This window comes from Mchenga conophoros, linkage group LG7 (assembly GCF_057382185.1).
Source record: "Mchenga conophoros isolate Kocher_MC1m ecotype Shallow Benthic linkage group LG7, M_conophoros_male_GT1.1, whole genome shotgun sequence".
NCBI lineage: Eukaryota > Metazoa > Chordata > Actinopteri > Cichliformes > Cichlidae > Mchenga > Mchenga conophoros.
In genome coordinates, this window is record NC_140532.1 from 52,347,838 (window position 1) to 52,419,926 (window position 72,089).

Sequence of the window (72,089 nt, forward strand, 5' to 3'; positions counted from 1 at the left end):
TGAGATCTTTTGTTATGTGTAGGCCCAGGAATTTAATGTCATTCACCCTCTCAACTTCCTCACCATTTATGTGGAGGGGTGGTAGTGTTGTTTTCTTGGCTCTTCTGTAGTCTACAATGACCTCCTTTGTTTTGACAGTGTTCAGAATCAGGTTGTTGTTTCTGCACCATTTGATTAGATGTTGGACATCCTCTCTGATTGAGACTTGTTGTTGTCTGATATCCTTCCACTATTGTGGGAATAACTCTCTTAAAAAATGGTTTGGGAGTTTTAAATTGAAATGTAGCATCTGTCTCGTTTGATCACTGAACCTCCTTAACCAGTGCAGTAACTGTGCAAAATAATCTGTGACACTTTGATCTTCTAGAAAGCTGCAGATCATTTGGTGTGTAACGCATCATCAAAAATATTCAGTAGCTTCGCTCATCTGTCTGTGATGTTGAAGCGGTCACACCTCACTTTCATCTTTGCTGTGAATACCATTAACATTTCACATGCAGGGAAAGCCACAGCACTGAGCCAGGGGCAAGTGCTACTCTTTATCATACACTGCTAAAAAAAAAAATAAATCAAAGGAACATTTTTTAAATCAGCTTGTAGCATCAAGTCAATTAAACTTGTGCTAGTACCTTTGCTTTGTGTCCCAGCACAGTCCCAAAAACATAGAGGAGACTCCAGGTGACAGGCAGTTACTCTAGGAGAGCTGGTTGCTGATTGGCATTTGCCATAGAATACCAGAATTATCATGTCCACCACTAGTGTCCTGTGTTTTTTACAGATGATTCCAGGTTTACCCTGAGCACATGTGAAAGGGTCTGGAGAAGCCATGGAGGGCGTTACACTACCTGTAACAACAGCAACACCAGTTTGGTGGTCGTTCAGTGATGGTTCAGGAAGGCATATCCAAGGAGGGATGCCCAGACAAAGGCAGCCTTACAATAGAATAGAATAGAATACTTTTTATTTGTCAATTTCTTCAAATGTACTTGCCATACAAAGGAATTGAAATTACGTTTCACACTGTCCCATGCGTAGACATTGACAACAATAAGGTGCAGATGCAGAGTCCAATCTGTCTTCCTATACTTCTGCCAATCTGGTGATTCTGCTGGCTGGGAGCCGGGAGGGAAGAGAGTTCAGCAGTCTCACAGCCTGGTGGATGAAGCTGTTGGTGAGCCTGGTAGTGCGGGAGCGGAGACTTCTGTATCTCTTTCCAGAGGGCAGGAGGCTGAACAGACAGTGCGCGGGGTGGGTTGCATCGTTGACAATTGTGATGGCTTTGCGGGTGAGGCGAGTGGTGTAAATGTCTTGCAGGGAGGGGAGTGGTGCACCAACTATCCTCTCAGCTGTTCTCACAATGCGTTGTAGAGCTTTTCTGTTATAGTCAGTGCAGCTACCGTCCCACACAGTGATGCAGCTGGAGAGGATACTTTCAATAGTGCCTCTGTAGAATGTAGTCAGGATGGGTGGTGGAGCACTTGCCCGCTTGAGTTTGCGCAGGAAGTAGAGGCGCTGTTGTGCTTTCTTGGCCAGTGATGCTGTGTTGGTGGTCCAAGAGAGGTCCTCACTGATGTGCACCCCCAGGAACTTGGTGCTGCTCACCCTCTCCACCGCAGCGCCGTCGATGGTCAATGGGGGGTGACAGGTGTGGCCTCTCTGGAAGTTGACAATAATCTCCTTGGTCTTACTGACATTTAGCAGGAGGTTGTTGTCTCTGCACCACGTGGTCAGGAGCTCAACCTCTTTCCTGTAGTGGGTCTCATCGCCCTTGGTGATGAGCCCCACCAGCGTTGTGTCGTCCGCAAACTTCACAAGGTGGTTGGAGCTGTAGGTTGGTGTGCAGTCATGTGTCAACAGGGTGAAGAGCAGAGGACTGAGCACACAGCCTTGTGGAGCCCCCGTACTCAGGGTGATGCTGTTTGAGACCTTGTTGCCCACACGCACCGCTTGAGGCCTCTGGCTGAGGAAATCCAGCAGCCAGTTGCAGAGGGAGGTGCTGAGGCCCAGTCTGTCCAGTTTACAGATGAGTTGTTGTGGTATTATGGTGTTGAATGCTGAGCTAAAGTCTATGAACAGCATTCTCACATATGAGTCTTTCTTGTCCAGATGAGTTAGGGCTGGGTGGAGGGCAGAGCAGATTGCATCTGGGACCAAAATGAACATTTTGAACCCATTATCAGACTCTATGCTTGTGCCATGGGTTCTGGGTGTCATGGGTCCCATTCACTGGCTCCCACACCCACCTAACCTAAATCCAATAGAACATCTCTAGGGCGTTATGTAGTGGTCCATCCCATGCTGCCAGGATGCACTCAGGCTGTTCAGAGGCTCAGTGATGTCCTGGTGTAAACCCTCAGGACACTATCTACCATCTTATTAGGAGCATGCTCTGATGTTGTCAGACATTCACACATGCACGTGCGGGTCATACAAACTACCGAACATTTAGAGCTGCTGCAATTACATTTTTGTCAAATGCACTAGCCTGCCACATATTTTTTTCACTTTTACTTTGAATTCAGCCCTCAGTGGGTTAATCATTTTCATTTCCATAAAATGATCCAGCATCCTTTCATTCCTAACATGTTACCCTGTCCATATCAGTATAGATATCCAACATAATTGTTTTTCCCATTGAGATCTGATGTGTTTTCAAAGCGTTCCTTTCATTTTTTGAGCAGTATATATATATATATTCTGCAACCTTTTAAGAAACCAAGTCTAGGCACAAGTCCTGAGATCATAGACTTGGTACTCAGAAGACCAATGAACAAGTCACTTGAAATTGATGTTATTACATCTGCAAACATTTATGTGAACAACAATTTTGTGGCATGATCAGGGACACCTAATGTCAACGATGTCTGCAGTTCAAGTGTCATCCTTTCAGAAAGATTCTACACGTGGTAACTCTCTGATTGAGATGCAAACTGATTTATACAAAAGAAGCTGCGATATTCTTCTGATATTTCTAGCTGTACCACTCCCAATTGCACGTTACCAAGGACAGAAAAAAGCAATTCTATGAAACCACAAATAATCCAACATGTTGCTTCATTTATTTTAAAAATGGATTATTTACATCCAGAATCTTAGAAACAACGTTACAGGCAGTGTCCTGAGAATATTATGTGCAAACAGACCCATTGGAACACAAAAGCATGATAGGGATTATAGTGGGAATAAAGCCTGCTTCACATTGTATATTCAGTAGTTCACAGTTTCCTGTTATTCACAGTCAGTGTAGAGTGAAAATACATGATTAAACACGACCCTCTAAAACATTTACTGCAAGCGTCATAACCAAAAACCACCTGTCTTCATGTAACAATTCATTTATAGTAGAGCATCCGTTTTTCAGGAGTACTGAGTGTTTGAAATCTTCTTCCACAGTAACGTCTTCAGGTTGTTGAGCACTAGTGAGTGGTGAACCTCCATTTGGCTTGCCAACCCGCTGAGTGTCACACAGGTGCGCAGCTGTTTTTCCAGATCCCCACGAAGGTCTGAAGGCGCTCCGAAAAGCAGATAGTCCTGCAGCAGCACGCACACTTTAGCGAGATTAGGCTGCACAACCTCTGTGTTACACTGCTTCACCAGCCGATCGCAGGTGGCCGTGCAGTCCCGCCCATACGTGCAGTCTGCATTCGTCTCACATCGCCGTCCCTTCAAAAATCCCCGCACAACAGCTTCTGATGCCACGCTGCGAAGGTTGGCCATCTTGCAGTCGTACTTTGAATTGTAGCCAACGTGGTAAGGATTGGCGTCACATATTAGGAAGCTCCCGTAGGAGCCGTGGAAGACCTCTTCCACAAATTCCAGCAGGCCAATGGTGATGCGAGCTCGGCGGGGCCAAGCTGGCGCGAGCCAGTGGTTCAGGCTGGAGCTCAAGGCCTCTGGGACGATAGACTGCAGGGAATTTGGCACCTCGAGCCTGTAGAGTGAGTTGTGGCTTACACGCTCCGTCACATACAAATCTCCACAGAAGCCCAACAGTTTCGGGGTGTGCTCCTTCTCCTGCAGCGCCACCATCAGGAGGAACTCGTTGATCTGGAGGAGAGCCCAGATAGACTTGGCCTCTGCTAGTGACACTTTGCCATCTTGGTTGACATCAGCAAGCGTGATGACTCTGTCCACCAAGGTGCTCAAAGATGACTGTTCACCGAGGTTAACCTGCAGGAAGGAGGTGAATGCATGTTATAAATGTGTTGTAGATACAAATATAAAAAAAACCTTGACAATAAGATCTTGGCCTGTATAAACACGTAACATAAAAAAGATCTCTAGATCTGAGCTCATTTGGATGCACTAATGCATAACCAATGTTTCCTAATAGGCATGTGTAGTTTTCTATTAGCATGTGACTTCTGTGGTGACAGTTGTTCACTGTTATTATAAAATAGTCTATCGGCCTGGAAACCTTAAGGAAACTGTGCAGCATCTCTTTAAATTCATCCATCGAGGTTCCACGTGTGGGTTTGTCAAACAGGCTCATCTCCTGTCGCAGCATGGCGTCGGGCGCTCCGTCAGTTTTCACCGGATCTTCAACGCCACATTTAATTACCACAGGCTTCTCCTTCCACAGTCCATTGTATACCTGCAAATATGAAAATATGACTTTAGTTAGATGAGGAAGAATATGTCCAAAATAGGTCCAGAAGGAATTTTTAAATTTTGTTATGTTTTTTGTTTGAGTGTGTGCCATTCTGTCTGTGAACACAATAGCTGGGAGGGTTATTGGTATTATACAGTTCATGTACTGCTAATACTACAATTCCCAGAATGCTCTGTTGGTGTTTTGGCACGTCAGTCACGACAGGACCCATTAGCACCCTCTCCTCTGTTGACCATAGTCATAGCAACCATGCAAATACTGCCATGCTAACTATCCCAAAATGGCAAAAAGAAAGGCAGAAAACAGGAGCTTTCTGGACAGGTGGGAGAATATGATGAAAATCTGATAAATGATAAAATGATCAAATTTAATTCAGAAGGTTGCAAATACAATTTTTATTTAAGAAATGAATTCCACTGATGTGTTATCTAATTGGAATTTCGATTTTGCATGTGTGCAATATTAAGTTATATATACATTTATATAAGTTATATATATTGTTTAGTATTAAGCTTTGCTTGTTCCAGACTCAGTTTTTCAGCAAAACTTGTTTGAGTCCATAAGAAAAGATTCCTTGTTATATTTGGATTATATATTATATTTATCCTGGACCAACACTATTATGATGACACAGGAACAACACCAATATGGTATATCAGATACACCCACTACCCATACAGTCACTGGATGTACCTTGCTAACCAAGATTGCCACTGTTAGCTGGTGACTCAGCTTTAGAGCCAAATATGGAATGGCCCTGAAAAAACCCCAACTGTGTGTGACAATCTAGTGGCTGCAGTATGTTTTTTTTATAGACATCCTTTAACACTGACAGTCATATCGATACTATAATTAGTATCAAATATGTCAAATCATTTACTTTTTATTTGTTACTACAATTGCTGTTATGTTTTTTTCATGTTCCAGTAAAAATTATGAGGCAATCTATAATAAAATTATTGATTAAATTAAAAAAAACAGATGTGCACTAACATGAATTTGGAAATGTATTGTTCTCTCAAAGGCTATTCTTCACGCATGTGTAAGTTGTGAGTGTTTGTTTTACCTGATGTGTGGAGGAGGTGGACATGCAGCGCTGCAGAGTTAGCGTTCTCTGGTCACATAGTGCCTTGCAGGATGAACCTGATATTATGCCTCTTCTATAATGATCACACTGCAGAAACCAAAACAGAAATTGCAGGAAACAGAAATAAGCCTCTATTTATGCATCCAGTACTTGAGCTCTCTATATTTAGCCCTCCAATGTCTGTTTACTTAAAGGGAAAATATCTTTGCTAGAGGTCAGGTGAATCTAACCAGATTTGCCTAACCTGACACACTGTTCTCCATGCTCCTTCTTGCCTTTACGTACCCTTTTGACTTTGAGAGACGTGCATTTCTAACACGTCATTGCAGAGCTTCTACTTTGTGCGTGTCCAGTAGCATTTTAGTGTGGTTGTACTGCTCAGACTGACATAGATCAGGGGCTTCAAACTCACTTTACATTGTGGGCCAGATGCATCCCACTTTGATCTTAAGTGGTCTGGACCAGTGAAATGCTTGAAGTCTGTGTGACTGTGTCTTAAACGTTAAAGTTCAATGTTTCTGTTATGGATTAATGAATCAGAGAGAATGCACGATTTCAACAGGTATGTTTACAGAAAAAAAAAGAAAGGCTCATCGAGAAATATGAAGCTTCTTTCAGTTACACTGGATGGTTTCGCTTACCCTTCCTGATGCAAACCGCCCATTTATCCAAGCTTGGGACCGACGCTGGGAATACAATAACTTGTGACCTCCTGAGGCTGGGTCTGTGTCTCTAAATATGGACCTGACACCAGGAAAAACACTAGGACATGTGACTTGGGTTCAGGTGGTTAGTTAGCAATCTCAGTGGAATTCCTGGCTTTTCCCATCCACATACCAGAGGTGTATTGGACTAAAGAAACATTGATCTTGACGACCAGTAAATGAGTCTTAAGTTTATCTTAAACTGCTACATTAGTTTAAAAATTGCATGCTGACTATGAAGTTTTGTACCTTTTATAATTAGCAGACAAGAAAGAAAAAAATCCCATTTCCAGCTATGTCCTTTGAGATTTTTCATGGATATGGAATCAGAGAGTGCCAGTTTTACTTCTTTCCTAGAAGGATGCTATACTTACTCATGTAAAGTGGTGTGCATGAAATTCATCAGAATGGAGTAACCCACTGAGTTATATTCAGTATGTTGTCACAAAGCAGCAAAGAGCCCAGCACCATGTGCAGTTTACCTGACATCACCTGACCAAGGAGACACATTTCTCCCAAGTCCCCAACACAGAACGCAACAGAGGGGAACTAGACATCTGTGGGTCTCACCTCAGCAGCACAAAACTAGTATGGTATGAAATCATTTTCTTCATTTATGTAAATACAAACAGTCACATGTTGTCTGTTATGTGGTTAGTGAAACTGTAGTCAAATGAGCTAAGACCAAACAGCTAAACTGATGTTACAATCCTACAGGTGGGTAGTGGGGTTGTGTCCTATAAGAGCACCCTGGTACCACAAGTTTAAGACACTGGCCATGCACTCTTCCTCAAAACACAGACCTCGTGTCCCTCTGTTCCACTGTCTTGCCATGTACTTTTTAAAACCTATGAAATTATTATTTATACTGTTGTTTTTATTCTGAATTCTTTAGTTTTTGTCTTGGGAAAAGCAAAAGATCTGCTCTTTCCAGTGATTGTGTTATGATTTGAATTAATGTGATTGTAGTTTTTGTCTTGGTTACCCTGAAAGCTACCTTTATTGTCGTGCAGTAGTTTGGAAAGCCTGTAATCTGTGGTTAGGACTTTACTCACTGCCACAGTCAGTATTTTTATGCCACATTCACAGATATCCCACACTATCAAATTTATCTTGATTTATAGGCTTGAATTCGATTAAACCATGTAACTGAGTTTTATTTAACTCAAAGATAATACTTACGATGACCATGTGGCAAACATGCCCACGGCACAGCTCAGAGTAGGAGGCATACTGCATGTAGACGATCCAGCTGATGACGAGGATGCCCAGCCATGCCAGCAGAAGGTACTTCACTTTAATAGCTGGAAGGCGACTCTGTGGAGGTTGGTAGAAAATGGGCGCATGGCAGGAAGAAAAGAAGTCTAATTAAACCCAGGCTGTGAATGAATGAATGAACAGCTGGTCACCCAACCTTAAGGTGGAATTGAGACACTCAACTACATGAAACTAAGGACTTCCTGATTTTTTGTATTTTGCACATTTATATTTGCAGATTTGTCACACTTGCATGTTTCAGATCATTAAACAATTTCTAATATTAGACAAAGACAAACCGAGGAAATACAAAATGCAGTTTTTAAATGTGGATTTCAATTGTTAAGAGAAAAATACTGTCCAAGCCTCCCTGGATCTGTGCGAGAAAGCAATTACCCCTTAAAACTAATAACTGGCTGTTTCACCCTTGGCAGAAAGAACTGCAATCAGGCGTTTGCCATAACTGGCAATGATTATTTCACAGCACGTCACTGTGGAGAAAACTGAAGAATTGTTTTAATTCAGCCACATTTGAGAGTCTTTGAACATGAATAGCTTGTTGAAGGTCAAAGTTTCTCAATTTTGACTTTAACAAGGCAACTCCAAAGCTACATTTTTTTCTTTTTTCTTTTTGAGCCTTTCACAGGTGCTCTTAAGCTTCAAGGCACGAACCAATGGCTGGAAATTCTCCTTCAGGATTTTCTGGCCGAGAGTAGAATTTATGGTTCCATCACTTATAGAAAGTCGTCCAAGTCCTGGAGCAGCCCCAGACCATCACACTACCACCACCATGTTTGAATATTTATCTCCTTGGAACTCACCAACGGACGCCATTTTTCCTCAATCTCTGATTGTCGAATCAAGAACTTTGACCTTAACTGAGTTAAGTGAGGCCTGCAGTTCTGTTTTTGCTGGTCTGTATTCTTTTGTGACCTCCTGGATGAGTCGCTGATGTGTTCTTGGAGTAATTTTGGTAGGCTGGACACAAGTCCCAAAGCCTTAGAAATAGCTTTACAATGCTTTCCTCAAAGCTTTGACTTTGTTCCTCACCTGTTGTTGTTTCTTTAGATTGTAGCATCTAAATATAGTCGTTTTTTACCTTAATGAATAAAATCATCATTTAAAAAACTGCATTTTGTATTTACTTGGGTTATCTTTGCCTAAAATTAAAAACTGTTGATGGATCTAAAACACTTAAGTCTGAGAAATATGCAAAAAACAAAACAAAAAAAAAAACAAGAACCAAGGGCAAATACTTCTTCATAGCACCGGCATAGGAAATAGTTTAGTAATTGATACTTCTCTCTTTGATTTTCTGTAAATACTGAATAGTTTCCACTCCTAAAAGAAACAAGTAAATTAGAATAGAAGAGACTTCCTATTGTAGATCTAGAGATGTACCAGTATACAGCCAATCACTGGTATTTTTTAGATTGATAAATAAGATGACATTTAGACTGATGTTTGTGTGTTTGTTGTCACATCTCTGTCTAATGTCCAAAATAGAAGATGGAAATGTCTGGGAGAAAAGGGAGGATAAATAAGAAAATAAACAGCAATAAACTGTATCAGAACAATGAGTTAAATTCTTCTTTTAAATATCAACATCAGCCTAGACTTATCACTATTTGTGCATCTCTATTTACTGATTTTTGTATAATGGGCTACAAACAGCAGCTGGGAACCACTGATTTGAATGCTCTGCAATAGGATAGCTGCGGGAAGAGCGGGCATCACATGCATTAACACAAAATGTAATGCTACACAAAAGTGTAGTACTAAGCAGAATTAGCATAAGCAGAATGTTTATGATCCAACTTGTACTGTTATTAAATCATGCTTTTACAGTCGTGTATGCACTGCAAACCTGTGAACCCGTGGCTGCAAAATTCTGGGGTATCTAGGTAAACAATGAATGAACCAGCAGCCTGTCACCTGACTATAGGATAACGCAGAGATAACTACCATACATTGCGCTGCACTTGTATTCGTTACGGGGGGTTTCATGCATGCATGTGAAGTGAACTGACGGTTTGGTCAGTGGTCGTGCATGCTGCTGGTGGATAGTTAGTGACAAAAAGACTGACATTGTGCAGTCCCATAGCCTACCTGCAGGCCTTTGGATAAAGGGCAGAACAGCATCAAATGGACCAGTCTCCGCAAAGCCCTGGGCATCATGAGCGACTCTTTTTCGGAGGCAGCAGAGCGAGAAACCAGAGTCCCGTCTGATCACATTCTCGCAGCAAACCACGACACGCGTCGCATATTTACTGGTTATTACAACGAGCTGCTTTTCGAGCTGTTTTCTTCTCTTTGCTTGCCTTGATCACAGCGTGTGTTTTCAATAGAAATCATTCAGCCGCTCAAAAAATATGATGAAGAGTGTGTCCTTGAAGCTGAGCGATATTTCAGCTCCATCGGGGCCACAGAACGACCGACGCGGCCCAGAATCAGAGAGATCCTCAGCTATGATCCCCGATATTTTCCGAATATTAGACCAGCAGCACCTTCACCGTCCAATCAGATCAAAGAAGGCATCAGTGTGACAAAGAAATAAGCGCTGCTTGGACCCGACGAGCGCACAGCCTCAGTTTCCCAGAGACTCGCTGCTGCGCATCTTAAAGGGAGAGGCGTCAGAGCTGACGGGATTTTATCTGCCGACGGGAAATCTTACCGCGCCTCCTTCCTTGCAACCTGCGGCTGACAAATTGAAGGAAAGCCCCGAGAAGGGATAGTGCTGTCCATACTGCATTTTGCATTTTTGGAGGTGCGTGTCAGGTTACCTCGTAGGGTTAAAATGAGTTTATGCGTACATCACAAGTCATGGCATAGATTTCCTGCCGAAGGGATAAGAGGATAGAAACAAAGATTCGATCCATTCATGCTAGGCTTGATCCAAAACCAATAACGGTGTTGGTATCGGCACTATCGTTATTTGGATTGCTTGGCTCACCTCTACTGAGGGGATTCAATGACTCTTTCATATTGTGGAGGGCATGGCATGGATCCACTTGTCGCTTTTTGTGCTGCATGAGTCCAGAACTTGTAGTGAAACCTCCTCAAAGAAAACCAAAGTCAAAAGAATTGATTTCTTTGCAGTGGGTAGAGCTAAAGTGCTAAAACCACTACCTGCCGGAAGAACAGGTGGATCATCTAAGTGTGGTCTGGGTGAAAAAACAGTGGAAGCAACTCTCAGAGGTGGGGAAATGACATTTGCTGCCGAACCATAACATAACTGAACAAAGAGTGACGCAGGCAATCTTTCCTACATAACGCAAAACCTTTCTGATCTTTCCTCAAGTTCAGCACTGATCCCACATTAGTCTGTGTGCAGTCATTTTTGCCCCGTGTGCTACACTTCACACTGAGCCACTTCAATGCATGATGACATTTGCTTTCCTTGTTTTTTACTACAATGAATTCTATTTAATTTTGCAGTCTTTTGCTAGTGCTCCTAATTTTTACATACCTCTGTAATTAAGTCTTTTCATCAGTAATTCTTTGAACTTTGTTTGTTTTGCTCTTCCCTATTAAGCTATATTGTTTTTAAAACAGACATTTTACAACTTTCAGGAAAATAATTTTATTTCATGTCAATTTATTTTATTACATTTTCTGTTTCATGCATGTCAAATTCTACACCAGCTAAGTAGTCAAGTAAAAGCTCCCATTACATATTTTCCGTTTGTAAATGTGAGCAAACAGGAAAGGAAATCATCATTTCCTAGGGAATGGATCGACACACACAAACACTTGCCTTTATCATATGATCATCAGAGTGATTTGATTGTGGGAAAAGCTGATATAGCACTCACCACAAATGCAATTGCCAAAGTAATCTTTCATATGTGATTACGCGCAACGAGGACATTACGCTTCATATGCACGTAATCAAAATGAAAAATACAACTGAAAAAACAATGTCTTCAACAGTTAAGCAAAAGAAAAACAAACTAATGGAAGTAAGGCGGATGAAATGCTCGAACAGGAAATCAAGAAATGAAGAGAGAGCAAGCCGAATGGAGGAGTCAGGTGGTGAGGAATCGTTAGAGCTCCTGGAAATAACATAGTCTCCAACCCTGAGGCACACTGGGTAGTCACCTGCGAAGACAAATCATGTAGGAGTTTGTTTATGTCCATTTCAAGTTTCAACAAGCATTTCATCACTTCTCAGGTTGCAAAAAACCTGTATGTTGTACTTCACAAAGGGAAAATGTTTGTCTCTTTGGTGGTTGGTGGCTGGAGGTTATTGGTTGCTGTTAAGTGAAATTGGCTGCAAAGAGGGTTGTGCAAAAAACCCCTCCTTGCGACTGTTTTGGCTAATTACCAAAGCAATAGGCTACCCGTAGTTTTTGTGAAAGACACAAAGAGCAGTAAGGAAACTGTGACAAGTGAAACACAAACTAGAAACAGAAAGTATTCCCCTTCAAAGTAAAAGCTGTGCCTTACTGCAGCAACTGACACATTTCACTAACACACTTTTACTTTGAAGGTGAGTGTTTTCTGTTTCTAGTTTGTTTCACTTTTCACAGTTCACTGCTGCTTAGTGAGTACTAGGTGTTTGCAAACAAGTTGGCATCTTGCACGCAAACAAACTACTGGCAACCGACATAACCTGCTAGCAACTGAAGCAAATTTCACCCAGCAACTATTCACAGAATAGAGACATTTCCCTCACTAGCGCTGGTTGGATGATCTGATATCCTCGTGTTGGTGTTGTTCCCACATCATCATAATAAATGTTGTTCCAGGTTCAACATTGCAAGTGACCAATCACATTGTTGTGACATCATACTTTTGCAAGCCAAGCGATTCATTCATTTATGAAATTCCAGTGTTGCAAGCACAATATCTATAATTCTTATCGTTTATTAACCCTCTGGGGTCGCCAGCGCATCCGGCGACCCCAGAGGGTTAAAGAACAGTATCCTGAAATGTAAAGAATTCAAATTGCTGGATCGGCTTCGTGTTGGTTACCCAGGGGGTTTATCAGTGTGACTGAAGCCTAAGATGATGCAGACATTTGGACTCCTAGTCCCACTATGTCACAGGGTCAAGAAATGTTGGACAGCAATGCCTCAATGGGCAGACTGAATGAGAGCAAAAGTATTAATTCGTACCTTCCTGAAGCCAAGCCGCTGCTGCTCCACAAGCGTGTCTGAACCATTAAAGTGCAAACCTTGACATCTATATAATGGAAACATTCACATTGACATTTGAATCCAATTAACTGTAAAGGCAATTCAAAATTGTATGCCAAAAACTGTCATGTAGTCCTCTTTGTCATTTATGGACAATGAGGACTACATACATACATTTGTTACATTCAAAATATATTCATTATATACTAAGTAGCCACTTTGTTAGATACACAGCTATAAATCTGACTGAATGTATCCATAATGAGACCATGTATACAAAAAATAAGCTTTAGAAAGGTAGAGTTGTTAAATTGATTTAAATAGCACACAACTACTGACTGGCAGGAACACAACACCTTCATGGTAGATTGAGAGTAAGTATCTGGCCCGGTTCCATACCCAAAGCCCACGAAAGAGTGGATTTGAGCTATCGAGAGCCCGTTACTTTCTGCCGACTTACTGCGCAACAGAGGCACTGGAGCCAGGGTTGCGTCTCAAGGGGCAATAAAGAGTCAAAAGCTTTTTAACAAAACCTGTTACCATCCTGTGAACGGCCTTCACTTCAGCTCAACCGCCTTCATCTGCATGAAGGTAAAGCAATGGCACCTCTTCTCTCCTCATATTTATCTATATAAACAAAAAAAAATAAAAAATAAAATAAGATATGCTTCATTTATCCCAGATCTGCAAAATTCTTGTATCACAGCAGTTAAAAAATTAAGTTGGACACAACATACATAAAACAAATATGAAACAACACACGAAACTATTCCATTTAAAATCACAGCGATGCAAATATTTTTACATACCAATGGAAGTTTTTCGTTGGTTCATTAAAATCTGTTTTCCAAGAGCTGGACGGTACATCTGCAAATAAGAAATAAGTCATTCGTTCAAATGACAATTAGCTGAAACATTTTTGGTGAGTATTTATTTATTAATTTTTTAGTTCATTTCATAACTTCCTTGACTAACAAATGTTAGTCACTTACCGTTAATGTACAGGAAGATTACAAGCCTGGGCTAGTGTTAAAATCCCTATCTCCATCATACTAACCTGATAAAAAAAAAAAAACACTTACCCTGACCAGCCCCCTCTGTCTGTGGCCTTAACGTTTTCGTTCCTCTTAGTAAGACTCATGTGAACATTTGCCTCGCCTTCAAAAAGTTGACTGGAAGAACTTACACACAAAAAAGCGGAACTTATTTAAATTATTTATTTAAACAGTAACTTATTTAATATGTTACTGTTACCCATACATCTAGTTACAGTTTCACAAGAATTGTGAGACCGACAAGCCCGCCATCAGCTGCAAAAGGACGAGCCCTACATATCGTATGAGTTCGAATCTCAGACACTCATTTTATTTTACCCCGATTAGCTTAAAAATCTTACTTCAGCAAACAAAATAATGCTTACTTAGCAGAATCAAACGATGGCAATTAAGCTTTAAAGTAATAATGTGGAATGCATTTGGGATAAAGGCTGCAAGTTGTATTAGAGTGTAGGATTTGTGTTTCACAGCGTGCGAGAAAAATAACCGACTTTAAACAGCAGTAATGATATAAGTAATAAGGCTTTGAAAGGAAATAAGCTTTGCTATTGTGATTGCTCTTGACGTCTCCAACAGTCAGTCTGCAGGTTTGTTAAACATGTCGGCGCTCGCGAGCAAAAAGCAGTTTCAAGGTTTCAGGCTGACGCCTGAAACCTTGAAACTGCTTTTTGCGGACCGCGGTTACAAACAACCGAACAACTGAAATATGACTGTATATGCAGGAACACGTCGACCGTTGTGGTAGTACATCATAAAATGCAAGCTAATAAACTTCTTCCCACTCACATACACCCACTCACCGTTTTGACGTGACAGCTACTTATCCACCTCGTGGCCATAGAAGGTCGCTACAGGATACAACTACGGAAGCTGGGAGAAACTAAACTTAACCAACTGCCGCAAACGTCACATGAAATAGGATACACTATACAGCTGATGAGCTACACATTAAAGACTCAAGGCTTCAGATTAGTTCATTCAATATCCATGTATACTCTTCTTTAAATGATGCTGCATCCCTCCAGTGTATGTATATATGTATTAATCCTGCTTGTTTCATTCCTAACTAGATGAACAGGCATTACTTCAGTGTACACTTTCAGAAACTGCTTTTAATTAATGTTCATGTGTAGTTCATAGGTTGCTTATGTTCTGCATCACTTGGCTGACTTTCTGCAGAGGTATTTTTGTTTACAGAAACACATTTCATGGCCTAAACACTTACATAGACCGCAAGAGAGCAAATACAGTTGTGAAAATGACTCAGATACTTTTCTTTCAGTCTGCAACTGCAAATGATCATCACTCTCCCACGCCAGGATTTCAACAATGGATCACCACTTTGTTATTTCAGCGATTTACAGCTGTGATATTCACATAAATTTGCACCAATGTTAACTTTGAGCCATATTTTACTGACTGTTAAACCAGATGTTTTCCAAGTGCAGATGTGTAATGGAAGGAGGAAGCCAAAATTTATTTCAAATTTGTAGTGTATCAACATAAAACAGGATACACTACACAGTTGATGAGCTTCAGATTAAAGAATGTAGGCTTTTCAACGTCTCTTGTTTTTTTGTTTAAATTTAAGTATTAATATCATGAGATCTGCGAGGTGGGCGCTGACAGACCATGAATGAGCTCCATCTGTTTCCTTCTGTCTTTGGCACGGTTGATGGTCATCTTAAACAAACGACAATAGAGCTCGACGGCAGCTGGAGTGTCGTCGTTCCCGGGCACGGGGTACGTCACCAGGCTGGGGTTGCAGTTTGAGTCCACCACACCCACTGTGGGAATGTTCATCTTGGCTGCGTCTCTGATGCCCACGTGCTGCTGAAAGACGTTGTTGAGAGTTGAAAGGAATATGATGAGATCCGGTAGGCGGACTCCTGGGCCGTACTGGATGTTGGCGTTGGTGAGGAGGCCGCCCTGCCAGTACCGCGTGTGCGCATACTCTCCACAATCTTTGGCCGTGGTCTCTACCAGATGGCCAAACTGACGCCGCCTGCTGACAAACAGGATGATGCCACCGCGATACGCTATGTGGGCGGTGAAGTTGAGGGCTAGCTGAAGGTGCTCCATAGTCTGGTCCAGATTGATAATGTCATGATCCAAACGACAGCCGTAGAGATACGGCTCCATGAGCCTAGAAACACGGAATTATAATTCAGAAAAATGTCACTTGAATCACTACTGCTGAATAAAATAACATAGCTCTAATAGCTACATTCCTGATGAAATGATCGACCAAGTAACCAAAACATTTCCTGCTGCTGGAGCTTTCTGTTAGAAGCATTTAATGACAATAGGTTAGTTATGGAATAGTTAAAAGAAATGCCATCTGTATTAAAACAACAAGTTTGTATCTCTTCCTTCAAGGTTCTAGGACCTGTGGTATTTATGCTTGCTGTTACCATTAATAACCAGAAGTGTTACCAAACAGAAACTTCCAATTTAATAAAGAGGGGTTTAAAGCATGAAGATTTATGGCATTTTTTATTATTATTAATAACTCCCCACTTTTTATCCACAGGAGACTACCACTAGGAGTTCTGGGCAAATGACACTGTTCAAGATAAAAAAGTTATACTTTATTCAGCCATTGCATAATATGCAGACAGACTAAGCAATAGACAGAAGGTCTAAAATCTAACATGTGCCAAGTAGTGACTGAACACGCCTCTATCATGTGAGATTAGTTTCACATGTTGGGAATACCTAAACCCCACAGGACCCCGACCCCCCCCCCCAAACACTAAGGTAGAAGTTATAAAGCCTTGACCCACAAAGAAAGACAAGTGTCTCCAGCTTATTTAATTACAGACTACAAACAATTTGTAAATATACGGGGGTGCAGCGCACTAAAACGCTGAGATAAATATCACACCAACCTGTGCCTGCAACCTTTTTTGTGACCAAGATGCACTCTGGCGTCGAATAAGTCTTTCAAGGAGAAAAGCTCAGCCACACGAAAAAAGTCTGCTTTCTCGAGGGGCTGGTTTAATATTTTTTCTGTTAATAAGGAAAAACAACAACAACAACAAATGACAAGTAGTAACATAAATAAAATTCTTGAAAAAAACAAAAACCAAGTGTTGACGCCCTTGCGTTATTTAGCTCACCTGTAACATCGCCAGCCTGGGGTTGAGGTGGCTTCGCAGACGGTGCTGTCACATAGTGATGTCCACCACAGGGGGATGCTACGGTGGCAGCCCGTGAGTATCGGAACCCTAAAAGGCCTAAATATGGAAAAAAAAAAAAGTTAAAACATCGGTAGTTAACTATCATGAAGCGAATAATGCTTGCCAATAACCTAGCGCAGGCGTTCAATTATTGCCATTAATTGTAATACAGCATTTAGCTGTGGGCTAACATGCTAAACTGTAGCGTAGCGTACACGAAACTCAAAACTAAACGCAGAAATAAACACAAGGTAAAATGTTGGATTGGCTCTAAATCTTCTGAATATCTTCCTTGAACTATTTTCTAAATAAAAAACTGTAAACGGTTTTCAGTTACCTCTCGTAAGTGCCCGGACAGCCATGCTTGCAGAACCATGGAAGGTCAGCAAACTGCGACTGCGCAACTGTAGTTCACAGAATGCCGCAAAGTAGAAGCTTGTCGTGATGTGCTTGTGTAAAAACTACAATACCCATTAACCCACCTTTTCTCGGCTCAACTTTATTGAAAGAGTTGGAGCGTCACAGGCAGTACCGTTCTTGTGTCATTTAGCTATGAAACGTATTCAAGAACATAAGCCAATGCTTGTTGTAAGAAGAAAAACTGTTAATATAAAACAAATGTTTGTAAATATAGACGCCACTTCTAACAAAAAACAACAGTGGCATCATGAGGATAAGAACAAATATATGGTACCTCAAACAATATAACCCCAAATCAAATTTACTGTGCATTCGAGAAAAAATAGAAGAATTCAGCTAAGATAAATGCTGAAATACTCAAGGTATCCCTGAGTTCAGGATCCATATTTAATCCAAAATTAAAATTTAATGCCCTTAGTACTGTTATAGAACTTACCAAAACTTTACATACTTACTAAATACTTTAAAAAACAACAACAACTGTAATACATAAACACTTGGGTCCATAATAGTTTTTCAACAATCCATACACGCGCTAACAGCAGGCAGCATCTTCCAGGTGCATCTTTAAAAGCCAGCTTTTATCTCACTGTGTATGCTGAGCTTGCTGAGCGCGTCCAGTTTCCTGCAAAAAACCAAACAAACAAGGAAACTCAAGTTGCAGATGAGTTTTCTTTGCGTTTGATCGTTCACTGTTGAGACAAAACCATTTGGGTGCGATCACATACCCGCTTACTGGAACAAACTGAAGTTTCCTTTTGACGTGCTGCACAGCCTTGCCGTGCACAGAAGAGTTAATGAGGGAAGTTTTCTCCTGCAAGCATTGCATAACACACACTTCACACTGTGGATTTGAACTGTTTTTTATAAAGAACTGAAATCATGATGTTTGTAACTGACAAACAAACGCTGTCGTGTTTCCACATAATTGTACCTTCTTGCACTTTTCAGCCAAGTATCTCCTGTTGAACATGCTGCCTCTCTCCTCTGAGGTAAGAGCTATGCAAGGCCTGAAGGTAATGCCGGGATCAATGGCACTGGATAAAGACCTGGTAAAGGCAGAGTAGGATATGCATCAGACTACTCCTGCAGTAATCTTTAATAATTCTGTAAATTATAAAATTTAAGTCAAGAGGCCCACTGTTGCTCAGATTCCAATCTTTATTACACAGATGCACTTAAAAGACACGGCAAACATTTCTGTCATCAGAAAGAGTAAAAGAAAGAAGAAGAAGAAAAAAAACACTTCTTACAAAATATTTACAGAAAAACTGGATATGCACAGCATGTTCAGTAATGCCTTTTTTATTTCATAAAGAAAAATAAATAGCCTTTTTCAAACAGGAAATCCAGGAAAACTTTAACATGACAAAAAAAAAACCAAAAACAAGCCACACAAAATATCAACTTTAGCAAGACAGCGAGGGGGAAATGTGGTACTTATGGAATCTGGAGCAAGACTTTATCCGAGACTACTAGAAGATCTATCACCAGCAACTCGGCTTTAAATTTTCTTTCATGAAAATCAATTATAGAACAGACAAAGACAAGAAGAGCGCTGTGTGTGAAAAGCAAAAGGTTGGTGGTAACTTGGTTCCTGTACCCATGATATTTATCTTAAAAATAAAACAACCCCCTACCCAAAAAAAGTGGCTCACAAGAGTCAAAGTAATAATTGAAACATAGTGGCTGTTTCTGCTTTATACTTAAAAAGTAGAAACTGACTGAAATGATCATCATTCAGAGTGCACAGAATTAGTCTGAGGTAAGGGATTAAAAGAATAAGACAAATGTGAGAAGGAAAAAAGAAAGGAAGGAGACTTTTCAAGATGGTGCTGACAGTATAAAAACACTTGCTGCACTTGAGTGAAAAGGTTGTGAAAGTGTCAAAAGATCTAATGATATACACTGTGCAGAGTGCAGCACATGCTGGACAAAGTAAATTGTGTCATTGCAGACACAGATGAGAAAATTCAGAGGAATAATAAACCAATAAACCAAAAAGTTCACTTACTTTGTATTTTAGTCTAAATATATTTTAAGGTTTGTTTAAACAGTATTGAAATCTGATTGGTCTTTTTTTTTTTTTTTTTTTTTTACATTAGATACACAATGCCCTTAATTTCATGTTAAAAATATTGTTTGGGGCTACAACTAAAACTTATTTTCAGTACAATCAGCTCAGGTAAAGTGATTCTATTTGACATTGAAGAGGAAAAAACCCCACTTACCTAACACACAAAGAAATGAAATGCAGCAAATAACCCTATTTTAGGAAGTTTTGGCATTTTTGCTCGAAAAAATGATTGTTTTGGGGTTTTCTCTCACTTATGTTTTCACCCTAACCACTGCAGCTTTAGCACCCAGACGTTTAACTTTGTGCCATTTTGATTTCCTGCACATGTAAAATAAATGAAAACCATAATCTAGGCAGTGATGGAAACCTACTACAATAAATAAGAATGCACAGTGAGATTTCAAACCAATACCAGGACCACTGTTTAAAAAAAATCTAGCCAATGTCCAGGATATATATATTTTTTTTAAACAGTTTATACAAACCTGATGAGACACAAACAATAACCACTGACCAATGCCATCTGTGTCATTTGATTTGTACTGGCTTATTCAATGGTCCATCCCTAAATTTGATGTTGGAAATTACTTTTAAAGTCTTAATAAGGTAACTAATGTAACTATTCAGGGCTCTGGGTTTCCTACTGGAAGATGGGAAAAGATGCAACCTAAATTTAAACATTTTGGACTCAAACCTAAATCGTTATTCTGCCAAACTGAGACTTCTTTTCCTTGTCACGTCTTCTTTTTTGTTTTTTAGCAAAAATATTTAGGAACATGTAATTTTCTACCGCTCATTCGTTTCTGCACGAAAGTGTCACTGTATTGCTTTTCAAACGATCAACAACAGATAACTTATGAGCACATATAAAGTTTTCATTGTGGTTCCACAACTGTGAAATTGTAAAAATACATAAAAAAAAAAGTCAGTTTTATGATAAAAAAAAAAAAAATCAATAAACATTCCCTTATAAATCAATGAGCTCGATCAGAATCTATAATATTTGACAGGACACCATTAGAGAAATCAGAAAATGATGACACTATGGTTTATAGTGGTCAAAGAAAAATACTTACAATGTGGAAAAGCCCTGCTTCTTTTCTGGATTTCTCTTCTGGCCTGATTCACAATCTGTCTCATCTATAAACTCTTCCTCTTTTCTTCCTAGATGCACTTCTTTATTATCTATCTTCATACCCTCGCCTTCGCTCTTCTTCTCCCTTAGTAAGTTTGCTCTCTCCTTAACCTCGCTTCTTTCCCTGCATTGAACCTGGACGTGATTTGTCCTATTAGCTTCCAGTTCCACAAACACACTCTTGTCCTTGGGCATATGCACCGTACTCTCCTTCTCCCCTTCGATGGAGCACTGGGACCTCTGGCCGGCAGGTAGATCCCGTGTAAAGGACATCCTCGGATGCTGTCTGGCAGCAGAAAAAAAATTCAAAACAGGAGATGTGAATGTAGTATTTCCAGCAGTGTCTTTAGAACAGGGGAATGGTGATTTACTGGTCCTTGCAGAGGACCAAACAGTAACAGGGGTCTGTAATTTGTGGGCCATTCCTCCACTCTGATGTGTTACCGAGCCACCCTCGCTGATTTCAGATGAGGTGATGTGGAACGGAGTCCGACTGAGAGTCCTCGCGTCGTGAGTAGGTAGTCCGAGGCTCTGGCGCCATTTGATTGCCTCTGAGCGAGAATGAGCGACGCTAGGACTCAAAATTGGTCGAGCCCTCTTCGTCTGTGAGGTGGCGTTGTGGACATCACCTTTATCAATATACGGTCTCCTTTCCTCAGTTCTAGCTGCCCCTGCCCCATCTGCTGGTTCCAAAAGACTGGGACTGCAGGATCCGGCTGAGGGATGTGATTGTGCACCGACCGCAGAGATGTCTGGAAAAACAGTCTGTGGTGTCTGAAGTCTATTATGAGCTGGACTACTAATATGAGACTTTTCAGAGAGAGGACTGATACTTTTCGTTGGAATCTCAGCCAGCTGATTTTCCTGTTTAATGTCTTTATCTTGAAATGAGCTACAAATAGTGACAGTACCATTCCTGGCTATATTTCCATCTTTAATTTTGTCTGCGGTAGAAACCTTGGCCTTTTCAGCCAGAAATCTTCGGATCTCTTGCTCAATACTGTCATCGCTGTCTACTGAGCTGCTGTCTTCCTTAATCTGAGGTGCGGCTTCCGCAGTGTGCACAAACTGGATGCCTGGACGCTCAGCTCCCTTCAGGATCTCCGTTTCACCTTCATGCAGCTCGTGATTCTTACCTTTATAAACTTGCTTATGTTGTGAAATGCTCTTTTTCCCCAGCCCAGGCTTGTCTTTCTTGTCATTCTTACTTTTCTGCACCTTTTTCAAATCACTACACTTGGAAAGAAAGTCAATGTGTAACTTTTTGGTCTGAAATGCATTTCCTAACAGCGGGTCTTCGTCTTTGAGGCACTTCCTTGATTTCCGCTTTAAGTCTCTCATCTTTTTCTTTGATTTCTTTTTCGTTTTCAGAAGGTCTTTTATCGCCGTGTCTAGGTCCTCATCGCTGTCAAGAGAGCTGCTTTTGTCTCCACTTTGGTCTGACTTGTGTAATCCAGTGGCAGGGTGTGTTTGACTTCTCTGGGGCAATGCCAAGAGCTTTGATTCTTTTGTATGGTCAGGTAAAGGCTTAGAGGCGGTTTCTTTAACGCTGTCCTCTGCCCCTGCCATGGTGGAAACACAAATGTTTTTCTCTTTGTGTTTTCTTCGTTGCTTTAAAGACAGTTTCGATGGTTTCTTTTCGATCTGTGGTTCATTTGCTTTTACCTTCTCCATTTCATTTGTACCCTGAGCGTCTTGAGTCACAGCAGAGCTGGGTGCCTGTTTGTGCACTTGGGCCTTCTGCTCGAGAAATTTCCTGATTTCTTGCTCAATCCCATCTTCACTATCAATGGAGCTGTCATTGCTTTCTTCACAGGGGCAGTTTTCAGGAAGAGAAGACTGGAAGGAAGATTCAGTGGTGACACAACCACTAAGGCCAACGCTATGATGGAAGGGCCCAGGCATGACAGTCTTTGAAATGTCCAGTATTGCCTCAGCACACATGAGCTCTGCAGTTGTATTGGCCTTTGGAGGGGCAGGGGTTGCCTGCTCCTTCAAACTCTCTACTTTATATGACAAAAATACATTTTCTTTACATTTCAAGCTGTCTGAAAGTGTAGGTTTGGGTATAGAAACAGATGGAGTAGGCTGGAAAGATTTCACTTCTTTTTCTGTCGTGCTCATCTTTTTCCTCAGCTTCTGTCTTTTGATATTCTCTGCGCTTGTACTTGCAACATTGTGTATTATCGACTTACTGAAAGGTTTCTGCTTGTGCAGCGATGGCGTCAGGACGCTCTTCTCCTTGAGTTGTTCAAGCTGGTAGCAGCGAATCGCTTCTTCAATCCCGTCATCGCTACTCGAGTCAGACTCCTCTTTGAATGCACGTGGATCGAAAGCTTCTGCTGTGTTCTGCTGCTCCTTTTTCTCCAGCTGATATCTCTGAATGGCCTCCTCGATGCCGTCGTCGCTACTGGAATCATTCGAGTCTTCCACCTTAGCCGTGACGGGGTAACTGACAGTTTTGTTGATGAGACTCACTGGTTTAGAGGGATTTCTTGCTTGCTCTTTTGAACACTCCAAACTTTTGTTTGTGCTTTTATTCAAATCGAAGTTCTTAACTATATTTTCATTTAGAGATGCCTTGTTTTTAATACACTTTTTTATAGGTATGACAGTGGGTACTGCTGGGGTCTCGACTTTGAGGCTTTTTGAAAAATTGCTACCCGCAATCAAGAATGCATCGCTGTTGCTGTGCTGTTTGGACACCTCGGGAATGGATGGGTTTCTTCTCTGAATTTTAGATGATGGGAGAAAAGTCGAGCACGGTTCTGCTTTGCGTTTGTGATCATCCTTTTCTTTCAGGTATTCCAGTATTGCCTCCTCGATTCCTCTGTCCACAGAATCGTCGCTATCCGAGTCACTGCTTTCACGGATGTTTGGCGAGGAAATGTCAACATGTGGGTTTTCACTGGGGCTTTTAGTTTTGGACTTGACTCCCACATAAGAACCTGCTGCAACCTTGCAGACTTGGGGATGACCCTCCTGTCCTGATAGCACATTACCCTCGATCTCGTCGCCCATCTCGAGTGAGGACTGGGTGCTTCTAAGACTCTCTATGATCATCTGGACCTTGTCTGAGATAGGTGTGCCTCTTGTGGACAACTCTGTGTCAGAGTCATTGAAGCAAACTGGAGGGCTATAGCCTCCAGGCGGGCCACATGTTCTCCATTCTGTTTGCGTCACTGCGACAGGAGGTACATTCATCAAGTACATTCTAGTGAAGTAGGGTGAGGTCCTCGACCACTGGAGCGGAGCGGACTCCGTTCAGTTACATTTTTCACTCTGTAATGAAGAAAAGAAAAAAAAAAAAACACAGAAAGAAAAAATGTCACTAAAGTGATGATTATTAAAACTACAATTAGACTTCATCCAACCAAACTGCTGTTACTCAAATTTTACAGTCTGTAAGAGCTGAAAATCAGGTCCTTCATGCCCAATATTGCTGTCATGATTTATTGTAGCTTTAATACATACACACAGATAGCCTCAGATTACTTAAGCGTGGCTGAACCATGAGAGCATGCCAAGAAAAATGCCAAACTGCTCATGATGGGATTAATCCGATAGTAGGCCAGATCATCTGAAGGGTCTTCTGTGATTGGTTGTTGTTTTATGGCCCACTCTGCTGTTGGTATTACACTTTAACTGGGTCCAAATGAACACTTAGAACAACCAGTGGCCAGTTGAGTCAAGTCCACTCGAATTGTTATCATTTAAGACTCATGTAGGCTGATGGCAACATGATGACAATCTGCCTGCATTCATTATTTGGAAAGCAATTATTTGCAACAATTTTGACAATTTATCTGAGAGTGATTAGACTGGAACTTTTTGTAGAACGGTTGCCTACTATCAGGCAATCTGTGCAATGGTCTTGCAATCAAAAGTGGTCATGAGTGTGCAACACCCTCAATCTCTGGCAAACCATTTAGAAACCCCATGTTGAAATCGGTTGCACTATATGAAAAATTCATTTAAAATTTATTTTCTTTTTTTGTTTATGGAAGGAGGTTGCTGTCCTGTTTTCACTGTGTCACTGAGCTATCAGCCTGCTCTGAATAGGAGGCAACTTTGTCAAATAAGTGTGTTGGAAGGTTTTTCAGGTGAGCCTGTAAAAATACATCACAGCCACACGAAACAAGCAATATCATGCCATACTGATTTCTTTCCCCTTACCCCGAGTAGTAGTAATCAGCTAATAGACATTCAGCTGAAAAACCATTTGATCTATTTTAAATGTGCATTTTTTCTGCTTTTTGTTATTTTTTTGATAATTCAGGCATTAAAGCTGTTTGGTGGACAAAGCAAAAATTACTATTCCGTCACTTTAAGCACAGAGATTTTACAGACCACTTTTTCTCCTTCAAGTCTGGTACCACACATCATAGCTCGAAGGTTTCTGAAAATAATTAAGTCTACCCATCAACGGCAAAGCACTTTAAAAGCAAACAAAAAGACCCCAACAAAACTGAGTCTACAGCTGACACATTAAGCCACTGCGCAGCCTTCTAAAATGCCTAGAGCATCATCAGTTGCCGGACAGAAAAACAACCAATTGTAATCGATCCAATCTTACACCAACCCGAGTGGCATGCTCATCTATTTTAACAATTAACACCCCCGCCGCCCCCCCACAAACCAGAATATTAAAAAAAAAAAGTTCAATATAAAACAGGCTGCAAAGATTTGATAACAATCCAGAGGCCACCATTTAATCAAGGCACATCCAGAGTGTAAGTGAAATGTTGGCAGCTGTGTTTTAATACTTCTGTGGCTCCCAATTACTGAATTCATTTCCTCAAATTAACAGCATGAAAAATACTTTCTAATTTATTTTCCATTCAATAATGGACGCAGTATATTTTTTTCCCTACTTGTGTCATTTTTTGTACATTTGCAATGTAAAGAATACTTGTCAAGACCAGTGTGTTGGATGGTTGTTTGGTTGATCCAATTTAATACAAGTTTGCTAGGCTAACGTTGTCTCAGGATGGTGGTGCATGAGACGAGTCATCTTGTCATCATTGTATTTTAATTTATTTAATAAACCCCCCAACTAGAGCTGGGCGATATGAGATTTTTTCATATCACGATTAGAGCTGGGCGATAGAACGATAACGATATGTATCGCGATATAACTTTTACTCGATAGAGAAATTAAGCTATCGCGATAGACCTCGCCGCTCTTGTCCTCTTAAAAAAAAAGAGGTCAGCCAATCCAAATTAAGTAGCGCAGAGCTGAACCAATCACAGCCGCAGCGTCACGTCGCGTGACTTGCTACGTACAGCACAAGTGCCAAGCCGCACGTGTGTTTGTTTGGGAAGCAGCCAGCGCGTAATGGAGGAAATGAGTGTGCCGACTAGAAAAATCAACCGAGCGTGACCGAAGAGAAAACCGATGATGGTTCCAATGCCGGAGAGATTGTCGAACGGAAGAGCCATAGAAGTTCCGTAGTGTGAAGGTATTTCGGCTATTTCAAGACTGACAAAAAACAGAGTAGCGTGCACTGTAAATTGTGCCGAAAGCAAGTCTGGAAATACAATAAACTGGTGCATGCATCACACTGTGCGCCACGTTATTGTTTCGGTGAAATGAATTTCTACAATACTGTTACTGTTAATTCTACTCTCTGCAGTGTTTAAATGCTTACATATACACACAGTTACTGTCCGTCCACACATACGACTCGGTTCTGCTTCTATGCCCCAGCTTTGTTTACTTTTTCCCACCGAGGCTTCTAGACTTCTGATTGGCCAACATTTCTGCACGGTTAGGAATCTAGCGCCACCTGCTGCTTTGGCATGTTCACAGCAGCGTTTTCCTTCATTTCTGCCTTTATGTGTGGACGGGATTATTTTTTAAAACGAAAACGGAAAATCTCCGTTTTCAAAAATACCCGTGTACGTGTGGACGTAGCCTCAGTCTCTGACTGGAAGCGCTAATTCGTCATTCGGCTTTGTCAGACTAAAGTAACTGTTAAAACTGTTTGAAAAGCTCAGCTATACAACAAGGAGAGATTGAGAATTTCCTTTTAGTTCTCAGTTTATTTGATATTGACAAAAGTTAGTCAGTTTTGTCTGTTCTTCTGTAAAACAAACTAAGATTTATTTTTAGAATTAATATTTTGTTTCTAAGTGGAATTGACAATTTAGTCTGTTTCGTTTGTTCTATTTTGAAACTTAAACGCTTTAGTGGCTGCCTTTTGTGTAGTTTGCAATATTTGCCTTTATTTATCTGAAAAAGTCTCATGTTCCTTAAGTACATCTACCCTGTTGAACTTAGGACGCCACACACACCGAGCCGACAGGCTAGCAGATGACTCCGGCAAGACCAGAGGTGGAGGTTTGTGCATTTATATTAACAATGCTTGGTGCATGAACTCCACTACTACTGAGAGTCACTGCTCACCTAATGCGGAGTTTTTAATGGTCAAATGCAGACCTTATTATCTCCCCAGAGAATTCACTTCGATCATACTCACTGCCGTGTATATACCCCCCGACGCTAATGCTAGGTTGGCCATGAAAGAACTTTCTGCAGCCATTAACAAACACCAGAATAAACACCCCGAGGCTGCTTTTATTGTTGCTGGCGACTTCAACCACACCAACTTAAAGACAGTCCTCCCCAGATTCCACCAACATGTCTCCTGCCACACCAGAGGAGACAAGACTTTAGACCATGTGTATTCCAACCTGGCTGGAGCCTACAAAGCCACACCCCTCCCCCACATTGGACAATCGGACCATCTCTCCCTGTTCCTCACACCTCGGTATTCACCACTCATCCAACGTGTGAAACCTGCTGTGAGGACAATTAAAGTGTGGCCAGAGGGGACAGACGCAGTGCTCCAGGACAGATTTAAAAACACAGACTGGAATATGTTCACCCACACAGACCTGGACCAGTACGCCTCATCTGTACTGGATTACATCTCCAAAACCACAGACAGTGTCACCACCCAGAAACGGATCACCATGTACCCCAACCAGAAGCCTTGGATGAACCGGGATGTTCGTCTCCTCCTGAAGGCCCGCAACACTGCCTTTAGGTCAGGAGATGCACACGCCTACAGTACAGCCAGGGCTAATCTAAAGAAGGGCATCAAAAAAGCCAAACACCATTACAAAAAGAAGGTAGAAGAACACTTCTCCAACTCCAACCCCCGACGCATGTGGCAAGGACTCCAGACCATCACAGACTACAGGACCACCAAACCCTCCCCCGCATCCTCTGATGTCTCCTTCCTCAACGAGCTCAACAACTTTTATGCTCGTTTTGAGCGAGGGAACCCCACAACCACAACCAAAGCAGACATGACGCCAGACCACCAACCTATGACTCTCCCCCCCACCGATGTAGGAGCGGTGCTGAGCAGGATCAATGTCCACAAGGCTGCAGGCCCTGATGGCATCCCCGGGCGTGTTCTCAGAGCGTGTTCTGGGGAGCTTGCAGGAGTGCTCACAGACATATTCAATCTGTCCTTGGCCCACGCTGTGGTACCGGCCTGCTTCAAATCCACCTCCATCGTCCCGATACCCAAAAACTCCAACCCATCTTGCCTCAATGATTACCGCCCAGTAGCACTCACCCCCATCATCACTAAGTGCTTAGAGCGACTGGTCCTAGCACACTTCAAATCCTGTCTCCCCCCCACCCTGGACCCCCACCAATTCGCATACCGCCGGAACAGGAGCACAGAGGATGCAGTCTCCATCGCAATGCACTCTGTCCTCTCACACCTGGACAACAACAACACCTACGCCAGAATGCTGTTTATAGACTTCAGTTCAGCGTTCAATACAATCCACCCCTCACAACTCATCAGGAAACTGACAGACCTGGGTATCAGTTCCCTCATCTGCAAATGGTTACTGGACTTCCTGACCAACCGCCCCCAACATGTCCGGCTGGATAACCGCTGCTCATCTACCATCACAATGAACACCGGTGTACCACAAGGCTGTGTGATGAGCCCTTTCCTCTACTCCCTCTTCACCCACGACTGCAGACCTGCTGATGGTTCCAACACCATCATTAAGTTTGCAGATGACACCACGGTGATTGGCCTCATCAGTGACAACGATGAGGCCGCCTACAGGGAGGAGGTGGATCGTCTGGCTGAGTGGTGCGACAGAAACAACCTGCTGCTTAACACCGAGAAGACCAAGGAGCTCATCGTGGACTACAGGAGGAATGCTGACCCACATCCACCCATCCACATTAAGGGGACGGCTGTGGAGCGTGTGAGCAGCTTCAAGTTCCTGGGAGTCCACATCTCCGAGGATCTCACCTGGACGACAAACTGCTCCAAGCTGGTCAAGAAGGCTCACCAGCGCCTCTTCTTCTTGAGGACCCTGAGGAAGAACCACCTGTCCTCAGACATCCTGGTGAACTTCTATCGCTGCACCATCGAGAGCATCCTGACCAACTGTATAACAGTCTGGTACGGGAACTGCTCTGCCTCGGACCGGAAGGCGTTGCAGAGGGTCGTGAAAACTGCCCAGCGCATCGCCGGAGCACCACTTCCTGCCATAAAAGACATCTACAGGAAGCGGTGTCTGAAAAGGGCTGGGAAAATCATCAAAGACCCCAGTCACCCATCACATGGACTCTTCACCCTCCTGCCCTCTGGGAGGCGCCACAGGAGCCTCCGGACTAAGACCACCAGGTACCGGAACAGCTTCTTCCCCACAGCTGTCAGACTCCTGAACTCTGCCTCCTGACATCTGACCCACGTTAAACTCATGGACTGAACATACACACACCCACAATGGACAACTGTACCCTCAAACACAATAATAACATGGACTGAACCACCACTCACAACCACTAGCACTTTATATAGCCTCTGTAGAAACTATCTACACCCTCACTTATCTTAACTGCACTACTGTATAGCTCTGTGTAAATAATCATTCTGTACATTCGATAATTTTTAATCCTACAACTGTTTACAACTTGCATAGTTCCCATTTCTGTATAGCTGTATATCCCAGATTCTGTAAAGTTATTTATTTCATATCCTGTACATAGCTTGTACTCACTACAGCCTGTACATACTTATAGTTATAGAATATTCACAACATACTTCATACCGTGTACATTATAACATACCATAATAGACCCATTTCTGTAATATACTCACATATCTATATTATTGCTAATATATATTGTAATATATCTATATCACTAAAGCACTTCTGGATGGATGCAAACTGCATTTCGTTGCCCTGTACCTGTGCATGTGCAATGACAATAAAGTTGAATTCTATTCTATTCTATTCTATTATTATGGGAAATAAATATTTAAAAACAAGCTGCTGATTATTTCACATTTTACTTGTGAGCAACGGCACATTTAAATCTTACAAATATAGTTATTTGGCTTATATCGTGATAGATATCGTTATCGCCTGAAATGAAAAAAACATATCGTGATTAGAGCTGGGCGATATGAGATTTTTTCATATCACGATATGTTTTTTTCATTTCAGGCGATAACGATATCTATCACGATATAAGCCAAATAACTATATTTGTAAGATTTAAATGTGCCGTTGCTCACAAGTAAAATGTGAAATAATCAGCAGCTTGTTTTTAAATATTTATTTCCCATAATAAGTTCAACAGGGTAGATGTACTTAAGGAACATGAGACTTTTTCAGATAAATAAAGGCAAATATTGCAAACTACACAAAAGGCAGCCACTAAAGCGTTTAAGTTTCAAAATAGAACAAACGAAACAGACTAATTTGTCAATTCCACTTAGAAACAAAATATTAATTCTAAAAATAAATCTTAGTTTGTTTTACAGAAGAACAGACAAAACTGACTAACTTTTGTCAATATCAAATAAACTGAGAACTAAAAGGAAATTCTCAATCTCTCCTTGTTGTATAGCTGAGCTTTTCAAACAGTTTTAACAGTTACTTTAGTCTGACAAAAGCCGAATGACGAATTAGCGCTTCCAGTCAGAGACTGAGGCTACGTCCACACGTACACGGGTATTTTTGAAAACGGAGATTTTCCGTTTTCGTTTTAAAAAATAATCCCGTCCACACGTAAAGGCAGAAATGAAGGAAAACGCTGCTATGAACATGCCAAAGCAGCAGGTGGCGCTAGATTCCTAACCGTGCAGAAATGTTGGCCAATCAGAAGTCTAGAAGCCTCGGTGGGAAAAAGTAAACAAAGCTGGGGCATAGAAGCAGAACCGAGTCGTACGTGTGGAGGGACAGTAACTGTGTGTATATGTAAGCATTTAAACACTGCAGAGAGTAGAATTAACAGTAACAGTATTGTAGAAATTCATTTCACCGAAACAATAACGTGGCGCACAGTGTAATGCATGCACCAGTTTATTGTATTTCCAGACTTGCTTTCGGCACAATTTACAGTGCACGCTACTCTGTTTTTTGTCAGACTTGAAATAGCCGAAATACCTTCACACTACGGAACTTCTATGGCTCTTCCGTTCGACAATCTCTCCGGCATTGGAACCATCATCGGTTTTCTCTTCGGTCACGCTCGGTTGATTTTTCTAGTCGGCACACTCATTTCCTCCATTACGCGCTGGCTCCATTACCCGCTGGCTGCTTCCCAAACAAACACACGTGCGGCTTGGCACTTGTGCTGTACGTAACAAGTCACGCGACGTGACGCTGCGGCTGTGATTGGTTCGGCTCTGCGCTACTTAATTTGGATTGGCTGACCTTTTTTTTTTTTTTCTTTGAGGACAAGAGCGGCGAGGTCTATCGCGATAGCTTAATTTCTCTATCGAGTAAAAGTTATATCGCAATACATATCGTTATCGTTCTATCGCCCAGCTCTACCCCCAACACCCAGGATAAGCTGAAGAGAATGCATGGATGGATATTTGGTGTCCCTGTATCAATACATTGCAAAAATACTGCAACACTATGCTACTAGTTACTTTACAGAAATATTTCCATTAGATCAAAGACCCTATGTGCTTATTAAAGTAGGAGTTCTCACCACTTTTGATGTGGGATCCTTTTTCCATTTTCTTGTTTTACCAGGAATTACCTAGATGCTGGTTCTTGTCACATCAAAGATATCTCAGTTGTTAGCGATAAATTTGCCTTTCTAAAATTTTTCCATTTTAGAAAAAATGTGTCCTAAAAACAGGAAACAGGCCGGTGTAGCTGACTTTTGTTCTCAAATGGCTATGGAAGTGCACTAAACTGCAGTTTCTGGAATGGCCACTTGAGGCTCGCTCCAAAAGGGAGTCAATTTTTGTAGAATGCACAGCTTTACAGCAGAAATAAACATCTTTATGACTTTGATCAGTACAGCAGTCTTTCACCACTCTTCATGCCGCATCTCTGGCATGCACATTTTTAGAAACACTCATTGATATTAAGGCTTAAAGTTAGGGTTGTGCCTGTTTCGAGTGACAGGTGAGTGTTATTTTATCTGGTTTAGGCTGGAGTGCACTAAAGGTCACTCCAAGAAGTCAGCTGTTGAGTTTTTCTGGTGTGTACTTAGTGCATTAGAAATGCACCTTTCTAATTAAACAAGGTATCTTAGGAAACTCCTTTGCTCTGATAGGGCGGTATCTGATCTGGACCTATCATAAGTGTAGTACAGGTGTAGTTACAATAAAGTTATGACGTTTTTGATATGTTACTTAAAGACATTACAGGTTGTTTGCATTCTGTTAAAAATGCAAACACATTTGAGAGGACAGAATATTAAAACTGACACACTAATAAACAGTGGCTGTCCGGACAAGTGTCAGGTTCCACAGTTATAGGATGGGACCTTGGCCCTTCTATATATGGAGGGATAAACTAGGCTAAAACTAGAGATAAACGTTGCAGGGTCCCGTCACCATCAAGTAGCCTTCGGGCATCAACCTGCTGGATGAGTCGCGGAGCCCGAGCCTAGCCTGCTTGCACAAATTGGAAATCCGCCCTTCCAGCTCAGTCTGCAGCCTACAGGGGTGCACAGCCAGCCCCCCTATAGCCCAGCTACGAGGCTAAACTCTTAACCATCCCGATTACTGCGTTTAACTCGCTGAACCCGGTAGAAAGTACAAGTAACACTACGTAACCAGAATGGGTCAATAAAGACGCGGCACTGAAAAAAAAGCCTATAAACCGAGCCAAATACGCCTCATACCGGAGTCTTACGCCAACTTTGTTTCATGTATTATGTATACAAAGAAACTTTCGCCAGACATACCAACAATTCACGAACAACATTTTCCGTGTTTCATAAGTAAACGTGCCGTTGTCAGTATTTTCGCTACGGGACGGTTTCCTGGTTTCAGCAGACCAACCCCGGCTGTCCCCGTAACCCTATAGCGGCGCGGAGTGCACAGCTGCCCGGCTTGCATCGTTAGGAGACTCCGCAGAGCAACCATGTTTCTTCGCACCGGCCACGGTTGTCAAAACCCACAGCACTCGGTCCACAACCCGCTAGAACGTAAGTAATGCCACTAAGTGCGTTTAGACTGAGCAGAAACGCGACGTTTGGCCGAGAAATGGAGGAAGCGATGTGAAACATTGGGAGAGTTAAGCAGGGCTAGTCGGTGACTTGAAAGACACAAGCGGGCCTCCCGGCTGCTGCAGCCCCGGCATTTTCTCCGGCAAAGAAAGCCTTTGTACTGAGCCACAGCGTACACTCCTAGCCTGGGCTATCTTCACACAAATTGAGCCACAAAGAAGGCAATTTTCAAGTTTTACTCACCTGAATATGACACAGAACGAGAGTTACGGCGACAATATGCACATTGCTGCGCTGGTTTAAGATGCTCGGAAAGCCGTCGCGAAGCTATTTCGGTGTCCGTCAGCAGCTAACACCGCGCCTGAAGCTTCTCGCCGTCGAGTGCCCCTCCGCTCCGACTGCCGGGCGGACAAGCTTCCTTAAACCGGAGTCCAACCAAGCATGGATCCATTCAAATAGGGTATCGGCTTTTCTCCCGGAAAATGTTTGCGCTTACATTTTATGTATATTACACTGCAAAAACAATCGGTACGTCTAATATAACGATGGCGCATTTATTAAGTTAAACACTTTGCCGCCAGGAACCCTAAAGAAAATCTAGAGCATGACAGAGGATTAATACGCCTCCAAAGTTTTATCTCCTCAAACAACTCCCAGTCTATGCTCCACACTGATATCGACTCTAGTTCTCAGGGTGGTATAATGCAGTTTTTAGTGGCATGTGTTTGTTTTACTTGACACGTAATTCATATTTTACACTTAAAAAAAACTGTAATATTTGTATTACACTATATTTACTTTTTACATGAAAATTACATATAATGGTGGAAATGCATACGTCTTTTATTAGTATTATTATTATTTCTTGATCTTTTGAAGAGTCAAGTGAACATAAACTAGCATGCATAGCTGTGGGACTAACTCAGTGGAGCTCTGATCTTGAATTTACCAGGGGAGATTTAAAATTACTTTAAAAGGCACGTTTATACAGGGATCCCTATACAAACAAGCAAAATAGGAATGGATACCTCTCTAAACACCGATCAAAAGGTTTTCTGTCAAAAAGTCACGTTGTGATTTAGACTTTTTTTTTTTTTTACAGCTCACAAAGCCCCCTTTCCTCTTTCAGAAGGAACACCGAAGGAAGAATGGGAGGAAAGCACAGCTACTGGTGCTCAGCTTCTGCCAAGCTGACTCTACAACACTTAAACCTCCTTTAGAGTGCTTAGATTTCCAGAAAGGTTGCACAATTACAAAATCCTAATCATCACTTCCTTAGGGGCCCACATAGTAGAAAGTTTACACCATGTCATTACAGGCGTGCTAATGTTCTTTAATTTTAGATTGTTATAGCTTAGATTTAATTCCAGTTCTCATTCAAGGGTGGAAAAAAACAAACAAACAAACAAAAACCCTTCGCTTTTAAAGTTAATCAATCAATCACAGCTTCTGGGCATTTGCCCTCTGCAAGTAAGCGCAATGTATTTTGTTTGCCACAACCATTTCAAGCCCAAAACCTAAAGATAATAAGACTACAATAAATGTTAACAATAGTGCTATAACTCTTCTCACTTTAGATGCAGATGCCTTTACAGTTTTTACATTGTATTTACTAATGTTTTCTCCAAGCTGTTGGTTACGTCATGCCTTTCATTCATATTATTAATGATCCTGTAATTCTATACCACTTTTTAGGTATACACACTGGTGAAAATTTCCAGGTATCTGTCTTTTAGGAGTTCATTTGGTTAGCATTCTTCAGGTTTGCTTGCCATGACACTGTAATATATATATATATATATATATATATATATATATATATATATAAACAGTGTAATGTAATGCATATCCCTTCCTGCAACACGTAATGTTGAAAATACACTTTCCTATGTATTAATATTCCACAGAGTAAGAAATTATTTCAAAATATTTCCCCTTTGGCATTTTACTAGACTCCTCCAAGAAAGAATTGAGCTTTTTACCATCTATCATTGTTTGCTTTCTCTGAACTTTCCACCCGATCCTCATCTTGTGTCTTGGCTTTTGGCTGGGACCAAGTTTTTATTACTCTCTGCCACTCACTTTTTAAAACTTTAAAATCAGTTTTCCTGAAGATATGGAAAAATATGTCTAAATAGGTCAAAATGACAGAGGTGCTGTTACACCAAAAGTCTTAAAAGTGGATGTTTTAATTAACATAAACACTGGTAGTTGAGTTTTATGATGAATACAGAATTCATTCTGTTTTGCACTGAAAGCTACACACAAAACATAGTGTATTTAATGTGTTTTACATTTTAAATGTATCTGTATTCAATTTATTTTAATAATAGATCGCAAACCCAACTAAAATACCAAATAAAAGAGGGTGGTACAGTGGTGGTACAAGAAATAAAAGCAGTGGGATAAAATCAGTAGGGGTTCTCAAAAAAAAAAAAATCTTAAAAAGAGATGTAAAAGATGTCACTGGCCCCATTTCCTGAGGCAGTTTATTCCATAGCTCCAGGGCTCTGGCAGGAAATTCTCTGTTACTTTTAGGTTTTAGGCTCTAGCCTCAGGACTCAGCCTTTGTATAGGCTCAGGTACTGTATATAGCAGAAGAGAGGCCATGAAAAGCCTTTAAGGTCAACTCTAATCTGTGGTCACTTAATGGATTTTTCATCAAGGCAGGTGAAGCTGGATGTATCAACAATCTAACCTCAGGTAGAGGGAGACATGGAAAATGCTGCCACCATCTTTTAGAGATCTTATTAGGTGATCAGAACAAACTGAGGCTACAACTGAGTGAGTACAGATAGTCAGGATAAGCTTTACTATTGTTCCCATAATACTAATGGAAAATTGGTTGAGTTCTTTTCTTACTCTTCTTCTCTCCCCATTCAGCTAAACTCCTCAATATAAATGAGCACTGATGAAAAAAAGGCCTTTGAAAGGTGCAGGTACTGCACTTGAACATTTGCTGCCATTAGATATGAGTCAGTACATCTCACCGGAAGACGCATTTTCATGTTAATTCAGTCAGGTTTGAAAATGTAAAATCTCTGACTGTGACTGCTCTATTGCCCTTTAAGAGTTGGAAATGTCTATGTAAAAAGAAGCACATTTGAGAAGTATTTTCTCTTTATTAGAGAGGCAAAGTCTTGTGGGACAATGAGAAAGTATTAGTGCTAGAAGATGTCATACTGTAACTACACAGCTCTGAGTAAGGCGTGCATATTAAAACACTCACTTTGCATAATTTTCCTGCAGAAAAAGAATAAAAGAAGAAGCCATTTGAGTTGTTCCAGCAGTAATTGGGTCTATTGTCATGTAGGCACCTAGATTGGCACAAGCAGCAGCAGCATGTTGGTGTACAGCGCTGACCTTGAAATGCAGTTTGCCCGGCCGTGTGGTGGTTTCATCTGCATGCAAATGAGGAAGTGGGAAGCCAGTTCTCAATGTTAGTTGATAACTGAGACTGAGACAATGGCTCACCGAGAAAAGACGTCAGAGGGCCGTGCAAATAGTTCAGACTCATTCATCTGATAACAAAACAAAAAGCCATGATGGAAAGACAAAAAACCCCCCCAAAACTGCCTCTTTGACTTTGCTTCTTGTTCTCTGTCTCTGCTCATTTTCCAAATTGCGTTTTTAATGTGGATGTGTTGGCACGCAGGAAGTAAAAAAAGATCTTCAGCACCATGGACAGCAACTTGCTCACTCCTTAAACCCAGCCATGCCATTTCACCAAACTTGTAAAATGAAAATAAATAACAAAAAAGAAAGGATTAATATGAGCAACAATCCGGGGGATTTTCATTGTGATACCTGTTAGTTAAAGGTTTTCCCTGCTCACCTGTAGTGGGCTGCCCTGAAGACTACGAAGACTAGAGCATTTACTTATTTGAAAAAAAGATTGTGAACTGAGGCAGGCGAACAGAAACCAACATTTAAATTCTTTATGCTCATTTGTATTTCTCTTTGTTGGCAGCTAGCCTGCTCTTTTTGCGCGCTTTGCAATGCTTCATGTCTTGTTAAAGACCAAAGGATGATCCGATGTGTCCACTGACCAAATGAACTGAGCGACCGTGCGGTTTATTTAATCTGGACTGCAAATCCATCACGTTCTCAAGGTGCACTATAAAAATAAAATGAGCAGTCATCCGTTTATGCAAATGATTAAGTGCAGATGATGTTTGAACTAAGTCTTTTTGGTCTTCTGTCTCTATCTGGGCTTCTTATTAAATTGAACCAGTGCTCACATATCCAGCAACTGTGATATTCTATTTGAATTAACTAGTGTGGCATCTCACAAATGTGAACCCGCATGCATTTGTTCAAACTTTCTCTGTGCTCATTAGTGAGTAAGCCTGCGGGTGCTTATAAAAGTTGGAATGGATAACTTGAAGCCCACAGCTTGGCAAGCAGAATATATAGGATGTGTTTTCTAAAATGGAACAATTGGTGCAGTTTATATTGCACTGGTATCTCCTGTGGGTCAATATGCCGATCTCCTTTGAAAAGGCAAATGCTGCTGTCCAGAGGTCACATTTTAAATGAGTGAATGCTGTGAAAGTCATGACAGTCTGCTTAAATATTTGGTTGTTTAAACATTCTGTGGACCTACTGTATACAAAGAATAAGAAGCCCTCTTGAGGAGAGCTCATAGCTAGCAGAAATAATTGTTTCAGGTATGCCCTGCTTGCAAGACACTGATTGTAACCACAGTACATTGCAAAAGTCTTGAGCCATGCCTCATTCCTTTATATTTTGCCAGGAAAATAGGAAATCGGTACAGTACAGTACAGTCCAGGGTGTACCCCGCCTTTCGCCCTATGACAGCTGGGATAGGCTCCAGCACCCCCCGCGACCCTGAAAAGGATAAGCGGAAGCGAATGGATGGATGGATGAACCTTTATTCTTCTTCACAGGCTGAACTCTCTCAGGCAAGTTTTCTTGTAAATTTGTTAAGTAGTACTCAGGAATAGTTTTCCAGGTTTCTTGAAGGACATTTCAAACCCGTCTTTGGATGGTGGCCGCCTTTTGTTCTGTTCTCTATCAAGATCATCCAACACTGCTTGAATAATGTTGGGATCTAGGGTGGGCAGTCCATGACTGATAGCGTTCCACTGGCTGTTTTTTAATCCAGGTAAGATTTTTCTGCGTTGGCAGTGCGTTTTGGGTCATTGTCATGCTGAATAACTAAGCTGTTGCCAATCAGAAAGTTTCCAGATGGTATTACATTGTGGATCAAAATCTCACCGTACTTTTGTCTATTTATAATTCCATCAATTTTGACAATATCTCCAACAGCACTGGCTGAAAAACAGCCCCGAACCTTGACAGAGCCTCTATCGTGATTTACAGATGGCTGTAGACATTCATCGTTTCACCAAAAATCACTCCAAAAGACTTGTTTCCAATGATTAACAGTTATGCAGTAACTCCAAAGGCAATCTAAATCTGACAGTATTTTTGTCTCCAGCTACTTGCAAGTCACACATCATACACAAATTTTGCTCATCCTTTACTGTTACAACTTTGTGTTAAAGCGAGTTTTATCTAATCTACCACCAGATGGCAGTGTGGACCTGTGTAAAAGTTCCACTAGCCTCTGTGGTTTGTGCTTATTTACAGAGAGTAATTACTGTTTTATAGATGCATGACCTAAGGATAGATAAGATAAAACCGGCAAAAAAAGACAAATAAATAAATAAATCTAGACTACAATATGTTTAACCTAATGTTTCTTGCAGTATATGAGACACTATCTATCATTAGGACTGATGGTGCACTTTTCTCCCATTTCTTACACACAAACACACACAGAAAAGAAAAAAAAACTTGTTTTTCATATATTAGTAATGACATCTGATTGACCTAATGCTTTCCTTAGCCGCTTACTCTAACTATCAACCATCAAAAGATTCAATTTATATAAAAGATCCACAAGCAAAAAACACAATATCCCAAATTAAATGATAAAAAAGCAGCATATTCTTTATGTTACACAAAGCGGATTTTGGAATTGAAATGTGTTCATATAACTCATAATCATTCAGAAACATTCCGATTTTTTTTAGAATTTGACTTGGAACCCTCAATGGAAATGTTTAGCTTTTAATAGCTCTCAAAATCCATGCTACAGGTGGCAGCAGAGAGCCACTGTGGGCACTTCTATTTGTACTATTGGAATGAGCAAAAAGGTAGTACTGTAATAGGATTAATTATAATTCAAAGTTCATTTTAATTTGTCTCTTCTTATTCTGAATCATCCCCTTAGAGGAGCTTGACAGCCTGAATGGATGGTTGATGTTTAACAGGCTAGAATTAAACTGATCTAGAGCTTGAAATGCCACTTGGCAGGGCCATTATTTTTTTCCTAATGTAGCTGTCAAGTAGCAGAAGTGCACATGTCTTGCTGACATGCGAATTCAGAGTCTGACAAATGGAGAGTGTGCAAGTTCAAAACATTTTCGCTAGCTTACATAGATAAGGCTAAGAAATACAAGTCATGATATTAGGAAAATGGACTAAGCAGTATCAATCAAATTCTTTTTTTAATCACTGTGCAGGTCATTGCAAGCAAGACCAACAATGGTACTATTATCAATAGAAAGAATTGGTGAATATAAATACATTTATAGTACATATGTGTATAAATATTTGCTCATATTGAGAGATAATTGTGTTTTCTACTCATCTTATTTAGTAATCGAATTGCCTGTGGAATAAAGCCAAGAATTCTGTTTGTTTTGCAAGCTGGAGATTTCCTCCTCCTGCAGGAGTCATCACAAACTCGTTATGGGTAATCAGTGAGGGCACACAATTTACTAAGAACTGTTCTCAGAATCTTTAATCTTCCCTCATAAATTTTGAATCCATGCAAAAATTCTTTGTGGCCTGTTTTTATAAAATGTTAAAGGTATTCTTTGTTTAATCTCATAGGTGCAGAAACACAAGATGTAATGCACCTTTGTACCATCAGTAACATCTCAGCGAACCCCCAAATACGCTTCAGACAGTTTCAAAATATTCATACGTTTTCCCACCCTCAACAGTACGAGGAGACACTGGAAAAGAAAAAAGAGAGCGCTTGAGCCCGACACAGAGGTACTTTACAGAGATGAGAAGCTTAGGAGTTTGGTAAGGAGAGGTTTTACAATGAGACGTAAAAAAGGATGAAGACGGTGTTCAGAGAGAAAGCCAAGACCCCACCTGTGCCCCTGCTCCCACTCAGCACACATGTATGCACATATGCAACTCCGCCCACACACAAAGAGAGTGGGCCAGTGCTGCGTTTATGTTTAAAGTGGCAGATTTTTGCCAACCAGATCCACCCGCAATGGTTCTTACAAGCAAAGATGTGAAATTCAATCTAAGTGGAAAAAACACCCAAACAATTTTCACAAATTTGTAATAGCGATGATATAAACTGGAAAACACTGTGACTGTCAAATAAACCAGGTCAAACTAAATAATTCAATTTATATTCTTCCAGTCGAGATGAGGCACCTCATTGGTGCTTTTCAACACACAGCAAATTACATATTCAAGCAAAAAAAACCCATTTATAAATATATTTTTTGGCTGAACATGGAATTTATGCAGTTTCCAAAGACTTTAATAATAATGTTTCCATGCAGCTTACTTTCTCCTGGATGTATCTGTCACCACGGTGAATGTAAAGCCTCTCAGGAACAAAACAATGCATTAGCAACTCAGGTTTTGACGTACGATGATTCACTGGTTCTTTGATCTCTGACATCCTATTCATGTGAATGCTTCCAAACACTCACAGCAGGTGTGAAGCATGATGGCAAAGGGGATGTATCATGTTTTGGATAAAAAGGCAAACTGTCTCTTAAATAATTTAGAAGGCTTTTTTCCTTTAACCATTTGCAGCTAGTATTTTGAGTTATTTTCTGTGGCAGCAGCAGATGCGTTAGTACAAAAAATCCCAACATAATCAAGGAGCTAAATCTGATTAATTCAGCTCTGGGTTTGTGCCATGTTTAATTTGTTCTTGTATCCCACTCAGGGGAGAGTAGTGTTTGTCAGCATGTTTGCTATTGACCAACAAATGAACATGAGCAGTTATCCCATTGCGTTAGGCTCTTCTGTTGTTGCAGCCTTTTCAGGTATTCAGTGCAGTACCCCTGTTTGATGTCACAAGTTTATGTCCTTGTTTTTTTTGCCCACAGTCATTGGATAGTGATGATCTACAATGTCATTCAGAGACCATGCTGCATAACCACTTTGATGATCCAGTAAAATAGTGAGTTTTCTGGCAGATTCTGTAGATTTTTTTCAATTTAATTTATATATTTTAATATTTGTTCATTCATTTTACGTTATTTACATCATACAATATGAGGCACTCTTTCAGTTTTAGTTAGTTTTGAGTTACATATACTTATCATGTGCACCAGTTTCACTGAGAGGAGGCCGACCAAGGAAGAAGTCCAAGCTACAAAACCCACACCATCAAGCCTAACTGAAATTTTAAGATGCCTACACGGAAAAGCCAAATGTGTTTTGGAGAAAAGTTTTATTTTCAGATAAGACAAAGATTTAACTATTTTGTTACAAGAGGTTTTGTTAAGGACAGTTTAACAAGCATGGTGGTAGCAGCATCATACTCTTCGGGTGTTCTTCTGGCAGTGGTACTGGTACACTGCACAAAGTGGATAGAATGATAAAGAAAGACTCCCTCCAAATTCTTCAACTTCACCTCAAATCAACAGCTAGATGGTTGAAACCTGACTGCGAATTGTGTTCCAATGACAATGGTCCCAAACCCATATCAGAGCTGATTTTATAACAAGCTAACAGCTTTTGAAATAGACTTCTAATATCTTGATCTCAACCCTACTGAAAATTTGTGGAGTATCTTTAGAAGCAGGTTTTTCGCCAGAACACCGACAAATCATATATCTGGCTATGTTTATATAGCCTGGCTATATTTATACTAGAAGCTTGTTGATGGCTACCAAAAGTGATGCAATTTGCTAAAGAACATTTAACCAAATATTACTAGGAGTGTATGTAGATATTTGAGCCTTTATATGTACCAGTGGTTGCTGGCAGTTTCTGTGAAATCATCTGCTTTTTTCATGCTGGCAGTCGCTACCATGAAGTTGCAAGGAGTTGAAGTGACACCTTGCTATTGCTTTGATTGCTAGCTGGTTGTCACAGTTTCCAGCAATACTGACTTTTCTGTGAAATGTGTGATGCAAACCAGAGACGGAAACTGTTTGCCTTTAAAGCAAAGGTTGTCCCTTTTGAAATGTGTTAGAGGCAGCAGTATGGCACAAATTTGACTTTGAGAGTGAATAGTCTCCATTTCTAGTTTGCATTGCTACAGCTTAGCGTAATTTACCTGGTTGGCACGGAGTCACCACCTGGTCAGGGGGACTCGGGCCTTAGACGATATTTACCCCTGTTTGTAGGTTTGTTTCTTAGTCCGCAAACTCCTTGTAGACCATTATCTGTTTAAGATAATGGTCTATTGTGTCATTGTGTAGCAACCACCTAGCATAAAGCTAAATTAACCCAATAATCTACCAATAACACTTGATTAAAACATTATATTGTTTTAATTTTCAACATTAACATCTTATTGTTATCCACAAAAGTTGAATTATGCATGATATATTATGATGACACATTGCGTAGGAAGTGACTAGCAATGGGCTAAAATGCTAGTCATTTTAGCCCTTTTTTTTTTTTTTTTTTTTTTTTTTTTACAGTGCAAGTAAGAATGTCAATTTGCCAAAAGCAAGAATAGTCCAAAGAATATTGTAGCATGGGCATGTTCTAGTATGTCAAATTTGTCCAACCAGCCATTGTCACTCTGACAACTAACAGTTGCTGACATTATAACATTCCTTCATGGGTCTTTGTTGGTCACATGAGTACCTTTTTTTTAAGGACTTAATAAAAATTTTCACCTACGGGTAAAAGTTAGTCATAACACATGACTTTAAGGGGATTTTTCATTGCAGTTATGCCCATACTGCAGATTTATAAAGAGAACATTTGGAATATCAACAGGAATTCTCTTATGGTTCCCTGATAGTGACATGTGTATGTTTTATTTGGGACTGTTGGGGAAACCACACAGAACGCTTTTTGGAAAAATGTTCTCATATGGTCCTCTTGACGACATAAACATCAAAAAATGTCTGCAAACAGAACCAGATGACTGAAATTGGCAAACAACAAAAGACATCCGATTCTCGGTTGGTCCCATTACAGCATTATACCAGAATACACAATATGATATGACTATTTTTTATTTCTTTACATTACATAACACTCCAGCTTAAAGAAGAAATATGATTTCAGAATGTTCTGAGTTTGGAGTTAAGGATGTCACTCTTTGTAAGATTAATACAACATTTGTGGACGGTCAAGACATGGTGTTCTTTAAAGGGCAAGGGGATGTTATATGGCAGACATCCATAAATGCTCTGGGAAACTTTAGGCCATCATTATTGGCCTCTATAGTACATTCTCACTATGTGTATGTCAGAATATTCTGAGACCATAAACCTGTAGCTTGGTGATGTACGGGAATGTGATAGTTAGTAGGCATGCATAGTTGAAAATGTGCGGAGGGGGATGAAGGCTGTAACTATTTTAGTATACTGTTTCTGCTGCAAAGGCAGCTAAGCACTCCAGAATACTTTGACATTTCAAATTAATTTTCAGAATGGATGAAAATGAGTTGCATGAAAAGATAAATGATGGTGTGAGCACCACGGGCTGTATAAGAACAACTTTTGTTTCATTATTATACACTTAAAATTCCTTCCTTCCGGGGAAAATCAATAAATTTATCAGCTTATGAAAAAAATTGAATGAATTTATTATAGATCACTCAGGGGCAGATGAGATAAAGGCTGATTTAATGAGATATCTAATGGTTTTAGCTAATGTTTGCACATGCAGTGTGTGTGATGACCCTGGCAGCTCTAAGGACAATGTCATGTCAGATAAACACACTATTTCTTACCCCAACAACCTTCTATCATCGCCACACAGTGGGGTATTGATTGCTGAAGAAAGTACATTTAATTTCTCTCTCAGCAGGTTGGCCATGCCCAGCTGTCCTTCAGACCCCCTTTTTTCTGCTTCATGGAATATTCTAGAGAACGATAGGGACTTACACGCAGACACAAAGATAGAACGTGTGAGTGGATGTGCCTTCAACACCTCCACTCCACGGGGAATATGATTTGATGAGTTCCTGTCGTGAAAATTGCAGGGCAGTTACGCATTTGGGACTTTTTCCAACAATCATTCATTTTGCCATTTGAATTTGATTAATCTTCTGTGTAGGATGAGATTCGTAGTAGATCATCTCAATCGTTGCACCAAAAAAGGCATTTTCTCTCACCGCACGGAGGAGGGGCATTTCACAAGCTCAGATATCAGCACTACAGGCAGCAATGTGTTCCTTTCTTTCAGTAGCACCTTTTCATTTCTAGACAAAAGCTGGTCTTTTTTTTGAATATTTAGCAGAAAAAAACCCCTGAAATGCACAATCATTGGTATGAGGAATTTTGTCTAGAAAACACACCGTCTGTTTTTAATATGATTTATAATATGAACTGCTGGACACAATGCCGTGTTTTGTGACTAATTGTAAATAATATGCAGAAATAGATGTAAAATTCAAGGAGAAATCTGAATAAATCAGTCTTCATACACTAACAAATGCAAATTCTTCCATGCAGGGCACAAGAGGTCAAATGAATTGTTTGATGAGTATGAAAATAATGCAAATCATATGCTATGGCCTTCACAGAGCCAAGGCCCGATGCGTAAAACTCAGCACAACAAAAACTGAGTATATGGAGAAATGTGAACAGGCATTCCTTTTAGTCAGAAATGTAATGCCTTGTGTACATTTGAAGTAGTTCACAATCACGACCTGCTCGTCTTCTTTTACAAAGGCCAGTTTATGTGAGAGGGAAAGGCTTCAAAAATCTCTCATGTGCAGTTTTGGTCCTAGGTTTACATACACTCATCATGGGAATGAATTGCTATGGTATTTTGTTCTTTTTATGTTTTCCTTGAACTCTTCTTTTTCCAGAATGTAATACTTGTACAGCTTAAATTGGGTGCACAAGTTTGAATTTATTGTCGACATCAACTGGGTCCCTGCAGGAGCTCCAGTATCAATGTCTACAAGTGATGCAAGTTTTACATCACCATGGACTGAGAGGCTGCTAACTAAGAAGTCGCTGGCCCAAAAGTGACACCTTCAAGCTTGAGTAAAAATTACAGCTGCCCCAATGGACAAGCCAAATGTGTTTTGGATAAAAGTTTTTTATCTTCAGACGAGATAAAGATTAAGTTATTTGGCCACAATGACAAGAAGTATGTTTGGAAGTATGTAACTGTAAGGCTTTCAAACCTAAGAAAACTGTAACAGCTGTCAGGCATGGTGGTGGTAGTATCATGCTCAGGGGCTGTTTTGCTGCCAGTGGTACTGGTACACTCCACCAAGTGTACTGAATAATGAAATAGGGGAACCACGTCCAAATTCTTTAACATTGCCTGAAATCAACAGCTAGATTATTTAAACTTGAACACAACTCCAATGAGATCAGTGATCCCAGACAGGCATCAATTTTCAGAACTGAAGAAACCTCTTTGATGAGAGGTGAAATGTCTTCTTGAAACTTATCAGAAGGCCAAGCTTTCCAAGCTTCTCAGGCTACCATGACTAGGCTAAAATTAACTTTCTGGGATTACTTCCAAAAGTTCTGACCTCAACCTTATTGAAAATTTGTGCATTATGCTTTGAAGCTTAGTCTGTGCCAGGAAAACAACCAATTTAAATGAACTGTACCAATACTGCCACATATCCTGCCAGAATTATGCCAGAAGACCGTTGTTGGGTACCAAGAGCATCTGGTTCGAGGTGCATCTTGTTAAGGTACATTTAACCAATCACAAGTGGGGGTGTATGTATGCTTTTGAGCCAGTAATATTTTCTGAAATGATGCAGTTTCCTCAAGCACAGGATGCAAAATTTTCTCTGCATTTAAGGATGTTCTCAAAGGTCTATGTGCTCAACAGGATCAGGATATCTGATTATAGTGATCTAGAGTGTCTGAGCTAGCCTGTGTTTTACTAGCTTCACGAACCCAACGTAATCCATAGCATTTCTTTCATCCTCTCCCTTAGTATGCACGTAATAGAAAAATATATTTTATGAAATTAGTTTTTTTTAAAGAGGTCACTAAGGTATCTCATCTGTTTCTCTGAGGTGTGTTATTCCACAGTTTTGAAGTCCTCAAGGCAAATGCTTTACCACCCTATGTCTCAAGTTTTGCCCTGGGGCCCGACATCAAGAGCTCATCTGGAGATCTGAGCGTAACAGCAGGGTGTGAGAGGTGAGAAGGTTGAAGATGTAAGAAAACAAGCAATAAAATTTTTAAAGTTTTGAACACCACTGGTAACCAATCCAAGGAGGCAAGAATCTTGGAAATGCGCTCACAATTTTCTAGTTTTCCTTGAGGTTTTTCATGGTGGATGACCCTGGGATAGACTGGCAACTCAGACACAATAATGAGGATGTCTGCAGACTAGCATAAAAGACTTTTCACTTCAGTTTTTTTTAGAGATTGTCAGACACCCAGGATTAGTGGGTTTAGTGTTTTTTTCTTTCCTGTTTGCGTTTCATGGTCTCTCTATATCTATTCACACTTCTCTTTCCCCTCACGTCTAACTGGTTGCACCAGGTGGTTGCACCTCCCTGAGTCAGGAAGCTTCTCCCAGTACTTGCTCATTGGGGATAATTTGATTGGGCTCTTCTTTCTAACATTGTAGAGCCTAGAGCTGTACAGTCCCATGTCAAGCGCCTTGAGGTAACCGTGAATCGGTCATAGTCAATGGACTGTTAAATAAGTGCCCAAGATTTTAAAAAAAGGAGCTAGAAATGAGCACAATAGATCCTCTTTACATTTTCTAAGCTTTAAGAAGTCTTGTTAATTTGGTAGTGTTTGTGAATTTCAAGGTTTAATCACATGTCTCCTAAGGGGATGGTATTCCCATGTATGCTTTTTTTTTTCTCCATTCACTTCTACCTCTGGGGCTTTTACAATAACATCCAACCTAATTATAAGCATGGCAGACATCATGTGCGCGCTCTGTCCTTTCTCCCTAAAGACCCAGTGTGGAACAGCATTGGACCAAGTTTAACGCCAGGAACACTAATAAACACGGATACGTTGGCTGTGTTGGATGGCCCATCCTCATTTGTTTTGATGGAAATAATCTATTATGTAACAAAATTACTCAACACTGACCTAAAAATCACAGGCTGCTGTCATTCAGTAACATTTACATCGTCTAAAGCAATATAGAATATAGCATTGTTAAATATTTAGAAACTATATAGACCTTATTTATCAAGGATTTAGTTTTAAGACTGCATGTTGTCAACAGCAAATTGTATCCAAAAATACCAGTACTGCTATTTGAGCAGCACTGCATGCACATTTACACAAATGATCCAACCAGTTATCACACAGCCTGTTTAGTTCTTGGCAGCCAGGAGGAAAATGTTTGCCTAGTCGATGTGACTTTTAACCAGAATGCCCCCTCGGGTTCAGGAATAGGATTGGAGTGAAAGGTTGTCTATAAAATATGCATGTCACGTTAGAGACTAGTGGTGATCTAAGTGTGGGTGTGTGTGTTTTCTCCCTCTGTGTATCCTTGTGATGGCTTTGGCACTGGGGATTACTTGAAAAGGAGGAGAGACATAGAGGTGTAATGTAAAATAAACTCACACTGTGAGTAGATTTATTCCTTGCCTGTGTGGAAATGGCAAATTCAAATGAAAATGCAAACTTGAAAGCATTTTGTTTTCATTTGGTGGGCACAAAACCCCAAATGCCTTTCAACGCCTTGCTTTGTATTTTCATGATCAAATGCATATTAATGCCTTTATAGATATAAGACAAGGGACACTTTAAACACAATCACACCCTTTGTCTTCTGCCATTTCTATGTCTCTCTCTCTCTCTCTCTCACACACACACACACACACACACACACACACACACACACACACACACACACACACACACACACACACGCAGCATGCCGATGTACTTATGGTCTATTCAATGATGAAAACTATAATTTAATTTATGAAGTCATGGTAAAAATAAACACACATTTTTACACGTATTATATGTCAGGATGTAATAAAATAATCTACCAAAATGTGCTTAATTGTGTAAGATTAGGTAAATAAAACCTTCTACAAATCATGACACATTACACCATGTCGTGATTTCTTTTACAAAAAATACGCCAAACTGCAGAAGCTGTGGGTGAAAGACTAAGTACACCCTCACTGCTTCAATAGGAATAACTCCCACTTGAATAACTGATCATCAGCAAGTGTGAGCACCTCTATAGAAGCTGGGGCTTTAACAGTTTTATGGGGTTGTCCCAGGAGTAGACAACCCATCATATTCACCTCAAGATCAGATGATGCAGTTCTCAGAGAACATGCAGAAAAAAACCTCAACAGCTACATCTCTGACTCAACACCACTCTGCATTGAATCATTAGTTATTATTAATCTCTGGCTCTCTTCCACAGTGGGTCTTTGTCCTGTCTTCCTCCCCTAACCCCCAGCCGGTCACAGCAGATGGTTGCCTCTTCCTGAGCCTGGTTCTGCTGGAGGTTTCTTCCTGTTGAAAGGGTTTTTTTTTACTTCCCACTGTCGCCAAAGCACTTGCTCATAGGGGGTAACATAATGGTTGGAGTTTTCCCTGTTTTGTCTGTATTACTGTAGGATCTTTACCTCACAATTAAAAGTGCCCTGAGGGAACTACATAAATAAAATTGAATTGAAGAGTTTCCAGGATAAAGCCTCTTCTCTCTCAAGTGAACATGGCAACTTGTTGAATCTAAATAAACCACAAAACATCTGGAACAATGTCCTTTGAATAGCTAAGACCAAGCAGAAGAGATGTTTGGCTACAGCACACAGCGCCACATTTGGTGACAACCCAACACAGCACATTAGCACCAACATTTTATACCAACTGATACCAACCGTCCGGCACGGTGGTGGAAGGGATGATGATTTGGGCTTGTTTTGTAGACACAGCACGTTAGCTCCTTGCAGTCATTGAGTTGACCATGAACTTCTTTGTATAACAAGTATTTTAGAGTCAGATAGGAGGCCATGTGTCCAATAGCTAAAGTTCAGCCAAAATGTCATAAAACAGCAAGATGTTCTCAAACAGAGTAACAAATCTACAACAGATTGGCTGAAAAACAAGCATTAAGAAATCCACATCTCAAGCTGATTGAAATGGTGTGGTGGGAGAGCTGTGCATAAACTAATGCTCAAACTTCGACGAACGGAAACAACATTGCAAAATCTCTCACAAAGGGGGAGACAAAAATCCCCCTCTGTGAGAGACTGATAAAGACATACAGTAAATTATTACATCAGGTTTTTGCTGCTAAAAATGATTCTACAGGTGATACATGAGGGGGACGTAAGGAAGATGGCAGCATAAACCTGCAGCTCCCGGTCAAAACTCGAAAGAGAACCAGAATTCGAATATTTCCACCGCTAAACCGTGTAATAAATGCCATGGAAGGTGGAAGAAGGTCAAAAAGACAAGGAAACATTAAGGATTTTGTGAAACAAGTGGAGCTGGTAAGAGGGGGCAATGCAGACATGTCCGAGAACAGCGTGCAAGGCGAGCAGATGGAAGGAGATGTAGCTAGCCACCCTCACGCAGACTTCCAGGACATCATTAAGGAAATTCACTCACTTAAAGCAGAGTTTAAAACCGAGTTTGCCACGTTTAAGAAAGACATCACACAAGAAATGAAGGACGAATTCGACAGCTTCAAGAAAGACATTAATACAAAGCTGGCAGAAACTGCGAACGAGCTAGCTAGCCATGAGACCAGACTCGAAGAAGCTGAGAAAAGACTGGAAGAGATGGAAAGGTGGAATTTGGCCGCAAAAGACGCTCTAATCCAGTCGCTTCAGCAACAACGGAATATTCAGACGAAACTGGCTGACTTGGAAGGCCGTAGCCGACGGAACAACATTCGCATTTTTGGCCTAAAAGAGGGCTCTGAAGGAAACTCTGTGCTGCAGTGTGTGGAGGACTTGTTGAGAGCTGAGCTTTCGCTCCCGCCGGATTCTGCTCTAAATATTCAGCGGGCGCACAGAGCTCTGGTGCCAAAACCCGGACCAGAAAAACCTCCGCGATCGGTGGTGGTTAATTTTCTTCAGTTCTCAACCAAGGAGATGGTGCTGAAGGCAGCGTGGAAGAAAAAGGTTGTACATCAGGATAAGCAGCTTTTCTTTGATCATGACTACGCTGCCGACGTGGTTCAAAAGAGGAAGGAATACGCTGGAATTAAGAAAGCCTTAAAAGAGAGAGGAATTCGCTTCCAGACGCCTCTGACCAGAATCAGGATCCACTGGGAGAGCGGCGCCAGGACATATGACAGTGGCCGGGCGGCGGCGGAGGAGCTAAGGAGGAGAGGAATACAGGTGGAGGTGCCGCAGCGGAGCGGGGAAAGCACGATGCTGGAGGAGCGACTGCAAAATGCATTGGGATGGCAGCGATCTAACACCGAGAACTTATAAGTGAGGATACAAACATTTGAATCCGGTGGAAATGACTGAACAGTAGAACTCTGAAACTAAAGGTTCATTACTCTGTTACTTTTCAAGGCAAGGTAGACCGGAAAGTGGTAGGTTTTCTTTTCTTTTTTTTTCTTTTTTCTTAAGGAACCTATGTTGGATCTCACGGGGGCCCCTAATCTGAAAGGGATATACCCCACGAACCACAGGGACGCTGTGGGTAAGAAATACGTATTTTCAGTTTCTCTTAAGTTTCTTGTTATCTTGTTCCAAGTTCTTAGAGTTAGTGTGGGATGCTATGATAGTGATAAGCCAAAAATAAAGCAAAACTTAACAGTGAAAAGCTGGTGTCAATGAATGTCAATGGGATGAATAACCCAATTAAAAGAAGCAAAGTGATACTCTAAATGAGAAAGCTTAATGCCAATGTAATATATCTACAGGAAACACATTTGTCGCAGGAAGAGCATGATAAATTGAAGAAATTTGGGTACAGAAATTCTTACTATAGTACTTGCAAGAAAAGTCGTAAAAGGGGGGTAGCAATACTTATTAAAAATTCAGTTAATTTTGAATGTTCTAAAGAAATTCGGGACAGTGAGGGGAGATACATTATTGTAAGAGGTAAACTAGAAGGGGAGGCGGTGACACTAATCAATCTCTATATTCCCCCTGAGAGCAACCAACAAAATGTGAAGACTCTACTTACTACAGTCATGTCAGAATCTGAAGGGACTGTGCTGTGTGCAGGAGACTTTAATGTGGTATTCGACCATAGAATTGATACAACAAGCACAAATAGAAGCAAAAACAGCCTGGCGAGAATGGTTAATACATTTATGAAGGAGCATGGAATGGTAGATGTATGGAGGGAACACCACCCACTGGATAAGGAGTATACACACTACTCAAAGACTCACAACACTTACTCAAGAATTGACTATGTCTTAATGAACAGATGGGATCTACACAGAGTAACTGAATGCACAATTGGAGTGGCAGATATTGCTGATCACTGTGCCATTCATTTAAAGCTAAATCTAAATAGTAGGCGTAGAAATACCTGTTGGAGGTTAAATCTGAGCTGTCTGAATAATAAAGAAACGAAAGACCAAATCAAGAAAGATATAAAGCAATACATAGAGGAAAACTCCACTGAAGAAATTAGCCCAACGGTGTTTTGGGATGCATTCAAAGCTGTGCTCAGAGGGAAGCTTATTGCTATAACTTCAAAACAACACCAAATGAGGAAGGCCCTGTACCTAAGCCAGGTGGAGGAATTGAAAAACACAGAAATATTATACCGAACAACTCGGAATGTTCAGCTCCAAGACAGAATTAAAACACTAAAAAAGGAAATTGACAATATATTGACTGAAGAAGTGGAAAAAAAACTTAGATTTTTGAAACAGGATTATTATGAGAATGGCCCAAAGGAAGCTAGACTGATAGCACGGCGTCTTAGACAGCAGCAAGCTGTTAATACAATTCACAAGATTAGAGACCCATCTACAAATAACTTGCAGTATACCCAGGAAGCAATAGAAGAAACATTTAAGAAATATTACGAAAACTTGTATAAACAACCATGTTCCTCAAATAAAGATAAGAAAACTGCTTTTCTTAACTTCCTAGACTTACAACGTATTGGTACGCAGCAAAACAGCAAACTGACTGCCCCCATCAGTCATGAAGAAATATCTAGAGCAATTTCCAGTCTGAAAGCTAATAAATCACCGGGGGCCGATGGGTTCCCCTCAGAGTGGTACAAGAACTTTAAGGAGGAGTTGATACCAATGCTTCAATCATCATTCAATCATACCCTTGCGGAGGGTGTAACACCTCCCTCATGGAGAGAGGCGATTATCTCAGTAATCCCTAAAGAGGGAAAAGACACCGAATATTGTAACAACTACAGACCCATATCGGTTCTTAATGTGGACTACAAAATATACACATCTATAATCGCTAAGCGATATGGAGCAATTATGACAGACTTAATTAATGAAGACCAAACTGGCTTTATCTCAGGACGTAGAACTCAAGACAGTATAAGAAGGACCCTCCAAATAGTTAACTCGATACAAACAAAAAAGGGCAGTGCGGCCCTAGTAAGCCTGGATGCAGAGAAGGCTTTCGACAGTGTAGATTGGAACTTCCTATATGCCGTGCTTGAAAGGTTTGGTTTTAATGACGGTGCTGTGATGTGTATCAAATCTATTTACCAATCTCCTACAGCTCGAATTAGAATCAATGGCAGCCTAACGGAGCAAATCTCTCTCGAGAGGGGTACCCGTCAGGGTTGTTGCCTCTCACCTCTTCTCTTCACTCTATATATTGAACCCCTGGCACAGGCCATCCGACAAAGTGAGGAGGTGAGAGGAATAAGTATTAAAGGGGAAGACCACATCATCAGCTTATTTGCAGATGATATCATACTCTACCTAGAAAATCCAAACCAAACTTTAATTCCAATGTTTAATGTAATTAATATCTTTGCTGAACATTCGGGGTACAAAATTAATGTGACCAAAACTCAGATACTGGCTTTCAACTATTTGCCATCTGAAGAGGTTAAAAATAAGTTTAGACTGAACTGGACTGCAAAACAAATGAAATACTTGGGTGTAACTGTGACTAAACAATTGAGTGACCTTTTTAAAACAAATTATGATAGGCTGACCACTCAGATTAAACACGATCTAAACCGATGGTCAACTCTTACACTAGACTTTAGTGCAAGAATCACAACAATAAAAATGAGTGTCCTCCCACGGTTATTGTACCTTTTCCAATCTCTGCCAGTTAAGATCCCAGTGGAAAAATTCAAGGACTGGGATAGGCTCATCTCTAGATTTGTACGGAATGGTAAAAGGCCTAGAATAAAATACACAACATTACAACTATCTAGGAAGCAAGGTGGTGTGGGACTCCCTAATCTAAAAGATTACTATCATGCGGCCCAAACCAGACCGGCGATAAAGTGGTGTGATCAGAACTTTAATGCTAAATGGAAAGATATTGAAATAAAAGTACGGGATGTCCCAGTCCAGACTTTTCTTGGAAATGAGCAACTTAAGAAAACCTTACAGCATTTCCTTGATCCTATAACATCCCACACTCTAGAGATATGGTTTGGCCTAGTTAAACAAAGTAAGTTGGAAAGGGAGGTTAAGATGTTAAACTGGGCTGCCTATGTTGTTGGTGATATACTAAGTGCTCACGACCCAGGATTCAGGAAGTGGGAACAAAAAGGAATAACAGCGATTTGTACAGTAATGAAAGATGGCCATTTGATGAGTTTCCAAGATTTAAAAGATCGGTATAGTCTAGAGAAAACCGATTTTTACCGGTACCTGCAACTCAGAGACTACTTTTCAAAGGAAATACGAAGTTCGCGTACGTCTTATGGCATCCTGAATTGTATAATTAAATCATACAGGGGCCTCCAATTCAAGGAGATTTCTGTACTATATAAAAATCTAAGAGAGAACACGGCAACATCAACTGAATACATAAAAAAGAAATGGGAGCAGGAAATAAAAACTGATATCTCAACTGAGGAATGGTTAGATATGTGTGAAACCCAGAACACAACGACTAACTCAAGATGCTGGAGAGAATTTGGGTGGAAACACCTTACTCGATTCTTTATTACACCAAAAATCAAAAGTAAACAGACTCAAGACAGTTTGCCATGCTAGAGAAGATGTGGTAACATGGAAGCACATCATACGCACGTGTTTTGGGAGTGCCTGAAACTGCATAATTTTTGGAAGAACGTGAGTCTTGTAATAGGCAATATCTTGGGCTACCAATTACCACACAATTTTAAAACTGTATATCTTGGGAATATTAGAGAGTATGTTCTGTACGACGACTTGTATTTGACAAAAATCCTATTGATAGCTGCAAAGAAAGCTATAACAAGAAACTGGTACAAACTGGATCCGCCTTCATCAAAAGACTGGTTAAATATTGTTGGAGAAATCTATGCAATGGAAAAAATGACTTACATTCTCAGATTAAAGGAAGATATTTTCGTTGCTAAGTGGGAGAAGTGGACATTGTATGGCACCAAGGAAAATTAATGAACGAACAAAACATTTAAGGTCTATGACTCTGTATATCTATTGATGCATGCCTGTATAAAAGTACATATATAAGCTGGAGTATGTATGCTGCTGAGCAAAGGCAGGCATGCATACGGTAGTTGATTAGAATTGGCACCCACACCTTTTGTTCGCTTTAGTTCTGTTTTGTTTTGACTGTGTGCTTGCATGGTTATTTCTCCTGTAATGCAAAACATGTCTATGTTTAAACTGTGACAAAACTATCAATAAAAATTACAGTGTCAAAAAAAAAAAAAAATGATTCTACAAGCTATTCAGTCATGGCATGTACTTAGTTTTCCACACACTGCTTCTGCATTTTGGCTTAGCTTTTGTATAACAAATCAATCCCAGGGTAGTATCTGAAGTGTTGCTGATCATCTGAGGTTGTATTTACATAGTTTTAAGACCTGGTAAAGATTTGATTTTTTTATGTTGTCCTGAAATGAAAAACCTTAGAAATCACAGAGCATGTACTTTCTTTTTACCATGACTGTAGTCAGTAAACCTAATGTAAACATTTCTATAGTTAGCAGTGTGTGTATAAGATGAAATCGTCTAGGAATTGAACTTATTTTTTCAGGATTTCCGGTGCAGTGTGCATGAAGTCAGCCTCTATTTGCCACACAGCAGATCAATTTCATACATCACATCATATCATAATCACTTTGGAGAGTTGAATGTCAGCTTGCTGTAAGGTTGTTACTTGGACTAGAATTTTATTTGCCCCAGTGACCCTGAGAATTGCTAGATATCACAGGCTCTTGGGAGGGTTTGTCCAAAAGCTAACTGAGTTACTACGGCCCCTATAATTATAACATAGTTCATGGGGCCAATTAAGGCTCACAAACAGTGTTGGTCAAGTTACTTGAAAAAAGTAATCAGTAACTAATTACTGATTACTTCCCCAAAAAAGTAATCCCGTTACTTTACTGATTACTTATTTTCAAAAGTAATTAATTACTTAGTTACTTTTTAAAAACACGATTTACAATCTGAATAAGTGATAAAGAGATAGATCTCTCAGCCCAATTCTACTTTTTCCATCATACAAAATGTAATCAAATGGAAAAGTCTCTTTTTAAAACTTGTTTTATTAGTTTTAATCTTTTAACTTTATGCATCAAGCAAAAATGTAATTATATGCAACATTCACTGACTGGAAGAAATTTGTTTAATATTTAAACCTATTTTCTGCACATTCCAGCACAATTTTTTTTTTGTGTGTGTTTACAATCAGTCTTTCAAATAGATGCAAGTAAAACACAGCAGAAAATAAATAAAATCAAAGACTCAGCGGTCCTTTTGCTCTATTTTCACCTGTAAAGCAGGAGTTGGGTAGGCGGAGGTTTACCCTGGTGCAGGTGTGCCGCAGCGGTCAGTGGAAGGATACGGCGGCAGTTTCTCTGTGAATTTCCCATTACGTGGTAGCGCACTCGGAGCTTGCTCGGAAGTTTAGGGGGGTTTTTCGCTGTAAAAAGGAGTTTTCTTCCCACGCACGATGCTAATGGACGCTAATGTTTTTGTCACTTCTTATGGAATCAAACTCAAAGTAAGGTCAGTACTTCCACGCTTTAAACGCTGCACGCTCATACTCGCCGTACTCGATATATGATCCATTGTTGATCTGCACACAGCTGTTGTCACAACTTTGCACTTGCTTACCTCACTGTCATGAGACATTCTCGCAAAAAAAATCACGGTTTTAGTAACGCAGTAACGCAGCGTTCCTACGGGAAAGTAACGGTAATCTAATTACCGTTTTTGCGATAGTAATCCCTTACTTTACTTGTTACTCGAAAAAAGTAATCGGATTACAGTAACGCGTTACAAGTAACGCGTTACTGCCCATCTCTGCTCACAAACCATTTATTAAACATGGGTGTCGTCACTGTGATGTCACATAATAGTTTGTTGAATCTCCTTTGGAAACCTTTACATTTACCATTGCAGCAGCTCCTATGATGCTAACTCTAGTGAGAACAGTTATTAATGTGTACCCATAGTCTGTCCGGGTGCATTACATAGACAGAGGGCTTTTCTCAATTCACTAATTTGTGCCTCCTTGTCTCATATGTCCTCCTGCCTGTGACCCTGAAATCAATCTCAGTACGCCTTACTGAAAGATGTCTCAATTATTAAAATGTATTTGGAGGACAGAGGAGCGAGGAGGACTGGCATAATCTTTGCTAAGGTGTTTTTTGGGTTTTTTTTTACCTTCAGCATATAAAAGAAGCTTGACATGCAACTGTTTTATAGGAACCATGGCCGAAGAACGACTCTTCAAGCAGCTAGTCTTTTATATTTGCAAGTTATAAGCCCGTAAGACCATAAAATATAGCCTGTAGTGAACTGTGAAATATTACAGTTGTGTCAAATCTCATATTTAACTGACATCATTTTAAAAGGGGGTGCCAGGGTGAGAATGTTTCCTACCTCAGCTCCTCTGTCCTTGTGTTTGTTCCTTGCCTCTTTGCCTTTTATTGTTGGTAGGAGGGGCTAAGACACAAGGAGAAAAGTTAAGGAGAGGTACTGATTATGTGCATTTGTGGAAATGAGAAAAGGGAGAGATTACTGCTAAATAGACCAAGAATGTCACTCGCCAAACAGAGCAGACAGTTCTAAACATGACCGTGAGGTCCAGCTCAAACACTCAAATCAAACTGAGGTGATGCCTTTCAGGCAGTTTACTGCTTACCTCTTACTTGAAGCAGCCATGCTAACGGCACATACCTGTGGCCTGCGATAGAATGAAGGCGTGACGTGAGGGGGCAAATTAGCCAAAAGTTAAATCAAAATATTCTTTTATGTGGGTTTTCACTCACTTTTGTAGCAAGCCTCATGTGGTTATTCAAGGAACTGCAGTTTTTTGGCTCCTCTGCATCGGCTTCATTTTTCAGCCCCAGAGACTGCCGGTAAAAATAGCATGTGGCTATTTGACTTCCAAGAATTCCCTTTAGTCCACTGTACCACAGGGGAATGAGGGGGTTTTAGTGGACTGATCTGGATTAGAAACTGACTGATAGGTAGATGCTCTGGGAACCTATTAAGCTTGCCTCCTGGAACCAAACTCCCAGATAAAGGTGAACTCTCACCCCCCCCGCTGAGCTGAACTGCTCTGCACTGTTTCCACATTTATCCTACTGCGTTACAACACCAAGCCAACTCATCCTTTCTTCAAGGCACAAAAGAAATGTAAGGATATTACAGTGCCAGAGCAGTGCAAATCTGACATGACTAAGATTCAGTGCATCTCTCCAGGACTGCAGCAGGCATAAAATACAGCTTAAGCTGCTTTACCGGTTCAAAATACTTATTCCTTGTATCCCATCCCTCTTCTAAGTGAGAGTATAATACATCCATGTGGACTCCAAGGTAAGCTGCTAAAGGTTCATCTGCTTCTGTAGATACTGAAGGGAAAAAAATACAGTCATCAGCATCAGAGGACACCAGGATAACTTTTTATGATCTCCTTGCCCAGCTTGGTAAAATAGTCCATCTCTCAACCATTTTGTGTCATTTAAGGACCACTTATGTGGCAGGTCTAAGCAAATTTAACCGCTCCTCTGTGGCCTTCAGCCACATATTCCTTGCAGTAAAGAGACATGCAAATACTTCACTATACAGATGGAATCGCTGGATGGTGGTTTGGGATAATGTCACCTCACTCTGCACTGCCAACCCTTTTTGTTGGTTGCTAGGAGACAACACTGTAGTGCCTGAAGGTTTCAGACATAGTGTAATGTACGAGAGCCCCACTTTTTCAGCTAAAAGTGTGAGCAGCGTGTTAGCAAAGATGGAGGACCGTTGGATTTATCAGCCAAAGTTAGCTTGGCAACAAATGAAAATGTTATGAGCAGGAACCATTCAGTCAACGTGGCACAAATAGTGTTCAGCTAAAAGATTCAACAGCAGTGAAAACAGAAGTTTTCAGTGGATATTGCATCGTCAAAAGATTAGAAAGGACTCTAGCAAAAATAATGATTATATAAACTATATGAAAAAAGAGGTGTGCATGTTCCTGTCTTCCTGGCAGCATTTCATTGTAAAAGAAGTCCACCAATGGGGGGCAGTAAAGGTCTTTATCAGGCTGATATTCACTGGCAGCTTGTTCTCTCTCTTTTTTTCTATCTTGCTTTTCTCCTCATTATGTTTCAATTTTCTGTCTGTCCACTCAAACTGAGTTCCCACAGCAGTAACATGGAAGCGGACTAACCAGTCTCTTGAAGAACACCAATTTGGAGTAAAAGGTATTTCCCAGGAGGCCTTTTGGGCTTCATGAAATCCCAGACCGCTTCCATTCACCTCCTAAAGATCATATGTGCATAATAAACTGTCGATTCAATCAGCTCATATATTGGGATTGTTTGTCCACAGGGAAAATCTCACTGCAATGCAGGCTTCGTTTCCTTGTTTTTCAAAGAAAATAGCACACTAATCTGAAAAAAGGCATTTAAAGCCTTTTTGGGAGCTAGACTACAGAGGATATTAAGTCTCTGAGCATGTGATCAGTGATAATTCAAGTGTAAGCAAGAAAAAGGTGCTTTTTTGACAAACTGACAGGAGTTTTGGCCATTAGTGTGAGTGTTTTTGTATTCTCATATTAAACATTGCCAGGGTTTTAAATAATGAGGTCAGTACATGTGAAAGCAATCCCTACAAGCAAAAAAGATCAACATTGGTACTGCTTTAAGGGTTCAGTTTTAGACACAGTTTTAACAGGGCCATCTTAGGCTCTGTGAGGGGCAGCCAGTCACAAGAAATTTCAATCCACTTTCGAGATCCTCCATAAATTGCACTTGTGAAATGTTTTTGTCCTTTTAAGCTTCTCTTGTGTTAAATAAGATAAAAATAATTAAACCAACAATAAAATGGAAATTGCAAGCTGCATCTTCAGTAATTTGGAATTTAAATGACTGAACTCATATTCACATGCAACACTTTTGTGTGTAGGCTACAAAGAAATCTCAGTGTGATTCACAATGTTGCCCACCACTGTTGTTTCTTTAAGCTTGGCATACAGATGCTTTGCTTCTGCTATGAAATATTCTTTGAAGTCGGACTATGCCAGCACTCGTAGTTGCATAGTAATGAGAATTATTTACCTTGTGCGGGAAAATACATATGCATATGTTTTCTCCCACAACACAGATATTCCCATGCTGCTCTCGTTCATTGTATCCGCTTTTTTTTATTTTTTCCAGGGTATGTACTGGCTCAGAATTTAAAGCCTGGGAGAGAGAGAGAGAGATGCAGTGTGAACCACCAGAAGTACAATTTAATATCAGCTTTGTAAACTGACAAACCTGCCTGGAAGGAGTACACAGCATGAACCAGCACTGTAAGCAGTTACCATACGGTCGCATATCTGCTTCTGAGCCTGTCTGACAAGCCAGAATAAAAGGAACAGAGTGTGCATACAAGCTTTACATGGTCAAAAAAAGTCCAGAATCTGGATATATTCTCAGACTTGATATAAGAATTACAGATATGAAGATGTTTCTTTATTATTTGTGAAAACCCTTTACAATTATTTATTGTATCAGTATCTTTTCTAGGAAAACAAAGACTATAACAGGCTTTTGGACAAACAACTAATTCATTTTTACAAGTCTTTTAACCCGTTAGTGTTCTGCTCAACCAATTGGTAGAGCACATTTTCAGGGCCTATATCTAACTGAGGCTTTCACTGAAATTAACCTACCTATTGAGCCTTTTCTACCAATTGGTTTACATCTGTAATGCCAAAAAAATCCACCAGAAGACACTGTGAAGGTAAACGGTTGGCTCTTCTTATCCCTCTCCCAACCAGGAAGTCAGAAATAAAAAACCATCCAACATATTTTGAGTGTTTTTGATGAAACTAAGGCAGGAAGATATAATTTTTTGATATATGATAGTGTTAGAGGACTTACTAAACAGATGTATGTCACTTGACAGCATTAAAAAAAGTGAAATTAAACGTTTAATAAATTTTTTTTAAAAAGTGGTCAACCAAACAGTTGATTTGTCACTTTATGATGCTACTGCTAACATAACCTAAATGTTATTAAAATTGATTATTTGCCATAAAATCAGACCACTAGACCCATTTTGTTTATCCATTGCTGTTGATAAATCACATTAAGTGTTAGCACAGCAAGAATATGCTGAAATAATTTCCTCAGTAAATCATTTTTGTAACTTTCTGAGTTGTCTAAGGAGCTTGCAAAGAAAAGCGTCTGGACTTCTTTAAGTTGCTTGAAGACGTTTCACCTCTCATCCGAGAAGCTTCTTCAGTTCTAAGGTCAAATGGTGGAGAGTCCCAGATTTAAACCCAGTGGGAGTGACCCCCAAAGAGGGACAAAGGACCCCCTGATGATCCTCTACCTAATCACATGAGCCAAGGTGTGAAAGCGGGTGTGGGTCACAATCAGCCAGGGTTTCGGGTGAGCTCATTGTGAAACCTAGCCCCACCCTATCATGTGATTTCCTGAGGTCACTACTCTACACAGGATGGCCCAGGATGTGAGTGGGCGTTAAGGCGTCTGGGAACGGATCTCAAAACTGGATTATAGATGGCAGAGAGTTGGTGTCGTAAACCCCCGCCTCTGTTCAAAGACAGTCGCTCACAGTGGACATAGATGGCTTCTTTCACTCCTCTTTCAAACCATCTGTCCTCTCTGTCCAAAATGTGAACATTGGCATCCTCGAAAGAGTGTCCTTTATCCTTAAGATGCAGATGGACAGCTGAGTCTTGTCCTGTGGAGGTGGCTCTTCTGTGTTGTGCCATGCACTTGTGAAGTGGCTGTTTGGTCTCTCCAATGTAGAGGTCTGGGCATTCCTCGCTGCACTGTACAGCATACACCACATTGTTAAGTCTGTGTTTTGGAGTTTTGTCTTTTGGGTGAACCAGTTTCTGTCTGAGCGTGTTGCTGGGTCTGAAGTACTGAAGAACTTTCTGAGTTAATATTAGTAATATTAGTAATATTAATATTATTATTATTATTAGTAATATTCAGCAATATTACTAATTAGTAATATAATTCAATAATTAGTAATATTAATAATATTAGAGTTAATATTAGTAAATATTGTAAAATCAAGAATAACATGGAAATCACAAATATCACAACTGATTAGCTTTTAATCAAATTACAGTAGCTGGTAAATTAATAATACTAAGTTGTCAAAATTATAATTTCATGTTTAACAAGTACTATATTGGTGCAAAGCAATTATATGTCCAAAAATCACATGGTCCTGTGGCATGATACTCATGATACCATCCATCTTCAACCACAGTGTGTTTGAGGTCATGGTGGTTTCATATGAAGCCACTAGGGCTGGCACTCTCCACCAGTATATTGCCAACAAACCAGATGAGTGGGGCTTTAAATTGTTCTGCCAAGCAAGTTCATCTGGCATCATCCATGACTTGCTGCTGTATCAAGGGGGATCTACATTCTTCAATGCTCCCCTCAGTGAAAAGGAACAGAAGCTACCGCTAAGGGGCCAAAGTTGTAAAAAACACTATGCAACCCCATAAAAGAACCTCAGCTCTTCACAAGTTTCAGCTTGGTCCAGAACTTGCACACCTCCTTGGGTGTCAGGTGCATTGGTACTGTATGACCAAACTGCACCGGTGGAGCTCCCCTGATGGCAGACAAAGACCTGATGAAGAAGGGCCAGGGAGCCTGTTATTACAGGTCTGATGAAGGTCTGATTGCAATAAAATGGTGTGACACCAAATATGTCAACCTTCTAAACCAGGGGTGGGCAACTCCAGGCCTCGAGTGCCGGTGTCCTGCAGGTTTTAGATGTGTCCTTGATCAAACACAGCTGATTCAAATGGCTAAATTACCTCCTCAACATGTCTTGAAGTTTTCCAGGGGGCTGGTAATGAACTAATCATTTGATTCAGGTGTGTTGACACCAGAGGTGTGGACTCGAGTCACATGACTTGGACTCGAGTCAGACTCGAGTCATTAATTTTATGACTTTAGACTTGACTTGAAAAAATGTTCTAAGACTTGTGACTTGACTTGGACTTTTACACCAATGACTTGGGACTTGAATTGGACTTGAACCGGTTTACTTGAAAAGACTTGATATTTTACCCCAAATATAAAATTTAACATGCATATTATATAGAGATTGAAAATGTGACGTCATTCACGGGTAGAACCGCAAAGGATTCTGGGAACTCGTGGCAAGCGGTACTAGCGCACGCAGGCTTTCAATTAAAATCAGTTATACAGCGATAAAAAGAAACACAAAAATGTCAAGAAGCTGTTGTATTATTAACTGCAATAGCCGGTCACATGACAGCCACGGGAAGCCGACGGGTAAAGAGATCGGTTGTTATCGGATTACAACGTTGAAGAGAAATTGTTCGAGCCATGTTTCCGAAGTAACAAAGACGCGACTGGATTGCAGCCATTCAAAGATCAAATATAACGTCCTAGAACACTCCAGCTCACAGGTTAGTCTGCTCCAAGCATTCCCACAAAGGTCAGTCTGCTGTTGTAGTTAATGCGTCATTTTCATAACATAATTGGTGATATAGGTTACAAGCAAGTCTGGCGCTGAACAGAAATTGTGGCGCTATGCTCCTTTGTTTATTGTGCATAAATAGTGAATTGTCCTGACACAATATTGCGTTTCGCTTCTGTTATTATGGTACATTGACAAAAACATATACTTTTATTCACAGGATAAAACAGGTTTTTTGTATCACTAATTGTCCAGTACGATTACAGCATACAATATTATTGTCACTGCTACATTTCTGTGATGCTACCAGAAATTATTTCCACTACTAATTAATTACCGTTGAGCTCAAAGGTCCTATTAATAAACGGTTAACGAATGTGTATTTATGAAGACAATTTGTGAGACTGGTAAACTTATTCAATTTCAATTCAATTCAATTCAATTTTATTTATATAGCGCCAAATCACAACAAAAGTCGCCTCAAGGCGCTTCATAGATACAGAGAAAAACCCAACAATCATATGACCCCCTATGAGCAAGCACTTTGGCGACAGTGGGAAGGAAAAACTCCCTTTTAACAGGAAGAAACCTCCGGCAGAACCAGGCTCAGGGAGGGGCGGCCATCTGCTGCGACCGGTTGGGGTGAGAGAAGGAAGACAGGATAAAGACATGCTGTGGAAGAGAGACAGAGGTTAATAACAGATATGATTCAATGCAGAGAGGTCTATTAATACATAGTGAGTGAGAAAGGTGACTGGAAAGGAAAAACTCAATGCATCATGGGAATCCCCCGGCAGCCTACATCTATTGCAGCATAACAAAGGGAGGATTCAGGGTCACCTGGTCCAGCCCTAACTATATGCTTTAGAAAAAAGGAAAGTTTTAAGCCTAATCTTAAAAGTAGAGATAGTGTCTGTCTCCCGAATCCAAACTGGAAGCTGGTTCCACAGAAGAGGGGCCTGAAAACTGAAGGCTCTCCCTCCCATTCTACTTTTAAATACTCTAGGAACAACAAGTAGGCCTGCAGAGCGAGAGCGGAGCGCTCTAATAGGGTGATATGGTACTACAAGGTCATTAAGATAAGATGGGGCCTGATTATTTAAGACCTTGTATGTGAGGAGCAGGATTTTGAATTCAATTCTGGATTTAACAGGAAGCCAATGAAGGGAAGCCAAAACAGGAGAAATATGCTCTCTCTTTCTAGTCCCTGTCAGGACTCTTGCTGCAGCATTTTGGATTAGCTGAAGGCTTTTCAGTGAGTTTTTTGGACATCCTGATAATAATGAATTACAGTAGTCCAGCCTGGAAGTAATAAATGCATGAACTAGTTTTTCAGCGTCACTCTGAGACAGGATATTTCTAATTTTAGAGATGTTGCGCAAATGGAAGAAAGCAGTCTTACATATTTGTTTAATATGTGCGTTGAAGGACATGTCCTGGTCAAAAATGACTCCAAGGTTCCTCACCGCGTTACTGGAGGCCAAGGTAATGCCATCCAGAGTAAGAATCTGATTAGATACCATATTTCTAAGATTTTCAGGGCCGAGTACAATAACCTCAGTTTTATCTGAATTAAGAAGCAGAAAGTTAGCGGCCATCCAGGTCTTTATGTCTTTAAGACATTCCTGCAGTTTAACTAATTGGTGTGTGTTATCTGGCTTCATGGACAGATAGAGCTGGGTGTCATCTGCATAGCAGTGAAAATGTATGCTATGTCTTCTAATGATACTGCCTAAGGGAAGCATGTATAATGTAAACAGAATTGGTCCTAGCACTGAACCCTGTGGAACTCCATAATTAACCTCAGTGTGTGAAGAGGACTCTCCATTTACATGCACGAATTGGAGTCTATTAGATAGATATGATACAAACCACTGCAGCGCAGTACTTGTAATACCTACAGCATGTTCTAATCGCTCTAATAGGATATTATGATCAACAGTATCGAACGCTGCACTGAGGTCTAGCAGGACAAGCACAGAGATGAGTCCACTGTCAGAGGCCATAAGAAGATCATTTGTAACCTTCACTAAAGCTGTTTCTGTGCTGTGCTGAGCTCTGAAACCTGACTGAAACTCTTCAAATAAACCATTCCTCTGCAGATGATCTGTTAGCTGTTTGACAACTACTCTTTCAAGGATTTTTGATATGAAAGGAAGGTTGGAGATTGGCCTATAATTAGCTAAGACTGCTGGGTCTAGAGATGGCTTTTTGAGTAAAGGTTTAACTACAGCCAGCTTGAAGGCCTGTGGTATGATACGTACGATGGTCTTTACTTTCTACACGGTGCGTTTCAAGGTCCTGTACCCATCCGTCGGTAAACTGTACCTGGGCTTGTTGCAGTGACCGGAAGTTACTAAACTTCATGAGTGTATGCACTCACTCCAAGAACCGTATAATTATAAATATGCATATAAATATGCTACGATGAGATAGCTGACTTCATCTAACTAGCAAATGTTGTCCAGGCTACGTTGGTGATGCAGTTTTTTTTAATGTGTATGTCCTACAACCGCATCCAAGAATAACATGCAGCTTATCTCAGAACTGTCGGTGAAAATTATTCTTGGAGCTAGGTTTAATTGAGCTGCATTTTAAAGAGGTGCAATTTCACAATTTGTGTATATTTTCTAAGTTCACTATTTTGTCATGTGTTGAGAAAAACACAGATTTTAAAATTACATGGTCTAATATTTACATTTAGCATAACTGCAACATTTTTTTTTCGTTTTTTTTTTTAAAGACTCGAAAGGACTTGAAATTCAAAGTTTCAGACTTGTGACTTGACTCGGACTTTTACACCAGTGACTTGAGACTCGACTCTGACTTGCCTGACATTACTTGAGACTTGACTTGAGACTTGAGGATAAAGACTTGAGACTTACTTGAGACTTGCAAAACAATGACTTGGTCCCACCTCTGGTTGACACAGGGTGAGATCTAAAACCTGCAGGACACCGGCACTCGAGGCCTGGCGTTGCCTACCCCTGTTCTAAACAATGCCTGTGGGTTCATGCCTCTTTCATCGGTCAAACGGTGGAGCAAAGAGTCCAATGCAAAGATCACCATTCCATGACCATCACTCATCATTGTATATAATTAGCATATGGGAGGAATTAAGCTTTCTGATATGATATTACACCTGTATAAGACAAGTTGTAAGTTACATGTTAAGGAGATGGCATATTCCACTGTTTGGATACATCCTTGACATGAATACCTGGTCTACAACTACGACTGTGCTCTACTGGACCAGAAACTGATGGCTCTCAAAAGGTTTCTGAACCAAGTTAACAAGCCAGCATCTAGAGTTGGACAACCATGAGTCAGCTCTCCAAGACCACAGAATAAATGCTACATCCTAAAACCCCAACGACCAAAACCACAAGCAGATGTGCTTGATTTGCACTGTTTTTATTTTATTTTTTAAACAAAGGATTTTGCACAGTAGCATTCAATCAGAAGTTGCCTGAATGTGAGTATTTTGTGCTGTTGCACATTTTTCACATTTGCAGATTAAAAAATATGTATTTTGTTGTTTGATATAATACTTTCCTTTGATGGGATGAAAACAGCAATGTTCACTGGCATGCTGCTAGAAATAAACTGTATCCAATGCCCTGGATAGTTTATGTTATTATTTAATTATAATTTGGCCCTTTATTTGATTTTTTCAACTGTATTATCTACTGTATTTACTACTACTGTACTGTATTTGCATGACATTTCATACTTTTACCAAGTGACATCTCAACCATTTGGTAGAGATTAATATTTTAAAAACTGCAGGCTCTATTGAAAAAAAAAAAGATTGTGTTTATTACTCACCCAAGTCAATAAGAAATACAAACAAAAACAATTTCTACTGCTTTTTTCTTGCTGTGGACCTCAAAGGTTAAGAAGATTATTAAGAGATTAATAATAAACAATTACATGCAAAGTGGTGTATAAACACACAGAAAGTGAAAAAAAGGTGAGTGAAGAAGAAACACTTGGGCATCACTACATCACGGGAAGTCGCTAGCAGCCTAGGCCTAATGTAAGAGAGGGTTCAGCGTCACATAATCCAACCCTAACTACAAGCTTTATTGAGTGGACCGTGACCATCTGCACTTTATTTATCCGATGTTTGTCAAATTATTTTGTGACAACAGATGAAGTGATAAATCTGTGCTTGTGGCAGCAGCACTGAATCAGTTGGTTAGAGAATGTGTTCTGCTGCCTGCTGATTAAGTGCTGCAGAGGGTGGTCAGGGATTTTCCATGATGGATAACAGTTTGCTCAATGACCAGTCACCAGGTCTGATGCTGCTCCCGATGCTTGGATCATCAAGTTACAGACCCCTAGACACCAATGTAAATGTTTGGTGGTTCCCAGTGTTGAGTGTTCTTGGTCTTCCAAGCAGGGAATGTTGTTGATGTGGTTTCCTCAAATACAAATTGCTCCTTCACATTAAGATAATGATACAGGTTATGTAGCCATCCTCTTCTTTCTGAAGCCAATCAGCATCTCTTTGGCCTTACTCACATTACACATCAACACCAGCTGGGTTTTGGGGTTAAAAAAACGTACTGTTGCTATTTACAAAGAGCGCAGTGACATGATGTAAGAGGTGGGAAATAGATTTTTGTGTCTGAACCTGTTGCTTATGTATTTCTCAGTTCCTTTCTTAAGGCGCAAAATTTAGGGAAGAATATTTAAATCAAAACTGTTTTATTAACATTAGCAACATGCAATTTACTGCTAATTGTGAGAATATTTAATGCAGAAAATAAGCACTTCTCATTCTTTTGCACACATTTAGAAAACAGCACAACTTAAAAAAAATCAAATCCTCTCTGAAACTAATCACACCTATGAGCGCTATCTGAGGATTTTTCTCACACACTATTTCGCTCTGTTTACTAAATCTGGACCTAAAAAGCAGATCATTCTTCCATGTCTCTCCACAAAATCATCCACTGGTGCTCTGCACTCCTCCTCCTTACCTCACTTCCACACCTCCAACTGCTGCAGAATGTTCAGAGTATTTCAGTAAGTGGCATGACCTTGCAGTGAAAGTTTGAGGTGTATAAGGTGAACAGGAATGGAGACAACACAGAGCCCTGCAAAACCCATGGCAAACCTTGGTAGAACATGATTGCTTATACAGCAGACGCTGCTAAGAAGGAACACATTTGTGCGTAGCTCTATGCAACCATCAGCAATGTTCACTTCATTGTTTTGGATGGTATTGTTCAGTTTTCACAGATCCCACACGTAGCCCCTACCAGCTAACAAGCCCACACAATCTGACAGTACACTGCCTGCCTAGAGCAAGTGAGGAGAAGTAGTGCACACAGTTGAGCTATAATTACAAAGTAAGCAAGGATATCAAAAAAGTGATTTCAATTAGAAAGGTGTTCCATGGGGCTTGCAGGACATTAGGATTGTGTTAGTTTATGTGGCAGCCATAAATATTTGGTGCTTGGCATATTTTTCTGGAGATTACTAAAGGAAAAAAAGGGAGGATTTCACTTCTTTTCTGCCCAAGCTTGGTTTCGTAAACCACGCAGTAAATGACAAAGTACCAGCTCCCACAAACAAAACAAATTCTTAATAGGACTTATGAATAAATCAAACAATTGCATAACCCATTCCCCTGCTTGGTGCAAAATTATGGCTCTGTTTGTTGGTATGTGATTTGTGTCTCGACATCTGCCGCGATTTTTTATTAGAGGAGTTTACAGATACTGAATATAAATGGCAATTTAAAAAAAAAACATTTCCAAGTCTTTTGAGCTGGCATCATGTAACTGAAATGAGAATCCTGTCAGCATATTTCGAGATTAAACATAATAACTTCCTGCGTGATATGTGAGGGCAAATCAACAATCAGAAAAAAGAAAACATGTTTTTCCTCACTGGCATTTCCTCTGTGTTCTACGTATATGGTGTGGTTTTCTCCCAGTTGTGCGACACACAGTGCTCCTTCTGATGTGATCCCCGTCTTTAGGGACTCCGTGTAGAGCACTACCTTCAGCTGAGAAAGGCTTCGAGTTTCTTGGCATGCCTGGAGGCCCAAGTACCTTTGGTGATTTGGGATTTGTTGCAAGAGACTTTTTCCTGTCGTGGCAGCATATGGGAGGTGAAGAAGCTGCACTGAGCTAATGACCCATTCATTTCTGTTGATAGGATGCTGCTGAATCTGGACTTAGGCCATATGCTCGGGTTTTGTGTGGTCTTTTGCAGCCACGCTCTTAGCAAGGGTAGTTTCATCCTCAGTGGATCAAACTGATTTGTTGAAGAAGGGCAATTTGTTTAGCAGTCCGCTCAGTCTCCCGAGAAAGCTCAACAATTGAAAAAACACGAGGTGGAAGTCTGCACTCTGAATAAAATTGGAAAATTATCTGTCAGATACAATATAAGGCGCCAGGATTCAAAAAGGAAATATAAATAAATAAAAGAAACAGTCTCGTAAAAACACTCATCTGAAAGAAAAGAAAAAGTCTGAAAGACAAAACCCACACATATCCTGTGGGAATGGAATATATTCATTGTAGATGGATGGATGGAATAAGTGGACATTTGGCATGTGGATATATCACACCTTTGGGCGAGCTGGTAATAAAACTAATGCTCTTTAATTCACCTTGGACTGTCACCTTGCTGCTTCCCAGTTTTCAAGTTAGAAAATCTTGAAATATTAAAAAAGGAAACACTGAAACATTGCAAATGGGTTTAATACTTGAATAATAATGAAGTTGGTATAGCAGTAAAAATGAAACCATTGAACCACAACTCCATCTGGAGTATGCAACTTAATCAGGTGTTGTTCCTTACTCTATATATTAAAGTTACAGAGTGTACAATTTTCACCGCTGGATCTCAGTAGATTGCAGATTGCAGTCAGCCAATCTCTGTTTTCCTACCCCTCCCAATTCAAGTGCATAATTCTTGCAAAAAATTATTGATATTGCATGCTCAATCATCCAGGTAAGTAAATCCCAAAAAGTTGATTCTGGTCGTCTGGAGGTAAGTAATATCAGTACTTAAATAAATAAATTGGGAAATAAAAAATGGACATTTGTGTGCAAATATTTTGTGGTATTCTTTGGTATTCTTTAACCCTAAGTCACATCAAAAATCCTGGCGACCGTTCATCAGTGGTGAGTGTACCCAGACAGCAAAGTAACTCTACATTGGCTGGAGTTGTTTAGCTGTCCTTATAGACTCTCAGTCTGCTGTTTACCTCAGCGGGCAGGAAACATCTGCGTCTATATACTCAGTGAAGCTCACTTCTGTTCGCTAACAGCGATACTGAGGTACGTTGCTAAGGATATGAGCTGCTGTTAGCCGGAATTATGAAACTTTCTTTGAAATGGATCTAAGTTGTTGAACTTGGATCATAAGATGTGAGACTGTAATCAAACCATTTATAAGAGGAAAAGCCTGATTTTGAGGATTGATTTTGTGTAGTGTTAGCTGGCATAACGTTAGCTTATAACCAGCTGTTGTTTAGCTGGCTCATTGTCAGCTCTCTAGAGTCAGGAGGGTCGCATGTCTAATCGGCTTACAACAAGTTGTCGCTTGACTTCATGTTTTCATTGCTATGAACCTTCATATCTTGAGTCTGAAGGTGCAGGCATGAATTAAAAATTGCCCTCAATGCATGCATACAAATGCTTACGAGTTCTCTTTTCTCCTCCACCTTTGGCATATTACGTATTTGGCCCATCTCTAGCCACATATGTAAGACGAGATAAGGCAGAACTGTCTCAAAGGTGGCAGGGCAACATGGTGGTTTCCAAAAAATGACGCCTGCTCCTATGTATTTTTAATGGATTAATCCTAAATTTAAAAGAATGCATCAATTTGTTGTATGACTTAATATACATTTTTTTAGTGTGCAATTATAAGTTATTTTTTTCGGTTAAATAAATGATTTAATGTACCTTAAACACAAGCAATTATTTTGATCATGTTTTCCATTACTTTTTCCCCATTATTTTAGGTTTTAGTGGTGCTTTTTAAAATTTGTCATGTCTAATTGGTTTCCTTCTTTTGGCTGCTCCCTTTAGGGGGTAGCCACGACAGGCCATCTCAGCCTATCCCTTGCATTCTGTTTCTTCAGATAAACCTTGTGATTAATCTTTGGTCTTCCTCTTTTCCTTCATATTCAACATCCTTTGTCCAGTACATCGTATTATCACTACTCTACACAAGTCCACCTTACCTCTCTGACACTGTCTCCAAACAGCTCAAACTGAGGTGTCATGCTGATTTCTAATCCTAAAGTTCATACTGCTAACAATGTAGTAGTATGTAGTAATGTAGTAGCCTGCATTTGACATCAAAATGAAGGTCATGTTTGACTATGGCTACCGTCTGAGCCTAATTATCCAAATCCTGTCCAACTCTACAAAGCGCTACAGAGCACTACATACACTACAAAGTAGTGTATTTTTATCTAATATTTAAATATATATATATTTTTAAAGTATTGTTTGAGAACTCACTGGTGTCCTCACTCGCTTCTAGTTATTCTAACTTTCTGATGGTATATTACCAAAACCAGGTGTTTTTTTGTTTTATGCGAAATGCCCAGTGAGACAGACAGCCTCCCATCCTGAGTCTACTTTAGTTTGAAGTTTCTTCTTGCTGAGAGCGAGTTTTTCCTTCCCGTTCTTGCCAAGCGCTTGTTTGCACAAGGAGACATTGTTGGGTTTCTCCAAATAATTCTGTA

General features: G+C 40.4%; 3 protein-coding genes across 5 annotated transcripts; all 3 read right to left on the reverse strand.

Annotated features, from left to right (window-relative positions):
• Nucleotides 1-2,332: 2,332 nt before the first annotated feature.
• dipk1b (divergent protein kinase domain 1B) lies at nucleotides 2,333-10,294 on the reverse strand. Its single transcript, XM_085280071.1, has 5 exons — nucleotides 9,770-10,294; nucleotides 7,586-7,720; nucleotides 5,679-5,786; nucleotides 4,418-4,594; nucleotides 2,333-4,170 (listed from the first exon to the last, which is right to left on the reverse strand). The coding sequence occupies exons 1-5, from the start codon at nucleotides 9,836-9,838 to the stop codon at nucleotides 3,358-3,360; spliced, it is 1,302 nt and encodes a 433-aa protein (XP_085136197.1). The 5' UTR covers nucleotides 9,839-10,294; the 3' UTR covers nucleotides 2,333-3,357.
• A 933-nt stretch (nucleotides 10,295-11,227) lies between these two features.
• Nucleotides 11,228-17,530, reverse strand: mrps2 (mitochondrial ribosomal protein S2). Of its 3 annotated transcripts, none has more exons than XM_085280072.1 (9): nucleotides 17,376-17,530; nucleotides 16,979-17,095; nucleotides 16,748-16,868; nucleotides 14,657-16,002; nucleotides 13,884-13,982; nucleotides 13,611-13,668; nucleotides 13,342-13,428; nucleotides 12,781-12,847; nucleotides 11,228-11,761 (listed from the first exon to the last, which is right to left on the reverse strand). In XM_085280072.1, exons 1-4 carry the CDS (start codon nucleotides 17,398-17,400, stop codon nucleotides 15,456-15,458), a joined length of 810 nt encoding a protein of 269 aa, XP_085136198.1. In that variant the 5' UTR covers nucleotides 17,401-17,530; the 3' UTR covers nucleotides 11,228-11,761; nucleotides 12,781-12,847; nucleotides 13,342-13,428; nucleotides 13,611-13,668; nucleotides 13,884-13,982; nucleotides 14,657-15,455. The 3 variants fall into 3 exon arrangements, with proteins under 3 accessions (XP_085136198.1, XP_085136199.1, XP_085136200.1); XM_085280073.1 differs by having other exon boundaries at nucleotides 13,335-13,428; XM_085280074.1 differs by lacking the exon at nucleotides 13,884-13,982.
• On the reverse strand, nucleotides 17,518-33,743 carry ppp1r26 (protein phosphatase 1, regulatory subunit 26). Its single transcript, XM_085280070.1, has 5 exons — nucleotides 33,386-33,743; nucleotides 20,612-23,952; nucleotides 18,393-18,507; nucleotides 18,187-18,272; nucleotides 17,518-18,083 (listed from the first exon to the last, which is right to left on the reverse strand). Exons 2-5 carry the CDS (start codon nucleotides 23,881-23,883, stop codon nucleotides 18,026-18,028), a joined length of 3,531 nt encoding a protein of 1,176 aa, XP_085136196.1. The 5' UTR covers nucleotides 23,884-23,952; nucleotides 33,386-33,743; the 3' UTR covers nucleotides 17,518-18,025.
• Between the last annotated feature and the right edge of the window lie 38,346 nt (nucleotides 33,744-72,089).

What these genes read in the sequence shown, in the direction of transcription:
- dipk1b (XM_085280071.1), bottom strand. Translation starts at nt 9,838, where the DNA reads ATGATGCCCAGGGCTTTGCGGAGACTGGTCCATTTGATGCTGTTCTGC. An exon ending in ATGTTTGCCACATGGTCATC is followed by an intron (nt 5,787 to 7,585) that starts GTAAGTATTATC and finishes TGGTTTCTGCAG; the next exon opens with TGTGATCATTATAGAAGAGG. An exon ending in TGCTGCACAGTTTCCTTAAG is followed by an intron (nt 4,171 to 4,417) that starts GTTTCCAGGCCG and finishes TCCTTCCTGCAG; the next exon opens with GTTAACCTCGGTGAACAGTC.
- ppp1r26 (XM_085280070.1), bottom strand. Translation starts at nt 23,883, where the DNA reads ATGTACTTGATGAATGTACCTCCTGTCGCAGTGACGCAAACAGAATGG. An exon ending in AAGCAGGGCTTTTCCACATT is followed by an intron (nt 18,508 to 20,611) that starts GTAAGTATTTTT and finishes TGCCTTTACCAG; the next exon opens with GTCTTTATCCAGTGCCATTG. An exon ending in CAGTTTGTTCCAGTAAGCGG is followed by an intron (nt 18,084 to 18,186) that starts GTATGTGATCGC and finishes GGTTTTTTGCAG; the next exon opens with GAAACTGGACGCGCTCAGCA.
- mrps2 (XM_085280074.1), bottom strand. Translation starts at nt 17,400, where the DNA reads ATGGCTGTCCGGGCACTTACGAGAG. An exon ending in TGTCCGGGCACTTACGAGAG is followed by an intron (nt 17,096 to 17,375) that starts GTAACTGAAAAC and finishes TTCCATATTTAG; the next exon opens with GCCTTTTAGGGTTCCGATAC. An exon ending in CCAGGCTGGCGATGTTACAG is followed by an intron (nt 16,869 to 16,978) that starts GTGAGCTAAATA and finishes CCTTATTAACAG; the next exon opens with AAAAAATATTAAACCAGCCC.